The sequence below is a fragment of the Marmota flaviventris genome, chromosome 9, assembly GCF_047511675.1.
Source record: "Marmota flaviventris isolate mMarFla1 chromosome 9, mMarFla1.hap1, whole genome shotgun sequence".
Classification (NCBI taxonomy): Eukaryota; Metazoa; Chordata; class Mammalia; order Rodentia; family Sciuridae; genus Marmota; species Marmota flaviventris.
Window position 1 is genome coordinate 114,069,129 of NC_092506.1, and position 72,089 is coordinate 114,141,217.

At 39.3% G+C, this 72,089-nt stretch overlaps 1 pseudogene; it reads right to left on the minus strand.

The window, feature by feature from the left end:
• Positions 1-26,381: 26,381 nt before the first annotated feature.
• LOC114100671 (heat shock factor-binding protein 1 pseudogene) lies at positions 26,382-35,179 on the minus strand (annotated as a pseudogene).
• Positions 35,180-72,089: the final 36,910 nt, after the last annotated feature.

The following is a 72,089-nucleotide window of genomic DNA, read 5'->3' on the forward strand; positions in this document are numbered from 1 at the left end:
GTGACCATTACTAGTACTGCTAATTATACTAAGTGCTATCATTAGTTGTCTATTCTCTGCTAGGCCATTTACATTCATGTTTAAATTGAATTTCACAATAACCCCAATAACCTTCCCATGTTACAGATAAGGAAACTAAAGTTCACAGAAGGAGGTTGCTTGTGGTCTCATATTTAAACAGTTCAGGGAATTGGAAAGAACTATGTTACAAAGTGAAATAAGTCAAACTCAGAATGTGAAGGGCTGTATGTTTTCTCTTACGTGTGGAAGCTAAAGAGGAAAAAAAAAAGGAAAAAAGCAAGGGGTATTTCTTGGGTAGAGAAGGGAGACCATTAGAGTAGAGGAAAGGGACCAGAGTGAGGGGAGGAAGGGAAAAGGGAGGTAGTGAGAAATAAAATTGACCAAATTATGTTGTGTGCATGTATGAATATGTAACAAATCCCTCTGTTATGTAAAATTATAATGCACTAACCAAATTTAATAAAAACAAATAGGCAGCAAAGTAGGAGTTTTACATGAATCTGATTGACCAAAATGTAAAGGGAAAAATGAGGTCTACTTGTGTGTTGGAATTAAGAGGTTCTAAAGGGAAATGATGTGCCTAGTTATAAAGGGAAAAAAATTATCCCCAGTCAATCCCCACATGAGTCAACCGTTTCATTTTAATGTTATTGTTTATAGCATTGATGTTATTGCTCACTATTGTGTTCTGATAGAATTCCCTTGAAGTTTGTAATATATGACCAGGAATTTGTATGGGTTCTCACTGATGTATGTGATATGAAGCACAGATAGCTCATCTATGCTGAAATGGAAGCCATATCTTCTACCATATGCTTCATCACCCTTATAGTATTAGCCATTGTTTGAATATTCATAAAAAGAAGGTGAACCTGGCACTAATCACCAGATCTCCAATTAATTATTGTGAAAAATTATGAACAATATCATGCTTGCCTTGGAAGTAACATCACTTCACCATAAAATTACAAGATTACATTAGAACACACCAATCAGGCATTATCTATGATTTGTTTCTTTTTCACTTTTTAAAAAAATTTGATTTGTTATATATGACAACAGAATGCATTACAATTCATATTACACATATGAAGCACAATTTTTCATATCTCTGGTTGTACACAAAATAGAGTCACATCCTTCATGTCTTCTTACATATACTTAGGGTAATGATGACCATCACATTCCACCATCTTTTCTACCCTATACCCCGCTCCCTTTACCTCCCTCCCCTTTTCCCCTTTGACCTATCTAGAGTTCATTTAACCCTCCCATCCCCCCATATCAATGATTTATATAACCAAATGTCAGTCTTCTAGAAAAGAGCTAACATGGTAAGGTCGGTGGATATCCAATGTGAAATGGCAGGTGGTCTCCTTGGTCTGATGGATACCAAAGACAATCTGCAGAAGATATTTAAACAAAAACCACCCCATCTCTTTTACCATTGAGCCAAGGAAAGAAGGCAGAACTGGGATGAGGATTCAAGGACAAGAGCTGATGGGGAGTAGATGAAAACGACCTCTTCTTAGTCTCCTCTCCTCTCCTGACCCTAGGCTAAGCTCTCAAAATATGTGACAATGGGTTCTATTAACTAATGAGTCCATACAAATTTAAAAAAAAAAGAACTGATTTGATCCACATTTTCTCCCATCTAATTGCCTCTTTAGCAAAGTTCTTAAAAACTATTTATATAAACTTTCTCTCATTTCTCTTCTCCAACCTTCATGAGAACCTCTAAAACTGTTCTTGGCAATGTAAAAACTAGTGATGCCTGAGATGCTAGAAACCCAAGGATGGGTTTCTCCAAGGAAAGTGAGATTGACTGTCAAGTGTGACTGCTCAAGAACTGGGGTGCTGAGAAACCCATCCTTGGTTTGATGCCCCAAACACCACCCTCCCCTACTTCACTTACTGATCCTTCTGTCTACTTCTCAGCATCCTGCGGATGCCCTTGACCTCTAAATGCTGGGGGCCCTCAAGTTTCAGTCTTTGGAGTGCTTTTGTTCTCTAAGCAATCTTGTCTGCTCTTTCTCTTAATACACACTCTATACACCACGACCCCACCACGGCTCTCCAAGTCTGACCACCCCTGACCGTCAGACTGGCTTTCCCACTGCATTCCAATCTTAAACCTGTCCAAACCTGAAGTCACATCTTTCCAACCCCAAAATGGGCTTCACCCACAATCCTCCTTATCTCAGCTCATTCAGATCCATTCTCTGGATTGCTCTGACCAGATGCCTTGGTACCATCTTTTGCCTCCTCAATATCTTCTACATCTCTTAGGAAATCCTGTTGGCTCTGTCTTTAAAATATTTCCAGATTCTGGCCCCTCCTGTTCATCTCTAGAGTCCCTGCTATGGTCCAAGCCATTATGTAGTCTGACTGACTGAAGTTACCTCCTTGCTGACCTCCTGCCTCTCCCTTGTACCCTACAGTCTATTCTTCATGAGGCAACTGAAGTGACACTACAGCACCTGGAGTCTGATGACATCATTTTGCTGTTTAAAAATACCTAATGGCTTCTGAGTAAAAGTCGAAGTCCTTACAGGGTTCCACAAGGCCCTATGTGATCTTGTCCCATGATCTCTCTGACCTTTTTGCCTACTCTCATTCCCTTCATTCAGTTATCTCAGCCTCATTAATGGCTTGATTTTTCTAAACACATCAAACCCTTTTCTACCTCAGGGCCTTTGAACGTACTGTTTCTTCTACCCAAAATGCTTAGATATCTAGGTGGCTCACTCCCTAATTTTTTTAGTTCCCTAATTTAATGGTGCTGCCTCAGAGGGAGCTTCCTTGATTAAAACTCCACTCTTGATTTTCTCAACTGGATTTATTGTTGTCATGATATGATATCATATATATTTACATAAAATATATACAATAAATATATAAATTTCAATGTTATATTAATATATATATATTTATTTTTGTTCTCTCTGTCCCACTTCATTATAATTTCCATGAAGGCTGGAATTGGGGCTATTTCGTTCATTGTTGTATCCTAACTTCTAGAGTAGTGCCTAGTACATAGTAGATGCTTTGTTAGCACTTACAAAATACATTTCCCTTCCTGAAGGATGTGAATGTTAAAGAACAGGTAAGAACTAACCGGGTATGTGAAAATGGAGGATTCTAACCAGAGGAAACAAACTCAAAGCCACAAAAACCTGAGAGAGTTTGGCAAATCCAGGAATGTACAGGAAGTTCTAGATGGTTCTGAAGGACCCTGTCTATTAGTTTCCATATCCATTCAAGGATCTCTTGCAAAGTGGAGCCCCTTCATCCCCAGGGTTACCTGACTGACTTGTTTTAGTAGGAAATTCTTGGAGACTGAGATGATTAATCACTCTTCCCAGCTCAGGAACTCCCACCTGAGGAGCAAAAGCTGTGGGGTGAGGGGTGTGGGGAAGAAGGGAGTGAAGATAGAAGAGGAGGGAGGAGCTCTTAGATTAATCCTGCGGGTTCATCACACCGGAAAGGCAGATCCAGGAAAGCCATGTTTGGCAGGTAACGGGCCTCTGCCTGCGTGACTCAGCTGCCTCCAGCACGGTATCCTAGCTGCGCCGGTTGAAGTAAGCCCAGGTCCCCAAGGCCTGATGAGTGAGGTTGTAAAAAACTCACTGAAACACGTTGCAAAACCATTCACTGTCCCAGCAAGATGCTTTAAAACCAGGCTCAGAACTAATCCAAAAAGAGGCTGTCTTGATCCAAGTCCACAGAGCACATGAAAAAAAGTCACCAGCATCTGCCAGAAGGCCTTACCTCCATGTCAACTAGGAACCCAACAACACTCCATGGAGTGTGCATTCCATTAGTAAAGGGCCACTGGCTTCCAAAGGCCCCAGGATTTAGATACTCGACATCCACAGTGAGGCTGCTTCATGCTTCTCTGGGTTCTTTCACTGAAGTTTCCCCAAGTGCTTTCCTAGGATGGATTATTTATCCCATTCTGAGGATGAGTCCAGAGAAGCTAAGTCTTGTGAATGGGTCCCTGAGGTTGGAATGGAGATCCAGACCTCCCAGTCCTATCGTGGTTACTGGGCAGCAACTTCTGAAGGGCTGGGAAGAGAGCAAAGGCCATGGGCAAGCCTGTGTGGAAACTGGAAGACAAGGGAGATGGGCCGGCATGAAGGTGGAGCACTGAGATTCTCTCAGTACAGCAGGAAAAACGACTCAAAGCACGCGTTCTCCCTGCCCTCCGTCACCTGCACTTTGTTTGCAAATAAAGGACACCCGGACGGAGACTAGTACTTGAATAATCATAAAATGTCAGGTTGAAGGGTTCTCTGGGAGAGCATCAATCCAATCTCTTTTGTTTGCAGGTGAGGAAATGGAGATCCTGAAATAACAACTCAGCTACCCAAGACAATGCCCTTGGTTCATGCCAGAGCAATGACAGGAGTCTGTGGGTCTTAAGCATTGACCCTGTGTTCTCTCCAGATGCCAGTTATTGCTACAATTGTCCCCTGTTCCTTGATATAACCTTGAAATTGAGTAATTCTTCCTTAAAACATTAGATAGCTCCTCCTCTCTGCTCTCCTGTCCTCTGCACTGACATGACATGAACACACCACAGTGAAAGGGTGGGTGTGCCCTGCTCAGACCTGTCACTGAAGACTTAAAAATCTCCTGAATCTTCTACTTTATTTGGTCTTGGAGCCAAAACTAACACAGCCATGAAAAGAAATGCTAGGAATGCCCAGAGATACTCTTGGAGAGGTGGCTTCTGGGAGCAGGGGAGCCTGGTTTCTGGGACATGGTCAGGCCCACTTTGGGCATGTGTCTGAGGGAACGTGTCGGGAACCATGCTCTCAGGTTTCTTGCCTGGCCTTCCATTCCACTGAGTGACAATCATGGCTCTCGGCAGAGGTGGCAGCTGCCAACGGGAGACTCTCCCAGCACTCACCCACCAGGTGTTCCTCTCAACCACATTAGCTTGGCAGGGAGTGCCCCAGCCAGGGCTCTGGGATGGGCAAGGAGGTGCAGCTCTCGCTCCTCTATGTTCCAGGTGTCAACAGATGGGATATGGATCTGCCCCTCCCTTAACAAATAAATAGCACTTTTATAGGCTGAGTAATCCCACATGGGATAAACCAGACTGTCAGTTACCCCAGGTTGTCCAGCCAGGTCAAACTTCTTTGGCCCTGGATCATACAGCCCATCAAAATTCTTGTAAGGAGTAGCATTTCTAGAATGCTGGCCTTCCACTGGACAGCAGTGAGATTGCATGTCCCCTCACCCACCCATTGAAGTTACAGGGAGCTAGGTACTCCTAGAGTCACCTCTTTGTCCCACCCCCAGAGCCTACAGCTTTATCATGGTGCAGATGCAGTTGATCCCTCCCATTCAGCCCCAGGAAAGAATGAAATTGCTGATGAGTGAAAGGGATCCACCCCAAACCTTTTCATTCTTCTTCTGACTGCTTCCTGACCTCAGTAACAGGGGGGAGAGGGGAAAGAAACTCCTCTTCCTCTTTTTTCTGGTTGTCTTCCGGTGTCAGGCTTCTGATGGCAGTGGCAGGTGGAGAGGCAGCAGTGTGGCTGGATCCTGACAAATGAAAAGACGCGGTCATCAAGGTGCTCAGGGTCCCGGTGAGAAGCCAAGTGCTTCGATTTGACAGCCACATGAGAAAGCAGGCAGGGTTAGCCTCATCAGAGCGGCAGCTTAGAAATCAAAAGTCCTGGGGTTCTGGATATTTGTTAGGTGTCACTTAACCTGTTGGAACCTCAGCTGCCGCTTCTATAAAATGGGATAGTAATATCTCCCTTGCTCACCTTGCTGAATTATAAGTTAGAATGAATGAAAGCTTTTACAAACTGACGAGTACTACCCAGAAACAGGTCCTCACTAGGTGCTGCAAGCAGTCACCATGTTCTGGCAGCCTGGCTGGCTTAGCCACTTGTACTGAGTGGTGGAGTGGGTTCCCATTTGAGAGAACCCAATGTGGGGGAGTCCTGAGGTTTTTCCATTCCCTTCTTTCTATACGTATTCTATAGGCACTGTGCTAGTCTCTGTTCTAAGAAGAAAGGGACAGACTCCCTCCTTTTAAGGACAGGCAGAACGAACTCCCTAGTCCCAGCTCGGGAATGCTGATGGCCAGATCCCAGAGGAAGCCGACTTTGGGATAGCACAATCGGTCTCCCCTTCAATATGTACCCACTTGACAAACACCAACATGGATAGGAGATCTTTCTGGGTCTTTTGGGCCTGAACAGACTGAACACCAGTTGAGAACCTGGGGAAACACACAGTCCAGCCCTCTGCCTCATTCCCTACCTTCTGTTACCTTACTGCATCCCAAGTATTGGAGTCTTTGGTTTACATGAGAACAGTTTTTTCAGCACAAGGTCATTTTGGGGTCAGCCGTCAATTCCCAATGCAAGAGAAATTCACCTCTGATTTGAATCTCCAGGTTTTTAAATCTACCACACAATGAATTGGCACTTTTCACTGAGGCAATGACTCCTGGGCCCTTTAGAGCTGCATTAAGCTCCGTGACTTAATGACTCTCCTGTTTAATGGAAGCAAAAGCCGTTTAAGTGGTCACAGCTGCCAGGAACTTTGCTAAAAGAGTGAAACTTTCCAAGCAGGTTGGGCAGTAGTAGCTGCGCTAATCTCCCGGCCCGCCACCCCTCCCCCGCCGTGTCTCAGGCTTGTTTTGACAGCGCTGGGAGCTGGGTCCCATGAGAAGAACAGCAAACTCACTCCTTTCCCTTTCCACGTCTGGAGCTCCAGCCCATCATTCGCCGCAGGGGGAAGGAAGAAACAATCAAGCATTGTCTTGTTCCGGACTGGTGTGTCAGGGCCTCATGGAATAAATATTATTTGCCTGGGAGGGGAACTGGCTGGAAGGCAGTCAAGTAAGGGCTGGGGTGGAGGGAGGGAGGGCAGCGATGTTTGGGTTTGGTTTTATTAGTAGTTTAATCTTCTTCTCCCTTAGTTCTGCAGATTCTTTTTTTTTCTTTCTTTCTTTCTCCTGACAGGTCATTAAGCATAAAGGCCATGATGTATAGGGGCCTCTGCCAAGAAGAAACAAAAAGGGACTTTCTGAAGCGTGTGGCCTTGCATTACTATGGCCTCCTGGTCACTCTCTGACCAGCTCTGGGTGAGCAAGGGGCAAACATTCTGGGGACTCTCCCAGGGAGCAAACGACATTCTGGAACCTTCCACCCACCATGCAGCCCCTCAGCAATCCCAAGACATCTCACCCCGTGTGGCTGCTTTATTCCTTATGTCAGTATTAGAAGGACAGCAGACTCCATTGTAGATCTGGGGAGAGGGAAGCCAAGGGTCTCCAGGTTTCCAGCGTTTTTCGAGTTCTCAGGACATGCGATTCATTAAATACTCTCGTCTACTGCTTTTCCCTCATCCTTCAAGTCTTTTGACTCAAGAGAGGGGCACACCTCTCCAGAAGAAAGAACTAAGAATCAACGACTCACTAAGAGATAGACACTGGGAAGATTGCTCCACAGTGGCCTGACCCTTGTCATCTCAAGAAAATGAACAGGTAAGAAAAATGAAGGTTTTGTGGCACAGCAAGGCAGAAAGTCAAAGTTTCTGCTGTGCCAGGTTCTCCTTCTATTTAAGCACAAACCTTTCCCTCAGCCCTAAGTTCATTTTAGAGTCAAGCCCCCTACCCGGGTGCTGTAATAACAATCATTTATTATTATTGGGGACTTACCACCAGCACTCGGCTAAGTGCTTTTCATGTATTATCTCACTGAACTCGTGCAACAAGACTGTGAGATGGGTACCATTTTTAGTCTGATTCTGTGGATGGGAAACTGAAGCTTGGAGAGGGCAAAGAATTGGTCCAAGGCGCAGGTCATTAGAAGGCTTCCAACCCACTATCTTTCCCTAAAGTCTCCAGCATTTCCTAGCAGTGAGGATGAATTTGGAAGATCCTCTCACACCTCCATGCCCAGGATGTACCCTTGCTAAGGAAAGGGGTGCAGTCTTTGGCTATGACGGGCCCTGGGAAAATGGCACCGAGATCTTAGTTTTATAGGCATGGTGCTTACGTTCACCTTCCTGTGCTGGGGTTCTTGTGTTCCCAGAGGGCAGGGATCTGGTCTGTGTATTTAGCTTATTTTTGTGTACAAAATAATTTGGTGCTCTGCTCAATGTCATGCACAATTAGAGATTAAATACTTGCCTTTCTGAGGGTGATAAAGATCTCACCATCCCAGCCAGCAAAATAAACACTGCCTTCCTTCTCTCAGAGAAAAACAAAAAGGCCCAAGAGGCCATGCCATCCTGAGAACATGGCATACAGGATGTGCAGCACAAGCAGGTGAGTCCCTAGACCTGGCTTTGGATCCTGGCTCAGACACACACTAGCTGGGCCCTCAGGGAAAGCACCCTGATCTCTCAAAGGCTAAGTGTCCAAGAATGTAGGGGAAGGTTACAGCACCTTCCTTGTAGATTATTGTATTAGGTGAGAAAGTGGCTCTAAAGTTCCTATCAGCCTTGCCTGGCAGAGGGTATTGTTACATGTTAGTTTCCTTACTCAGGGCCCAGGCATCTTCTCCTTCCTATCAATGAAACCCCCACTGCACTAGAACCCCTTCAGTAAGACCTGGAATGCTGTGGTTTGTTGTGGTAGAAACACTGGCTGAGAGAGAGAATTTCTCCTTGGGTGACCCTATCTCTTGGGTCCTGTCTGTACTGGGGACATTCACAGCATCATGCTCTGCTGGCACCTCACTGTGCTGACTGGCATGCCGCGCTATTCTTATTTACTCAAGAGGCCCAGACTTGGGTCTCCTTTGTGGCCTGCAGTGGCAAGGCTAAGACCAGGCTAGAGGTTTTAGCAAAGACATAACTCAAGTGGGGATAACAGAGCCAGAAAGCAACATGCAGGTAACACACAGTGTTGCCTCTGCACTGTGTGGTGCACATCGAGAGCTTCTGTCCAGCTCTACCTGACCTCAGAGGACACCTTCTACCCTGTCTAGAGACCTCAAGATCCAGACTGGAGAAAAAAAGGCCCAAACTCCCTCTCCACCCAGTACCTACTTTCTGTGTTCCTACTTCCAATATGAAAACAGTCCTTGTCCCCAAATAATAATGGGAATGAGTGTTCCTTTCAGAGGTCCCTGTCCTTACATTCAGGAGTGTGGCTCACAGAGAACCGTGTTCATTCAACACAATAAACCCTGTGCCCAGACAGGCAATGCTTCCCTGGAACAGGGAAAAGGGAGGAGGAGAATTTTATTACAAGTGTTTTATATTTACACTGTCTCCCTGAATCCTCACAATATCCCTGTTAGTTATTTTAGGACCATCATTTCTAATCTGAAGATTAAATGTTGACTTGGAAAGGTCAAGTGAACGACCAAGTTCACACCTGGCCAGCATGCAACAGAGCAAGATCTTGGGCTCAGTGGTCCCTGTCCTTGAGTCCAGGATACCAACCCTACTAATGAACCTTTCCCAGGAGTGAGCCAGGGCTCTCCTACAAGCCAGCATGAGGTATTTTCTGGAAGTAGTAAGTGAAAGAAGCATTAGATGCAGCCACAGGCATGAGATGAGGGAAACTTGTTCCTCTCTCTGCCAAGTTATAGGTCAGTAGGCTTGGGTATGAATTCAGACTTTGCCACTTTAAGTATGTATAGTCTGAAATCAAAACTCTCCATGCCTCAGTTTCTACAACTGTAAAGTGATAAGGAATAAACCAACTAACCTTGTAGATTATTGTATTAGGTGAGAAAGTGGCTATAAAGTTCTATCAGCCTTGCCTGGCAGAAGGTATTGTTACATGTTAGTTCCTAGTATGTGTAGATATTAAATAAGTACTGATGTTTTTGTAAACATTGTTATTGCCTCTCTGTTTTGTGAGAAATAAATGAAATGATGGATGTGAAAACCTGTTATAAGCTGCATAGGTACAGGATGAGCGCTCATGTATGTTGCACAGGTAATAGAAAAAAACACTTGACCTTAGATGATATATTTAAATAGCTCCAAAGCTTCAACAGGAAGTATAGAAATGCACCTCCAAAAAAGCAATTTTTGCTTTCTGGTTTTCTTTCAATTTTACCCCAGATCTTTTATTTATGTAATTGTTTGCATTTCACTTCTATATTCTCAATTAACACATACCATAGGCATTTTAAAAGACACATTGTCTGTTTAAAGGAGTCTTTGGGTATCTCATTGTGAACAAAGAATACAATTAAGCTCTGTCTCACTTTCTCAGTCAATGCAGATGCAAGGCTTCTCCAAGGCTGGGAGAACCGTGCAGGCAAGCCATCCAGGGAAGGGGAGCTGCTAATAAATGTCTGAAAGAAAACCTATTAATATCACCTCTGCATGTCTTGTAGCAAAGGCTGCTTGGACAACATTTGGCAAAATTCAGAATGTGTCTGATGAATTAGCCAAACAAGACTTACCAAGTGTAATTCTGAATCTAGCATCATGCTAGAAACAGTGTGATATCTAATCAAGTGTCTATGCATAGCCTTTGCCCTTTACAGAGATCAGTGTGGCTGAATGAATGAGACCAATGAAAAGGACACTAATCATAGAATCATCAAAACCAGTAACATAATCAATGGTTTGATTTTATGGCCCAGAATGTAGATATTAGTATAGCATAGAGGAAGATGGACAAAAGCTACAGTGAACAGGAAAAGGTTTGTTAGCCAGGCCTTGGCAGGTGTGTAGGAGTTGCATTGGTGGAAGGGACAGTGGCATTCCAAGGGTGGGAAACTACTGAGAGAATCTAGAAGGCACAAAAGAACAAGGACTGTTTACAGGATAGAGGCAAAACTGGTGTGATTATGGTAGAGGGAGGGCATCCTAATTCCCAACCTAATCTACTGCTTTGCAAGAGCCAGAAAATTTAGAATTTCTACTAGCAATAAGGTGGTTTGTTTTATTCTCCTTCTCACATTCATAACTAAACAAGAACTTTGTTGACTCCCTCAAACTCAATATCCTCACCTGTAAAACGAGGATGGTAATCCAAGTCTAGCAGAGTCCCTGTGAGAATTAAAGGGAATGCTATGTGCAGGTTTCCAGGGACAAGTGCTAATAGACAGGCTATGAGGGCAATTCTTCCTTCAAGCTCTCAAATTTCCAACTTAGGTTCCCCAAAAGAAGAAACCCTATCTCCCCCCCCCCCCCTCCAGCCTTCCAAAGAGCATTGGGAGATGTTTTACCCCTCTGCTCCTTCAACGAAGTTTTGGGAAGAGGATAAATACAGAATTCTTTTGTACTGTGCCAAGAAGGGAGGAACGCTGGGTCCTATGTGAATCTCTTGCTGGTGGCACTGATTCACAAAGGATGAAGGAGAAGATTGCTCAGGCCCCCCTACACAGAAAACTTGCCTGCATCTTGACCTCCTCGGAACCAAAAAAAATGCCCTCCAGTTCAAGGGCCCTTCAGAGCTAGGGATTTCTGAAAGGAGTCGACTGTCCTATTGGGACAGAGGATGCCTTCCTTTTTCCTGCTTTGTCACTTTCTCTTTCTCCTTCTTGAAAGGACAAGATAGTGAGTTTGGTCGTGACAGAACTTCTTGAAAGTGGAGAGAGCACAGGAGAGATTAAATCTGATAAAGAAATGAGCTCGCAGCCTTAAGTTAGGGACCGTGGTGGTGAGCCTAACCGGTGATAGGCAGTTGCTAGGGTTGGAAACAAACAAATGCACTCTTAAGTGCTTGGGAGGAAGGAACGTCTAATCAATTAACCCCCAGGGGCAGCCCCGCCTGGTGGTTCTCCTCGGCCTGGTTTCAGGCCGCTGAGTCCAAGTTTCTACCACAGACCCAGGGCCAAGACTGTTTCCAAAGAGTTCTGTAATTGTTTTCCACCTGTGCCTTGCGCAAAAACCACTGCTCAGCTGAGGGCCACATTCCCTTTCTCCTCCCTTTAGATTGAATCCCAAAAATAGAGAAGGGAGGAATAAATCCAGAGAGGCCAGGTCAGGGAGGGGAAGCCCGGGCGGGTTAATGAATGGAAGCAGCGACACGCAGCGGGCGTGTGCCCAGGGGAGCCTGGAAGGGTCTGCAGTGCCTGCACCCACCCAGGCGCGAACCCTGCGCGGTCCGCGGAGAGCACTGCTATGCCGCGGGGAGGAAGCACAGGCAGGTGTGTAACCACGCCGGACTCTGGCGGCTAGGGCTCTTTGCAGCCTCCAACCCGCATCGTCCGCTGCGCCCTGCAGACTGCCAGGACCCAGAGATGCTCCTGCTTCTCCCTGGCGTCTGCCGCCGCGGTCTGAAGGACTGCCCTGCCTCTTTGCTCCGGATGCTTGAGACTGGGAAGTGAGACCTGTGCTTGTGAGTGCGCAGTGTGAGCGAGAGTGTGTCCGCGCGTGTGCACACACGTAGGTGTATAAGCAGGAGGTGGGTGGCAAGACAGGGGGCAGTGGGCATGCGTGAGTGAGCACACACGTGTGATCATTTTGTGCGTCTGAATAGGAATCCCAGGGGGCACCTTAATAAAGAATTTTAAGGAGCACCTGAAACTCCTGGAGAGAAACTGCCCTAGAATATACGTTCCATGAGAGGAGGGATTTTTTTTTTTCCCCATTGCTCTGCCTCCAAACGCCCATTAGGTACTTGGTGGGTACAGAGGGAGGCCCAGAATAGTTAATGAATGGATGTCAGGAGTGGAGGAGGGTTGATCTGCAGTTGGAACTCTCTCCAAAGCCATTTCTCACTTCCTTCTCTATTCTTATCATAAGCCCTGGGCTTACTCCAAGACCAAGCATTCTCCACATCCAGGCTGTACCACCTTTTCCTTCCCTGCTCCTGTTGCCCCCTTCCCCTGATCCTCACAGGTGAGAGAGTGGAAAGTGGGAAAGTGACAGAAGCAGAGCTCTGGAAATGGAGAGCTATCAATGGCATCCTTCCTTCAGGATGTGGCGTCAGACAGGGAGCTCTCCCTCAGCTCCGCCACTTGGGCATTTAGATTTTGAACTCCAACATTTCCACTTTAAAACAGCACTTTATTCCCCTTGCCTCACAAGATTGTTGTGAAAAGTCAAGGGAACAGGAGGTGGAAACGTTTCAGAACACACAGGGGCATTTTACAGAAGGTTGGTTTCTTTTCCTGTGAGCACCCCTTTTGTGGTGGGGATTGGGTAACATTTAATAATCTCTAGGAAAACACCCCTCCTCTTTTCACCATTTGCCTTGAAGGAAATTTAAGGGTTACTGAAAAGTGAGGGCAACCTTCCTTTCTAAAACATCCAGAAGTAATGTGCCATTAATCATGTATTCTGCTGGGGCCATGTCACACCTAAGAGGGGCATTCTCCAAGTAGTGAAACAATTACATTGTGACCAGCCTAAAGCACAACAGCCTTGGCACTTCCACTTGGGCACCTTCTGCATGTGTGGCTGCCTCTGAGCCTTTGATGGAGATCAGTAAATTCTTCCTTCAGCTGTAGAGGGAGACACTGAAAACCTGACCCTGTTGGTAATTTTTTTTTTCCCCATCATGAAAGGATCAGATTTCACTCTTCTCAACCTGATTTAAGGACCCACCAGAAATAACAAACTTCATGGAATAATATGGAAATTATCCTCTTACAAATTGGGAGATATCTCTCTTCCTTGGGAGGAGATAGAAAGGATGTTAATTTTCTTTTACCATGGTGAAGCTGCTGCGATTAACCATGCCACCCGGGTAATTGTTCACTTATGTGTAAGCTGATAGCTTGCTGTTCCAGGGCGCACCTGCCAACACACTCCTGAATCACATGCTACCTCCTGATGAAAGGAAAATTCCCATCATATTCAGTTAAAGGAGCTCTTTAAACCTGGTCTGTCAATATCCTGAAGATGGAGATTAGCCCTGAGGTTAAGAAAAGATTTCCTAGGACTGGCTAGACATGTATTTGTTTAAAGGAATTAGGAAAACACCCAGTCTGAGCCTGGTCAATACCTCTTGTTTCTCAACTTGTGGAAAATAGTGATGGTCCACAGAGAAACCAGAAACTCCTATAAGGCCCTATGAAGGGTTTTTATTTGATAACAAGGGGAAATTCCTAAGATTTCTAAATTCCTATCTCATTTAGAAATCTTCCTAAAAGTTATTGGAAATAAGATCAAAAGCCCAATAGAAGAATTGGAATCCATATTAGGCTCCTCCTTCCACTCTGACATATTCAATCTCACTTCTCTTTCTGTCCTAAGCCCAGATATCTACAACTCCAGAGACTCCACAGACCTCTTAGACTCATTAAGAATCTTCTGGAGTTTTCAATAACGCTAAAGGAAGTACTAAAAGGTGTGTGTGTTTATATACATATATTTTAGCACTTCTGTTTAGACTTGACAGATTCCAAGAGCTTCCACACACATTACTGCACTTAATACAATCCTCAAAATAACACTATGTGGCAGATGTTGTTATTATCCTCAATTTCACCAAAGAGGAAACTGGAACTGGGACTCAGGGAGGTAAAGTGACTTGGGTGATATCATGCCATCAGGGTGCGGCACAACCACAATGGAGTCTACCCTCCCAGATCATTAAAAATGACTAGAGTCTCATCTGGCTCTGAGTGGAAAGGACCTCATAATTAACACTCTATGGCAAGTTGCTGATAGCAGTCTTATGTGCTGCCCCTTTCAGATATATTTGTGTTTAAATAGGAAACAATTTATAATCCAAATAAAGAAAGTTCTGTATGGCAATACATTCAGGCACCAGTAGCAGCTAAATAAAGGAAATAAATATAAGGATTTAAGATCAATCAGGATTGCTTGAATTATGAAAGCTGGCAAGAGTTTTATTTGTCAGAGCATCTACATGTCTACTGGATACCTGTCTGCCTTCAGCCTGTGCCCTTCCAATCTGCTCTATGTGGTGTTGAGTGCTCGCTTCAACAGCCCTCGACCTAAAAGCATCAGAAGGGAACTCTCCTTAGTACAGTGACTCCTTGAGTGTGGTCCCAGGACTAGTAGCAAAAGTATCACCTGGAACTTATTATTAGAGAGGCACATCTTCCTTTTAAGTTGATTATCAGGTATTTCCTCCCAGTGGTGAAATTCTAATACATGACTCCATGGAGAGCTGGGGTGTGCTGCAGTTTGAGTACCTCAACCTTGTTGCCTACAAGATAGTGCCCAGACCCCTCACAGACCTCACTAACTAAATCCACAGTCCCCTAATTATCTAGCCATACCCAACTAGCACTTACTGTTCCCTAAACATATCCTTTCCAAGTATCTTTGGAATCCTGTTCCCCTTGTTTGTATGGTATCTCCTTACTCTCTGCCTGATAATCTCCTATTATATATCATATAAAGTCCAACTCAAAGACTTGCTCTTTGGAGGGTTCACCTGTTTTCTTTTCTGGTACCCACAGTGCCTGTGCAAACCCCAGCAGCATTGCCATGTGGTGTTCTTCTGTTTCACCTGACAGTGAACTGCAATCCCAAGTTCAAAGGCTTTGTCTTGTATCTCTTGGTATTCCTGGTGCCTAGCATTGTGCCAGGAATATGGTATGTACCTAATAAGTATGTTTTAAATAAGTGAGTAAGTGGATGCATGAGCCCAAGTATTATATCATTCCTCACTGAGTAACAGAGACAGGCACCAGGCCTGTGGGCATACAGCTGGTTGCTTCAGAGCCAGAAGTGGCCCCCAGGCATCCTGAATCCTAATTCAGGATAGTAAGTAATTCTTGGTTTGTTTCACCAGACTCCATGTCTTTAGGTAATATAATTGTTAAACAAGAGTCTTTTTGGCTACTTTGTGACAGATAATTATGCCAAACACAGCGAACATAAAAAAATTCTCCCCTTTGGGCCATGGAGCTGTGATTTGGTGAGGTCACAGCCTGGTCTTGGTTATCTCTGCATCTCTTTGTGTTCATATTTATATATGGCACCAACCTATCATAATAGTATCTACACCAACTATTAAACCACTTATAATGCCCAGGAACCAATTTGTGGCAGCCAGCAATTAGCCCTATTCATGTTTTTAATTTTTCTCTCTTTGAAGTTTAATAGATGGTTATTATGATGTAGTCTGCGCTGCCTCCAAGTCTGCAGACTGCTTGCAGCCTGTCTACAGCTAGAGAAAATTAGACTCTAAGAGGGAAACTACATATAACCTACTGCGACTCTGGATTCATTTCTAAATCTGCTACATTGCCCAGGTTGTCTTTCCCCAGGCAGAGAGTCAGGATGAAAAAGGATTTGGAGTAACCCATTGTTCATTAATTCATGCAGCAAAACACTTTGTGAGCCTTGCTATGTGTGATCCACTGAGAACACACAGAACAAGACATGGTACCTTCCTTTACAGAGCTTCTAGATTAGTCAAGGGAGTAGGGTTGTGAGCAGGAATCTGCAAACTAGTGTGGTCCCTGCTGTGATAGAGGAAACTTAGGGGAGAAAGGATGTCTACAAAGGACTCAGAGGGAAGACTCCAGGAAAGGAGGCAAGGAGGTGAGAGCGGGGAGGTCACTTCCAAAGAGCCCCACAGACAGACTTGTCATGGTAGACCTTGGAGCTGCATCGTGTCTGGGATGTCTTGATATCCAGTAATGCCCAAGAGGCCCAGATCATCATCACAGCCTGGTACAAGGAGAGGAGGAGACAGTGGGAGGCATGATCTCTTAGTATAGTAGTGCCTTATTTGTGAACGATGGGCACAACCAAAGATCTGCTCAAAGTATGCCTTGTGTCAGGGAGAACTCTTGTTTCTTCAAGCCATTTGTGGCTTTGGGGATGGAGTGGGTTACAAGAATAGAGAGCTGTAAATGAAGTACTCAGAATTGATAATTGTCAACCTTTCCCTTTCTACTTGCTCATTCTCCAGAGCTTAAAAACATCAGTCTCTTTTATTCTGAAGAAGAGAAAGAAAGGAAAGGAAAGAAAGGGAGAAAAGGGAATGAAATCAGCCTAACAAAATAACAGCCCTCTCCAACTCTGATACTTTTATACTTGAAAGCTCTTGCTTTGTCTCTTTACTTCCTCCATTGATTACCAAGTTCCTAAACACGAAACCAAAACAAAAAAACTTACACTCACCCACCTCTCTTCTCATCCATACGTGGCTGCATGTTGAGTTTATTCTCGGCAGAACCATTATGGCAGAGGTTATCAGGGTCCTCAATGGCCATATCCAGAGGATCCATCCATTTATTCAACAAGATATATTTCTGTTCTGAACCAGACACAGGAATATAGTAAGGTAAAAATTTTCCTGGAGTTTATGTTTTCGTGAACTTCTTTTAGTTCTTCTGTCTCTGTAGCATTTGTTGTTGTTGAGCTTTACCTTCTGGAAACACTCTTGCATCCATGATACTAGTCTCCTATGGTCCTCCTGTCTTTTTCAATGTGCCTTCTAAATCTCCTTTGCAGATTCCACTTCCTCTGTCTATTCATTAATACCTGATAGTAGGTAGGTTGTTCTCTAAGCTCTAGACTAATTCTCCAAAGCCTATGTTTCCTCTGATTTTAGTTCTAAATATGTATCTCAATAGCTATTAATCACCTGCCTCTGAACATCTTGCCATGGACAGTACTTCAATGTCAACATAACCAAAGGAGAATTCTATGTGCTGTGCCCCCAGCTTCTCCTTCTCCCGAGTTTACCATGTTAGTGAATCCAGTCATGTAATCATGGAAGCTGGGATTCATCTCAGATTTATCATTTTTCTTACTCCTGTGCTCCCTATGCCCAGGCTTCTGTCCTAAATCCAAACCTTCATCATTCCTCCTTAGACTGCCACCTCCAGACTATCCATCCAACTGCTAGCAGACTGATCTTCCTGAATTGTGATTTGGGCATGCCTCTCTCCAGTATCCTCCCTTTCCTCTTCCCAGTATCCTCCATCTCTTCTAGAAGCAGATCTCGAATGGGACCCAAGACAGTTTTAGGAGGTCCATGAAGACAAAACTATTTTCATAATAGAGGACCTTATTTTACTCTTTTCACTGTGTTGATATTTGCACTGATGGTGCAAAAGCAATACTATGTAAATGTCAGGTGCCTTAGCCTGAATGAAGGTGTGGAACCAAGTCCATGATTCCCAGTATTTGTGTCTTACACTCTGTATACTCATAGAAAGAAAAAAAAACAGTTAATCATGCTCATATGAAGCAGTAAATAATAATTAATCTTATTAAACCTCAGCCCTTGAATGAGCATCTTTTAATATTCTGTGTGTCACATGCAAAGCACTTAGTAAACAATTCTGCCACATACCAGCATATGGGGGCAGTCTCGGGCAAAAGCATTTGTGCAATCCTGTGAGTTGCATGCTCAGCTAGCTCTTCCCCTCTACCTAAGTTGTACTTTCTAGAAGTACAACTTTTTAGAAGTACAACTCACAGACAACCTGTGGTTACTGTAGTATTATAGTTATTGGATATTTGACAGTCATATTCTCAAAAATTAATGAAGCAAGCTTGTTACTTCAAGGAAAATTACTGATAGTGTTTGATATCAATGATAAAAGTTTTTTTCAAACAAAAATAAAAAATTTGGAAAACATACACTTGTAACCATGATCATGGCAGTTTTCCATCACTTATGGACTTTCCTGATAAGAATGGTGGTGATTTTAACAAATGTGACTTGGGCATGCCTCTCCCCAGTATCCTCCATCTCTTCTAGAAGAAGATCTCAAATGTGACCTAACACACTTTCAGGAGGTCCATGGATTTGTTTGGTATCTTGTTTAATGAGATGTGTACATGTGTAGTAGAAGCTTTATGTAACTCACTGAGCCAGTATTTTCCAAATGACCAAGCTTGAGGTGACAAAATTATGCATATAATGATCTATTAAGGTGTAAAATGGATCAATAGATTTTAATGTAACAGAGTTTCAAATGTTCTTTAAACTGACTTTAGAATCCACATTTGAAATGAACCATTAGTAAACTACTATTTATCCAATTTCAGTATAGTATTAAAGAATATCCATAATTGGGTTGGGGATGTAGCTCAGTGGTGCTAGCATGTGCAAGGACCTGGGTTCAATTCTCAGTGCTGCAAACAAACAAACAGGAGGAGGAAGAGAATAAGAATGAGGAAGAGGAGAAGAAGGAGGAGGAGATCCATAGTTCTCTCAAGAGGCTTTTGAGAGAAAATTTCCCATTATACATCTGTATGAAACCTACTTTTCTTCATGTACTTCAATCAAAACAAGCAACAACTATTAAACACAAACATGAAAATCTAGTTCTCTTCTTTTAAACCACGCATTTCTCACTTTTTGGGGCTTTTAATGGTGCATTATAGTTATAAATGATAGTTTCATTTTGACATAATCATACATGCCTGGAGCTTAATTTACTCCATCTCAGTTCCTGGTCCTGTCCCCCCTTCCCTTCCCTCCTCCCTTCCTCTTTTCCACTTTCTCTACTGTACTGGTCTTCCTTCCACTCATTTTTTTAAAAAATTTATGTCTTATAGATATACATAAGAGTGGAGTTCTTTGTGGTATATTTATACACTCACATAGCATATTTTTGTCAAATTTGTTCTGTATTTCCCCCCCTTTCCTTTCTCTCTTCTCTCCCTCTCAATCTCTCTTTCTTCTATTTCACTGATCTTCCCTCTTATCTTTATGATATTTGACTTCCCCCCTTTCTTCCCCTTATTTTGTTCTAGCTTCCACCTCTGAGAGAAAACACTTGACTTTCTCTGTCTGGCATTTTTCACTTAGTAGGACATTCCTCCATTTACCAGCAAATGCCATAATTTCATTCTTCTTTATAACTGAGTAAAACTTCATTGTGTGTATATTCTATATTTTCTTAATTCATTTATCTGTTGATAGGCACCTGAGCTGGTTCCATATCTTGGCTATAGTGAGTTGCGCTGCTATAAGCATCAATATGATCGTATCACCATAACCTGCTGATTTTAGTTCTTTGTCATATGGTGGTTCCTTCCCTAGTTTTTTGAGGAGTCTCCATACTGCTTTCATGAGTGATTGTACTAATTTTCAGTCCCACCAAAAAAGTAAGAGTATACCTTTTCCCCCATATCTTTGCCAGCATTCATTATTATATTGTTGATCATTGCCTTTCTGACTGGAGTGAGATGAAATCTCACTGAAGTTTTGATTTGCATTTCCTTGATAACTACAGATGTTGAACATTTTTTCATATATTTGTTGGCCATTTGTGTTTCTTCTTTTGAGAAATGTCTCTTTATTTCATTTGCCCATTTCTTGATTGGGTTATTTGTTTTCTTGGTGTTACAATTTTTTAGTTCTTTATATAGTCTGGATATTAATCGCCTATTAAAGGAGAAGCTGGCTAAGATTTGCTCCCATTCTAGAATCAATTCTAGAATTGATTACCTAGGGAAGTAAAGTCCAAATTTCTTTACACAATAAATGAGGTCACCCATTCCTTGGGTTGCATCACCTTTCCTACCTGTTACAATCCTAACCCTGACTCCCCCCACTCCTACGACAACTGTGCTGCCAGCCTCCCAGGACCCAGGCTGGCTCTAGGATTTATGCCTTTGATCGTCCTCTGTCTAAACTGACCTTTCTGTATTTTGTTTTGTCTCTTTCCTCTCTGCCTTTCAAATACCTATTCGTACTTCAGAACACACCTAATGTCATCTTTAGTGAGCACCCTCCCAGCTCCCTCAGGAAAACTTGATCACTCCCTCCATTGTGACTACCCTTAACACCTGTCTCCAGGTACCTGCAACATGCCCATGCTGGTTCTCCTGGGTAACCCCAAGGCCTCACCATGGATAAAATTAGGACATTTCCCAAATGATAGGTGAATGGGTTATTTCCAACTTTTTGTTGTTGCTGACAGAGCCACCTTGGATGTGCTTATACATGTCTCCTTGGGCACTTATGCAAGAGGCCCTCCAAAGAGATTCCTGGAAGGGAAATAATTGGGTCACAGAGTTTATGTATCTTTACCTTTATCAAGGGTTGGTAACCTGTTTTCCAAATTAGGGGTACCAATATAGACTATCACCAGCAATGAACAAAACTTTCTGATTTCTCTCACATTCTTGCCAATATTAATGTAACCAGACTAATTTTTTTCTCTAAATTGATAGCCATGAAATTTTTATTTGCCTAATTACTGATAAGGTGAACATCTTCCCATAACCCATTCAGATACCTTCTTCTGAAATATCCTTTTTCTGTTTTTCTTTTGAGTTCTCTTTTCCTTACTGTCTTGAAATTCTTTCTGTATTCTAAACACTAAACTTTTCCCTGCTCTGTACCTTGCAGATCTATCCTCCTGTGTGTGGCTAGTCTTTTAACATGGTCTATGGAATCCTTCATTATGTGGAAGTTTTAAATTTTGATACAATCAAAATTGATCAATCTTTTCCTTTAGAGTTTAAGTTGTTTTTACGTATTGTTTAACAGATTCTTTGCTATCTCAAGTTCATAAGATACTGCATATATTTTTGTCTAACATGTTGTTTTACTTTTTACATTTAGGTCTTTGATCCTTCTGAATTTATTTTTGGGTAAAATGTAAAGAAGGGATCTGTTTTTATCTTTCTTCATATGTATAATTAATTAGTCCAAATCTACTAATTGAATACTTCCCCCTTTCCTAATTGATTTGAAATGTCATTTCTGTCCACATATTCTTTGGTCCATCTCTGGGCCTTTTATTTTATTTCACTGGTTTATTTCAAGGGTGAGCAAACTCTTTCTGTAAAAGGTGAGATAACTATTTTATGGTTTGTGGTTCCTAGAGTCTGTCACAACCACACCACTTGCTGTTGTAATGCAAAAGCAGCTGTGTGCCAATAAAACTTTATTTATAAAACAGTCAGGAGGCCAAATTCAGCCCGCATGCCATAGTTGGCTGATCCCTAGTCTATTTATCTACACTTGTGCCAATATCACACTGTATTGATTACTGGTAATTTTATAATAAATCTTTGTTAGAATCAATCTCCTCTCTTTGTTTTTCTTTAAAACTGTCAAATCTATCTTGGTCTTTCTTCTTTCCATATAATTAACATCACCTTAGAAATTCCTTGAAAATCACTGATTTTAGGCAGGGAGGGTTCCTTTTGTTTTGATTTTCTACCTTCATGAAGTGGGGATTTTGCTTTTTGATTTTTAGTCTTCTCTTCTTCTTACACATTTTCCTTCAGATATTGTCTCAGCCGTGTCTCACAGATTTGGTTGCTGTTGCTTCCACTACTGTTACAATACTTTATCAACAAATTAGGCATAAACAGTTTCAACAGAACTCTAGCACACAATATGATTTCTTGTTTTAGGGATTATTTTTGAAGTGTTCTTAAACTACCCAAATATAAGGGAACAGAGAGGTTTGTATTTTTTAGTTACTAATTTTACATTCACCTGTATTGTGCCTTGGAGAATCTGGTCTAATTATATAAACTGTTGTTGGACTTGTTTTGTTGTGTTTGTTTTTTGCTATTTTTGGAAACTTTCTTTGTAACCTAGTACATGGTAAGATTTTGTAAGTATCTTGGAACACTTGAAGGAATGTTATGTTCTCTGATTAATGGGAGTCAAGTTCTGTAGATCTTTATCTTAGATAAATCTTATTCCCTGAGCTTTTTCTAAACTTTCCAATATGATTGTGGCTTCTCTATTTTCCCCATTTTTCTACACATTTCTCTCTCTCTCTCTCTCTCTCTCTCTCTCTCTCTCTCTCTCTCTCTCTATATATATATATATATATATATATATAAAGTGAGGTAATTGCATACTATTGGGACTTCTGAGGAATGCCTCCAAAAGATAACACTCTTTTCTCTGCCTAAATCTGAATAAATCATGAATTAAACTAAAAAGTAAATATGTAGGTCAAAATATTCCCTTTCTTATTAGTAGAGGCTAAGTTGGAAGATGTGTTGGTAAGGGAGTCAAATGGACTTGTGAGCTGAACCCCAAAAGGGGCAGCACTCCCAGCCAGTGGCAGGCAGCCCTAGACCACAGCAATTCTTCCCCAAGAGGAGCAAGGCTTTGAAGAAAATTGGAACACAGGCTTCCTGAGGTCGGCTTGCCTCAAAAAGGAAGAATACAGCAAAATTGAACTGCACATGCCCAGTTATCATGGTCAATCTCCCTACCAGACAAGCTCCTCCCAAGGCAGAGTAAGTCAGGGCAATGATGACAGGACCACAGCAAAGTCCCTCCTCGTGGGAGCTAAGAGAAAGCAGTGTTGTTCTCTTGCTACAAGCCTACATGTTTAAGATTGTTTAATTATCCTGATGAATTGTTTTTTTTTCTATTGTGTATTGATTCTCTTTATGACTAATACTGTTTTAACTTAAAAATTTGAGATGACATCACAGTAACTATATAGAAACTTTTAAAAACTTGTTTTATGCTTGGTTTATCTTTTTTCAGGCTTTTGTTACAGCTGTTGACCGGTGACGAGTCCTTGCTTCCCCGATGTTGAAGAATAACACCAAAGAAGCACGCCGAGGCAAGGTCAGAGTAGAAATTAGAAGTTTATTAAAGGACAGCAGAAAAGACTTCTCCCGGAGGAAGAAGGGGACCCAAGAGGTGGAATCCGTGGAAGGGATGTTGTCTCCCCTTTTTATAGTTCTTTCAGTGATGGAATGTAGGTGGGAAGGCCCGAGGGGTGGGACACAGGTGGGCCAAAGAAGTAATCTGGTCAGGAAGGACTTCTGAGTCAGCACCTTTTTGCTGGGGGCTGTTCATTAACATTTCTTTGAGGTGGACTTTGGCCTAGGGCCTTTTCAGGACTTCATTAACATTCCATGAGTTGTCCTGCGTTTTCCCTGAGTCATTCTCCGCACGGCCTCCATTTTAGATTTCACTCGATATTAGACCCGATTTATCTAACTACACTGACTACCTAACTTTAAATCTGGCCTCACTTTTACTTTTAATCTTCTGCATCATTACATTTTTGTCATATCCTTTTTGAAGAGAATATAGCTGAAATTCTTGTGGTAATACTAGGGGTAGTTGGGTGAAATCTTTAATTCTTTTTAGTTTTTCTCTTGAAAATGTTTAAACCTATATGATGGAAAAGGACTGGCTCTAGCTCAGCAGTTCCTTCAACACAGAATGTACAACCTATAAGATGGAAACCATCCTATCCCCTCAAATAAGTAAGATCCACTATCTGTTAAATTCTTGCCAAATTGTTCTCTCTCTCTCTCTCTCTCTCTCTCTCTCTTTCCTTTCCTGCTCTCTCTCTCTCTCTACACACACACACACACACACACACACACACACACACACTTCTTTTTCTTTGACAGTTCATCTGAAGATAGAATGTACTTATCATGGCATTTCAATCCTAAACATTTCAAAACACATCTCCAGAGAACAGTCATTTTTTAAGCAATGATATCACCATTACCCACCTAGGAAAAGCAACATTAATTCAATATCTTGTCATATGTTGTGCATGTTCAAATTTTTGCAGTTGTCTCAAATATGTGCTCTCTAGCTGTTTTTGCCTTTTCATTAAGATCCAGTCAAAATTTATGTACTGCAACTGGACACTATGTCTCAATCATTTCCATCAGCCTAGATATTCTCCCCCTCCTCCTCTGTTCTCCATTACGTGAAATCTTCTGTACAGTCCAGGCCTCCTGTCTTGTAAAACATTTCTATATTCTGGATTTGCCTGATTGGTTTACCTGGGGATCAGTGTTTGGACTCTTTCCAGTTTGAAGCTATTACAAATAAAACTGCATGAGTATCCTTGTACAAGCCTTTGTTTTGACACATATTTTTGTTTCTCTTGATAAAATACCTTGGGGTGGAATGACTGGTCATGTTAGGTATATGCTTATTTTAAAAAATCTTCACTTTTTATCAATGTACATATACCATTTTATGTCCCCTAAAGCAGTATATGGATGTTCCAACTGCCCCATATCTATGCCAATACTTGGTAGATATTCTCATGGTTATATGGCAATATCTAATTGTGGGAGTTTTTTCCTTAATATTATATATTTACAATACAAACAAGAAACTGGTGCAATGGGAAACTTAAATCCTACTGTTTTCATTGGTTTCCCTTTATGAAGACCACACCAATCCTTGGCATTTTCAGGCATCATGATTTGGTTGTAGGAAATTACTTTGTGGTGACATTCACGTGGATTGCCTTCCAGGTCATCAATATTGACTTCTAGGCTCAGCACTCCTGTTACTGAATTTTTGAATTGCAAATGTTACTATCTCTGTCTTCTATAATCAACAAAAAAAATTGTTACTCTGCAAGAATTTAGGTGAGAAAGAGCTCAAATAGAATAGTATTTTATTTATTTGTTTTGTTTGGTTTTTATTTTATTTATTTATTTACTTATTTGGTATAGGGGATTGAACCCAGGGGCACTTAACCACTAAGCCACATCCCCAACCCTTTTTATTTTTATTTTGAGGCAGGGTCTCAGTGAGTTGCTTAGGGCTTTGCTAAGGTGCTGAGGCTGGCTTTGAACTCATGATCCTCCTACCTCAGCTTCTAGAGTCCCTGTGATTACAGGCATGCATCACCACGCCAGGCCTAGAATATTTCTTAAAATCTGAATCTACGACCAGTCGTTCACCATTTTCTGACTAAGTGACTGGCGCAGACTCAACACTGTCTCTCTCTTTTCTTTTTCTCTCCTCCAATCAATAGCTCAAAGAAAGGATAGAATAATTGAGTTTTAAAATCCTGCCCTTTTGTTTCTTTGTGGTGAACATTGTAGATGAACAACTAGAAGTACTAGAATCTCAGGCAAAACGCAAAGGAATGCCTCATTACATCAGACTATTAGGGCATTTCCTGTATTTTAAAATGCTGATATAGTTAAGTGGCTGTGGTTACTCTTCACTGACTTTAGCATCTGATCTCACAGACTAGTCATAAGTTGCAGTTCAATTCTGGGTTTTGGCAACAAAGTAGAGATAGACATTTCTGAATACAGAACTTTTAGCCATTTGGAAATTATTGCGAACACATTGTTTAATGTTAGAGCAATAGTCACATAGTACTGAAAATAAAAGAATCTGAACTCTGCAAATGTTTTTTTACTCCATCAAGTCCCACAAAAATGAAGGATTTATTACTTATTTAATAAAAAAAATTATTCAGCAACTTTTTTTTTCAAACAGCAACTACTACAAAAGAATGGCAGAAAAAAATGACTTCACAAAATACACTAAAATTTTTGACAATTTTATGCATTCTAATGTTTAATATTAAGAGCACAATTGACCAAGTTCCAAGATGGGAAGATACCATGTTTAAGAAACTTAGGGGAAAAAATCACTCTAAAAACTAATTAGATAATATATGAAAAGAATGCACTATAGTATAAAAACCTGTCTACTCTTAGTTGCAAAAAAAAAAAATTGTAAAAAGCCATTCAGTCTTCTCTTGGCTTAAAAATATGGTATTCGGGATAATTAGCAAACTTCAACTCTCTTGTGTAGCAGGTATCTTGTTTTTGCCTTGAAATTCTTCCACCCCTGCCTGTGTCAGGAGGCCTGTAATGCTTTTCTCCAGATCATCAATGCAACCACTCATTTCATCAAGTCTTCCAATGATCTGGTCAGACATGGCCTAAAATTCATCTTGCATCTGCTGCAGGACTGTCTGCACCACTAAGGTGAGGTCCTGCACAGTCTAGGGGTCAGTCTCGGCTATCACTCCAGTTCCCAGTTTGGCAGTGATGTCTCAGACTGTCATCCTCAGTGCAGACACCTCCAGCCACCCACTTCTTGTCCTAATTGTGGTTTTAGTTTGCCTTTAGTTTGATGAGTGGATTATTTACATGTGATTATTAGCCATTAACATATCTTCTTTGGTGAAATGTCATTCAAATCTTTCACCCATTTTTTTATTAAATCCTTCTGTTATTATTTATTAAATTATGAGAGTTCTTTTTATATTGTATATATAGGTTTTTCATATATAAGAAAATATTATGAACATATCATATATAATACCATATGTATGGTATTTTCTCCTAGTCCGGTATGTCTTTTTTATTTGCTCAAGTGTATCTTTCAAAACGCAAAAGTTTCTTTACATTTTTTTTACTTGTTCTAATTAATTATACATGACAGTAGGACACATTTTGACACATCATACATAAATGGAGTAGAATTTCTCATTCTTCTGGTTGTGCATGGTATAGAATTATACCAGTCATGTAATCATGTATGTACATGGGTAATAATGTCCAATTCATTCTACTATCCTTCCTCCCCTCATACCCTCTCCCCTCTCTTCACTCCCCTGTGCCTAGTACAAAATACCTCTATTCTTCCCACCACGCCCCCCCTTATTGTGAAATAGCATCTGCATATCAGAGAAAACATTCAGATTTTGTTTTGTGGGGGTTGGCTTTTTTCGCTTAGCATGATATTCTCCAGCTCCATCCATTTACCTGCAAATGCCATAATTTCATTTTTCTTTAAGGCTGAGAAATACTCCATTGTGTATATATACCACATTTTCTTTATCCACTCATCTACTGAAGGGCATCTAGGATGGTTCCACAGTTTAGCTATTGTGAACTGTGCTGCTATAAACATTGTTGTGGCTATGTCCCTGTAGTATGCTGATTTTAAAACATTTGGGTATAAACTGAGGAGTGGGATAGCTGGGTCAAATGGTGATTCCATTCCAAGTTATCTGAGGAATCTCCACACTGCTTTCCAGAGTGGTTGCACCAATTTGTAGTCCCACCAGCAATGTATGAGTGTACCTATTTCCCTACACCCTCACCAACACTTACTGTTGCTTGTATTCTTTTTTTTTTTTTTTTGGCATTAATTCTTTTTTTTTTTTCAATTTTTTATTGCTGGTTGTTCAAAACATTACATAGTTATTGATATATCATATTTCACACTTTGATTCAAGTGGGTTTTACCCCGTATACAGATTGCAGAATCACATCAGTTACACATCCATTGATTTACATGTTGCCATACTAGCGTCTGTTGTATTCTTCTGCCTTTCCTATCCTCTACTATCCCCCCTCCCCTCCCCTCCCCTCCCCTCTTCTCTCTCTACCCCCTCTACTGTCAGTCATTTCTCCCCCTTTTATTATTTTCCCCTTTCCCCTCACTTCCTCTTGTATGTAATTCTGTATAACCCTGAGGGTCTCCTTCCATTTCCATGTAATTTCCCTTCTCTCTCCCTTTCCCTCCCACCTCTCATCCCTGTTTAATGTTAATATTCTTCTCATGCTCTTCGTCCCTTCTCTGTTCTTAGTTACTCTCCTTATATCAAAGAAGACATTTGGCATTTGTTTTTTAGGGATTGGCTAGCTTCACTTAGCATAATCTGCTCTAATGCCATCCATTTCCCTGCAAATACTATTTTGTCATTTTTTAATGCAGAGTAATACTCCATTGTGTATAAATGCCACATTTTTTTTATCCATTCATCTATTGAAGGGCATCTAGGTTGGTTCCACAGTCTTGCTATTGTGAATTGTGCTGCTATGAACATCGATGTAGCAGTGTCCCTGTAGCATGCTCTTTTTAGGTCTTTAGGGAATAGACCGAGAAGGGGAATAGCTGGGTCAAATGGTGGTTCCATTCCCAGCTTTCCAAGAAATCTCCATACTGCTTTCCAAATTGGCTGCACCAATTTGCAGTCCCACCAGCAATGTACAAGTGTATCCTTTTCCCCACATCCTCGCCAGCACTTGTTGTTGTTTGACTTCATAATGGCTGCCAATCTTACTGGAGTGAGATGGTATCTTAGGGTGGTTTTGATTTGCATTTCTCTGACTGCTAGAGATGGTGAGCATTTTTTCATGTACTTGTTGATTGATTGTATGTCCTCCTCTGAGAAGTGTCTGTTCAGGTCCTTGGCCCATTTGTTGATTGGGTTATTTGTTATCTTATTGTCTAATTTTTTGAGTTCTTTGTATACTCTGGATATTAGGGCTCTATCTGAAGTGTGAGGAGTAAAGATTTGTTCCCAGGGTGTAGGCTCCCTATTTACCTCTCTTATTGTTTCTTTTGCTGAGAAAAAACTTTTTAGTTTGAGTAAGTCCCATTTGTTGATTCTAGTTATTAACTTCTGTGCTATGGGTGTCCTATTGAGGAATTTGGAGCCGGACCCCACAGTATGTAGATCGTAGCCAACTTTTTCTTCTATCAGATGGCGTGTCTCTGATTTGATATCAACCTCCTTGATCCATTTTGAATAAACTTTTGTGCATGGTGAGAGAAAGGGATTCAGTTTCATTTTGTTACATATGGATTTCCAGTTTTCCCAGCACCATTTGTTGAAGATGCTATCCTTCCTCCATTGCATGCTTTTAGCCCCTTTATCAAATATAAGATAGTTGTAGTTTTGTGGATTGGTTTCTGTGTCCTCTATTCTGTACCATTGGTCCACCCACCTGTTTTGGTACCAGTACCATACTGTTTTTGTTACTATTGCTCTGTAGTATAGTTTGAAGTCTGGTATCGCTATACCGCCTGATTCACACTTCCTGCTTAGCATTGTTTTTGCTATTCTGGGTCTTTTATTTTTACATATGAATTTCATGATTGCTTTCTCTATTTCTACAAGAAATGCCGTTGGGATTTTGATTGGCATTGCATTAAACCTATAGAGAACTTTTGGTAATATCGCCATTTTGATGATGTTAGTTCTGCCTATCCATGAACAGGGTATATTTTTCCATATTCTAAGATCTTCTTCTATTTCTCTCTTTAGGGTTCTGTAGTTTTCATTGTATAAGTCTTTCACCTCTTTTGTTAGGTTGATTCCCAAGTATTTTATTTTTATTCAGGATATTGTGAATGGAGTGGTTGTCCTCATTTCCATTTCAGAGAATTTGTCACTGATATACAGGAATGCCTTTGATTTATGCATGTTGATTTTATATCCTGCCACTTTGCTGAATTCATTTATTAGCTCTAATAGTTTCTTTGTAGACCCTTTTGGGTCTGCTAGGTATAGAATCATGTCAACTGCAAATAGTGATAATTTAAGTTCTTCTTTTCCTATTTTGATGCCTTTAATTTCTTTCATCTGTCTAATTGCTCTGGCCAGTGTTTCATGAACTATGTTGAACAGAAGTGGTGAGAGAGGGCATCTCTGTCTTGTTCCAGATTTTAGAGGGAATGCCTTCAATTTTTCTCCATTCAGAATGATGCTAGCCTGAGGCTTAGCATAGATTGCTTTTACAATATTGAGGTATGTTCCTGTTATCCCTAGTTTTTCTAGAGTTTTGAACATAAAGGGATGCTGTACTTTGTCGAATGCTTTTTCCACATCTATCGAGATGATCATATGGTTCTTATTTTTAAGTCTATTGATGTGGTGAATAACATTTATTGATTTCCGTATATTGAACCAGCCTTGCATACCAGGGATGAATCCTACTTGATCATGGTGCACAATTATTTTTGATATGTTTTTGTATCCGATTCGCCAGAATTTTATTGAGGATTTTTGCATCTAGGTTCATTAGAGATATTGGTCTGTAGTTTTCTTTCTTTGAAGTGTCTTTGTCTGGTTTAGGTATCAGGGTGATGTTGGCCTCGTAGAATGAATTTGGAAGTTCTCCCTCTTTTTCTATTTCCTGAAGTAGCTTGAAAAGTATTGGTATTAGTTCCTCTTTAAAGGTTTTGTAAAACTCTGCTGTATACCCATCCGGTCCTGGGCTTTTCTTAGTTGGTAGTCTTTTGATGGTTTCTTCTATTTCCTCAATTGATATGGGTCTGTTTAGGTTGTCTATATCCTCCTGACTCAATCTGGGCAGATCATATGACTTAAGAAATTTATCGATGCCTTCACTATCTTCTAATTTATTGGAGTATAAGGATTCAAAATAATTTCTGATTATCTTCTGTATTTCTGAAGTGTCTGTTGTGATATTGCCTTTTTCATCCCGTATGCTAGTAATTTGAGTTCTCTCTCTTCTTCTCTTCATTAGCATGGCTAAGGGTCTGTCGATTTTATTTATTTTTTCAAAGAACCAACTTTTAGTTTTGTCAATTTTTTCAATTGTTTCTTTTGTTTCGATTTCATTAATTTCAGCTTTGATTTTAATTATTTCTTGCCTTCTACTTCTTTTGCTGTTGTTTTGCTCTTCTTTTTCTAGGATTTTGAGATGAAGTATGAGATCATTTATTTGTTGGTTTTTACTTTTTTTAAGGAATGAACTCCAAGCAAAGAATTTTCCTCTTAGAACTGCTTTCAATGTGTCCCATAGATTCCGATATGTTGTGTCTGTGTTTTCATTTATCTCTAAGAATTTTTTAATTTCCTCCTTGATGTCTTCTATAACCCATTGATCATTCAGTAACCTATTGTTCATTCTCCAAGTGATGCATGATTTTTCCTTCCTTCTTTTATCGTTGATTTTCAGTTTCATTCCATTATGATCAGATAAGATGCACGGTATTATCTCTACTCCTTTATATTGTCTAAGAGTTGCCCTGTGACATAATATATGATCTACTTTTGAGAAGGATCCATGTGCTGCTGATAAAAAAGTGTAACTGCTTGATGTTGGGTGGTATATTCTATATATGTCAATTAAGTCTAGGTTATTAATTGTGTTATTGAGTTCTATAGTTTCCTTATTCAACTTTTGTTTGGAAGATCTGTCCAGTGGCGAGAGAGGTGTGTTGAAGTCTCCAATGATTATTGTATGGTGGTCTATTAGACTCTTGAACTTGAGAAGAGTTTGTTTGATGAACATAGTTGCACCATTGTTTGGGGCATATATATTTATGATTGTTATGTCTTGTTGGTGTATGGTTCCCTTGAGCAGTATGTAGTGTCCCTCTTTATCCCTTTTGATTAACTTTGGCTTGAAATCTATTTTATTTGATATGAGTATGGACACTCCTGCTTGTTTCCGAGGTCCATATGAGTGATATGATTTTTCCCAACCTTTCACCTTCAGCCTATGTATGTCTTTTCCTATCAAATGTGTCTCCTGTAGGCAGCACATTGTTGGGTCTTGTTTTGTGATCCATTCTACTAGCCTGTGTCTCTTAATTGGTGAGTTTAAGCCATTAACATTTAGGGTTATTATTGAGATATGGGTTGTTATTCCAGCCATATTTGTTTATTTATGTTACTAAACATGGTTTGTTTTCCTCTTTGATTATTCCCCCCCCCTTTACTGTCCTACCTCCCACTGTTGGTTTTCATTGTTATTTTCCATTTCCTCTTCCTGTAATGTTTTGCCAAGGATGTTTTGAAGAGATGGTTTTCTAGCTGCAAATTCTTTTAACTTTTGTTTATTGTGGAAGGTTTTAATTTCATCTTCCATCCTGAAGCTTAATTTCGCTGGATACACAATTCTTGGTTGGAACCCATTTTCTTTCAGTGTTTGAAATATGTTATTCCAGGATCTTCTAGCTTTCAGAGTCTGTGTTGAAAGATCAGCTGTTATCCTGATTGGCTTACCCCTAAGTGTAATCTGCTTCCTTTCTCTTGTAGCTTTTAAAATTCTCTCCTTATTCTGTATGTTGGGCATCTTCATTATAATGTGTTTAGGTGTGGATCTCTTATGATTTTGCACATTCGGCGTCCTGTAGGCTTCTAGGATTTGGGATTCTGTCTCATTCTTCAAGTCTGGGAAGTTTTCTCGTATTATTTCATTGAATAGATTGCTCATTCCTTTGGTTTGGACCTCTATACCTTCCTGTATCCCAATGACTCTTACGTTTGGTCTCTTTATGTTATCCCATATTTCTTGGATGTTCTGCTCATGGTTTCTTAACAGTCTTGCTGAGCTGTCTATGTTCTTTTCCAGTTGAAATACTTTGTCTTCATTGTCTGATGTTCTATCTTCTAAGTGTTCTACTCTGCTGGTAGTATTCTCAATTGAGTTTTTAAGTTGGTTTATTGCTTCCTGCATTTCTAGGATTTCTGTTTGTTTGTTTTTTATAACCTCTATCTCCCTGTATAGTTGATCTTTTGCTTCCTGGATTTGTTTGTGTAATTCATTGTCGAAGTGATCTTTCATTGTCTGATTTTGCTGTCTAATGTCTTCCTTGAGACTCCAGATCATCTGAAGCATGTATATCCTGAATTCTTTATCTGACATTCCATCTGCTGCAGCTGTTACCTCTTCTAAAGTTGAGTTGACCTGCATTGCTTGTGGTCCTTTCTTTCCTTGTCTTTTCATACTGCTTGCGTTTCTTTCTGCTTGGTGAAACTGTTGTGTTTTTGAAAAATTTTCCCCCCTATATATTTATATTGCTCTTGTATAGTTGAAAAGTCTCCCTTGCAGGGTTGGGCGGCGGTCTGCCTACCTTGCAGGTGCGGGCGATGGCTATGCTCTGCCCCTCCTCCAATTGGTGTGAGGTGTCTACCACGCCCGCGGACCCCTGGGCCTGTTCTGCCGGCGGGTCGCTGGGCTTATTCCGAGCACAGGAGGCGGCTCTGCTCTGCCCGTACTCCAATTGGGGTGACGTGTGTACCACGCCGTCAGGCCACTGGGCCTGATCCGCGGGTCAGTTGCAGGTCTGCCAACCTTGCAGGCACAGGCGGCGGCTCTGCTCCGCCCCTCCTCCAATTGGTGTGACTTGTCTACCGCACCCGCGGACCGCTGGGCCTGTTCCGGGTGCGGGCGAAGGCTCTGCTCTGCTACTACTCCAACTGGGGTGACGTGCCTACCACCCTGGCCGGCCGCTGGGCCTGATCCACCGGTCGGTCGCAGGTCTGCCTACCTTTTGGGCGCGGGTGGCGGCTCTGCTCTGCCCCTACTCCCATTGGGGTGACGTGTGTACCACGCCAGCAGGCCACCGGGCCTGATCCGCCGGTCGGTTGCAGGTCTGCCTACCCTGCAGGCACGGGCGGCGGCTCTGCTCTGCCCCCCCTCCAATTGGTGTGACTTGTCTACCACACCCGCGGGCCGCTGGGTCTGTTCCGGGTGCAGGCGAAGGCTCTGCTCTGCCCCTACTCCCATTGGGGTGACATGTGTACCACGCCAGTAGGCCACCGGGCCTGATCCGCCGGTCGGTTGCAGGTCTGCCTACCCTGCAGGCGCGTGCGGCGGCTCTGCTCTGCCCCCCCTCCAATTGGTGTGACTTGTCTACCACACCCGCGGGCCGCTGGGTCTGTTCCGGGTGCAGGCGAAGGATCTGCTCTGCCCCTACTCCAATTGGGGTGACGTGTGTACCACGCCGGCAGGCCGCTGGGCCTGATCCACCGGTCTGTCGCAGGTCTGCCTACCTTGCAGGCGCAGCCAGGGGCTCTGCCCTGCCCCTCCTACCACGCCCGCGGAGCTCTGGGCCTGTTCTGCTGGTCGGTCAAAGGTCTCCCTACCTTCCGGGCGCGGGTGGCGGCTCTGCTCTGCCCCTACTCCAATTGGGGTTACATGACTACCACGCCAGCGGGCCGCTGGGCCTGTTCTGGGCGCGGGCGGCGGCTCTGCTCTGCCCCTCTGGCTTGATGACAAAGTGAGAGAGACTCGGGTGTTTGTGACTCACTTTCTTTACCAGGAGACCAACTGTTTCTGTCGCCGCTGGTATTGATGAAGTTCTCTCCTCCGCCGCTTTCTGATGACATCAGATCTCTGCCATGTTGGTATCCCATGCGAATGGCAGCATTTTGTTCCCTTTGCCAGGTGACCAAAGCAACGGGTGAGTCCTGACCGGCCCTCACAAGCCCCGTCTCAGTCCTGTTGCCACTGCCTATGAAGGCTCGGTTGGTATTTACCTCCACAGTATTCAGCAGGACCTGGACCGAGAAGCAGTTTCCGCGGGTTCTTTAGCCCTGGGCCAGAGCATTTCCAGGAGCCGGAATTCGGCCGCTCCGTGCTCGGTGTATGTTTTGATAAGAGCAGGCTCCAAGAAGCAGTTTCCACGGGTTCTTTAGCATTGAGCCTGAGTAATTTGTCTGCAAGCCGCAGGCGAATGGCAGCCTGAAATTACCTGTTCTATGGCTGAATGAGCTGAGATCAGTCAAAAACAGGGATGGTGACGTCAGCTCTCCAACATGGTGGCCGCTGGCTTCCTCTGTGGTCTGACCGGCGTGGAGAACCGAATTGGACCGCTTCCTTCCCCCATCTCAAACCCAGAATTCAGCACTGAGTAAGGTGATTTCACAGCTGGCAGAAGCCCACAGAAACTGCAGCGCTGTATCTTTGCGTTGCTATCTCCTCGTTTCCCAGTGTGCGCCTCAGACTCTAGCCGCAGGGCGATTTTCTGAATAAGCAGCGCGACCCTCCGTGCAGACAAATCTCTCGCATTTGAGCCCCCGTAGCTGATCCTCATGCGATGGAAATCCTTCCCCTAGGTTTTGGAGCACCCCAATTCTGCTGGAAATTCCTAACAAGATAGCTTTTAGCAGTTCTAACTCGTCATTCTCCTGCACAGTGACGCGGTACACGCGGGTAATGCACTCCCTTCGCCACCATCTTCAGAATCCCCTGTTGCTTGTATTCTTGATAATTGTCATTCTGATTGGAGTGAAATGAAATCTTACAGTAGTTTTGATTTGCATTTCTCTAATTGCTAAAGATGATGAACATTTTTTCATCTTGTATTTCAGATTGTATTTCTTTTTTTGTGAAGTGTCTGTTCAGTCTCTTAGCCCATTTATTGACTGGGTTATTTGCTTTTTTGGTGTTGAGGTTTTTGAGTTCTTTACATATCCTAGATATTAGTGCTATATCTGAGGTGAATGTGGTAAAGATTTTCTCTCATTCTGTAGGCCCTCTCTTCATACTATTGATTGCTTCCTTTGCTGAGAAGAATTTTTTTCGTTTGAATCCATCCCATTTATTGATTCTTGATTTTATTTCTTGTGCTTTAGGAGTCTTGTTAAGGAAGTCAGTTCCTAAGTTGACACAGTGAAGATTTGGTCCTCCTTTTTCTTCTATTAGAAGCAGGGTCTCCGTTCTAGTGTCTAAGTCTTTGATCCCCTTTGAGTTGAGTTTTGTGTAGGGTGAGAGATAGAGGTTTAATTTCATTTTACTACATATAGATTTCCAGTTTTGCCAGCACCATTTGTTGAATAGGCTATTTTTTCTCCAATGAATGTTTTTGGTGTCTTTTTTTTAGTATGAGATATTTATGTGGGTTTGTCTCTGTGCTTTCTATTCTGTGCCATTGGTCTATGTACCTGTTTTGGTCCCAATACCATGCCATTTTATTACTATGGCTCTGTAGTATAGTTTAAATTCTGATATTGTGGTGCCTCCTGAATCACTTTTCTTAATAATGATTGCTTTGGCTATACTGGTCTCTTATTTTTCCAAATAAATTTCATGATTGCTCTTTCTATTTCTATGAAGAATGTCATTAGAATTTTAATAGGAATTGCATTAAATCTCTCTAGTGCTTTTGGTAGCATAGCCATTTTGACAATATTAATTCTGCTTATCCAAAAGAATGAGATCTTTCCATCTTCTAAAGTCTTCTTCAATCTTTTAATTTAATGTTCTGTAGTTTGTGTTGTAGAGGTCTTTCACCTCTTTTGTTAGATTGACTCCCAAGTATTTTTTTTTAGGCTATTGTGAATGGGGTAGTTTTCCTAATTTCTCTTTCAGTGGATTCATCACTGATGTATAGGAACATTTTTGATTGATGGGTATTGATTTTATATCCTGCTACTTTGCTAAATTCTTTTATTCAAGAAGTTTTCTGGAATTTTTTGGATTTTCTAAATATAGAAACATTTGCAAATAGTGATAGTTTGAGTTCTTTTTTTCCTATTCATATCCCTTTAATTTCTTTTATCTCTCTGATTGCTCTAGCTAGAGTTTCCAGGACTATGTTGAATAGAAGTGGTGAAAGAGGGCATCCTTGTCTTGTTCCAGGTCTTAGAGGGAATGCTTTCAATTTTTCTCCATTTAGAATGATGTTGGCCTTGGATTTAGCATAGATAGCTTTTACAATGTTGAGGTATTTTCCTACTATCACTAGTTTTTCTAGTGTTTTGGACATGAAGGGGTGCTGTATTTTGAAAATGCTTTTTCTGCATCCAGTGAGATGATGATATGATTCTTGTCTTTAAATCTATTAATGTGATGAATGACACTTATTGATTTATTACATATGTTGAACCAACCTTGTCTCCCTGGGATAAACCCCACTTGATAGTGGTACACTATATTTTTAAATATATTTTTAATGTGAATTTCCAGAATTTTATTGAGAATTTTGCATCTATGTTCATCAGGGATATTGGTCTGAAGTTTTCTTTCCTTGATGTATCTTTGTCTGGTTCTGGTATCAGGATAATACTAGCCTCATAGAAGGAGTTTGAAAGGGTTCTCTCATTTTCTATTTCATGGAATAATTTGAGAAGTATTGGTGTTAGTTCTTCTTTGAAGGTCTTGTAGAACTTGGCTAAGAATCCATTTGATCCTGGGCTTTTTGTCGTTGGTAGGCTTTTGATGGCATCTTCATTTCATTGCTTGAAATTGATCTGTTTAAATTGTATATGTCCTCCTGATTCAGTTTGGGTAAGTCATATATCTCTAGAAATTTGTCAATGTCTTTGAGATTTTCTATTTTATTGGAGTATAAATTTTCAAAATAGTTTCTAATTATTTTTTGTATTTCAGTAATGTCCATCATAATATTTCCTTTTTTATCATAAATTTTAGTAATTTGAGTTCTCTCTCTACCTCTTCATTAGTGTGGCTAAGGGTTTATCAATTTTATTTATTTTTTCCAAACTGCCAACTTTTCATTTTGTCAATTATTTGAATTGTTTCTTTTGTTTCAATTTCATTGATTTCAGTTCTGATTTTAATTATTTTCTGTCTTCTACTGCTTTGGGTGTTGATTTGTTCTTTTTCTAGGGCTTCTAAATGTAATGTTAGGTCATTTATTTGTTGACTTTTTATTCTTTTAATGTATGAGCTTGATGCAATGAACTTTCCTCTTAGCACTGCCTTCATAGCATCCCAGAGATTTTCATATGTTATATCAGTGTTCTTATTTACTGCTAAGTATTTTTTTATTTTATTCCTGATTTCTTTTGCTATCCATTCATCATTCAATAGCATATTACTTAGTCTCCAGTTGAAGTAATTTTTATGTTTTATTTTTTCATTGATTTCTAATTTTATTCCATTATGATCTGTTAGAATGCAAGGTAGTATTTGTACTTTTTTGTATTTGCTAAGAGTTGCTTTGTGGCATAAGATATGGTCTATGTTAGAGAAGAATCCATTTATCAAGTCAATTTTACCACCTTTCTTCTTTTGTAATTTGTGTCTTTAGCATCTTAAGAAATATTTATCTGGCCTAAAATCACAAAGATTTTATTATTTTTTAAGTTATGTTTTGAGGAGGCTTGTTATAGGTTTTACATTTAGATATATGATCAATCTTAAGTCTATGTTGATGTATGATGTGAAGTAAAGGTTAAAGTTTATTTTTATTTTTACAAATGGACATCTAGTTATTGAAGCACCATTTTTAAAAAGATGTTCCTTTTCCCCATTGAAGTTCATTTGTACCTTGGTTGAAATTTGATCCAGTTTATATGTGTCTATCCCTAAGCTCTCTATCCTATCCTGCTGATCTCTATGCTTATTATTTTGGCAATTCCAAATTGTTTTGTTTATCAGAAATTTAAAATAAGTCTTGAAATTAGGTAGGATAAGTCCTCCAACTTTGTTCTTCTTTTAAAACTGGCTTTGGTATTCGTTTTTGTTTTCAAATAAATTTTAGAAACTGCATTAATTTTTATAAAATAGGATGCTTGAACTTTAGTTGGGATAGTGTCAAATCTATAGGTCAATTTGGAGAGGATTACAATCTTAATAATATTGAGACCTCTGATACATGAACACGATAAATTTCTCTATTTGCCTATTGTTCTTCTTTAATTTCTTTCAGTAATGTTTTGTTGTTTCAGTTTAGAGGTTGTAGATGGCTTCTGTTATATTTATTCCTAAATATTCATGTCTTTGCTTCTTTTGGAGTAGGATATGCAGAAGCTATCCACTTCTAGCCAGCACCAGTATACTGTGCAGGCCTGTTTTAGCATTGCACCTGTGATTATTCTTACTCTGTTAATTGGTCATAAAAAAGAATGCTTCATAAGCTTGTAGCTATAAGTTGAGGGTGTGGTGGCAAAGGAGTAGGTGCAGATACCATAGAAGCTTAAGTCACTTGCTTGTGTAATTTATTTGTGCATTCCTGATCTGCCATGTCCATTTGACTTTCTACATGTGTCCAATTTTACTATTTAGTGGATCAGAGAATACCCACTTTATGATGATATTTCAATCACAGTTACATGGTATCTCCCAATCAGGCACTCCGTTTCTACCAAAGGATATTATTATGCCAAGAATTGCTTTTTGTAGTTATTAGCAGAGAATGGACAACCTTACTCCAAATCCCTAGGAGTCAAAGCTATGGTTCTGTCATTGGGTCTTACTGTAGAATCCATAAAGCATCCCTGGCTACCAGAGACACTTTAGTTACCATTGGAACTGCTAGGTCATAAGACCTGAGTTGCAGAATTGCTTACATTATGGTCTAGATGTGTCTTAGTTTTTCTTATTCTAGGATTTGTTCAAAATAGACAGCTTTATAAATTACTTTGTAAAAAGAACAGAGTGGCTCACTTAAATGAAGTATACATTTGCTTCCAAAATCTGAAGAATCCCATCAAGTTCTATATGTCCTTCTTCATGGTGGATTTCAAGTTACAGAGATATGTCCCTCACTTTACAGAAGGATATCCTGACATAATTGATTGTTCTGTTCCCTGGAGTTTCATGGGGTTTATCTCCCATCTTCTGGTACATGTGTCCTTATTAAGATTTTTTTTTAATTTAAGTTATGTGATACTTCCTGCTCTCCAGATATAATTATAATAATATCATCATTGTAATGTTGCAGAATCATGTTCTGTGAATTATCAAGTCTCTCAAGATTCCTAAATACTATATTATGACAGAGGTCAGGAGATTGACACGACTCTGAGGAAATAGAGTGAAAGTGTACTGCTGACATTGCCACGTGAAAAACAAAGGCTGCAGGTGCCAGGGGATCTGTGAGCTTTTACCAGTAAACACACAACATTCAGGACAGTAGCTTTGGTTGGTGTTACCTCATGATTAAGTCTGAGACATTCCATGGTCATCCTCAAAGATCCACATAGCTTTTTTACAAGCGAAACCTGTGACTTACAGGGGGCTAACAGAGGACTCCAAGGACTTCTGACCTCCCTTTGGGAGCTGGGTAAGAGGCTATGACAACCCCACTACGGTGTTTCTAGTCATATTTTTGCCCACCAGATGTAAAATACTTCTACTTATGCATTTCAATGAGTACTTTAACAGATTTCCCTTTCATTCTGTTCCTTTGGGACCCTGATCAATTTGACATTATATAGATCCAAACAAGGGAAAAAAATTATCCCTCTAAGTTCATTTGGTCTGCTATAACAAAATACCTTAAACTAGGTGGTTTATAAACAACAGAAATTTATTTCTCACAGTTCTGGAGGCTGAGAAGTCCATGATCAAGGCACCAGCAGATTCAGAGGACTATATTTCATCAATGATACCTCCTCGGTATATCTTCACAAGTGGAAAGTCTCTTTTATAAAGACACTAATCCCATCCCCCAGGACTCCACCTTCACAACCTAATCACCTCCTAAAGGCCCACCTCCTAATGTTACCACCTTGGGGATTCAGATTTCAACATAGGAATTTGGGGTATAAACATTCAGATCATAGCACCCTCTCTCTCCCATCAGTTTATAATGGTAGTTTTTTCCCACCTATATTTGGTGGCTAAGAACCACCTCCACTAGTTTTCTACCATGCCCTCAGTTTATTATTTCCACCAAAATCAGAGCACCCAATTCCATCACGGTATCTGACATCATGGGCTCTGGCCTGTGACTGTAGCCACAACACTTTTTTTAATAATTCTGACATTCCCCCAGCAATGCAGTTTTTGTGTCTTAGTGAGGGGTTATCCTCTTGGGCTTCCTGGAAATGACTGAGCAAATGTCTCACATTAAGTGTTCCAACATTCCTATCTCCCGACACTTTAGACTCTTTTTTCTATGTTATTGGTTGTAAGTTTTTGCTATTTGAGTATGATCTATGAATTAGAACTTGTTTAAAATGTATAATCCCAGGAACACCCCAGATCTACGGAATCAGAATCTGCATCTAATAAAATCACTGGGTGATTCTTCTCCATGATAAATTTGAGAAACTCCATTGTTGAGTCTAGGCTTCTGTTAAGTACTATTTCTACTTGTTTGGTCAATATATTAAATCTCGTATATAATACTAATAAATTCAGCTTGATCTAATCTTACAATTTTTTCTTCTTATGTCTCACATTTCTTATTAGAATCCATTTCTACACAGTCTACCTACAGAAAAGCAAGCATTGAAATAGGAGCTAGCAGAAAGAAACCAGGGGCAGAGACACCCTAAATGCATACACGGTCCTGGGCAGATATATGTTGTAGGGTTCTCATCTGCATAAACAGTTTAATTAAAAATGCATTGCAAAACTCATAGGCACATGCAAATTTAAGTAATTGATAATATATGTACAACTCTTTGGAATCTGTTTATATTGAAACAACGTAAATCTCCTTGCCTCTGCAGTTCCCTAAAACCATTTATTACCTAACGCTAGTTGTTGCATCACAGCTCAAGCATTGGCTCATCCCTCGTGCTGCCCATGAATACTGGCTCCCAGTGACTCTTTTGGAAGTTGCTATAATGTATGCATCACTCATGGTGTCCACAGGACGAGTTTATCCAGAGTAAGCAGAATGTGAGTGAAAATGTGTTTCTTGGTCATATTAAATTTAGCATTCATAATTAAATAGCATAAACACAAAAGAGCATGTCTCCCCATCACATCTTGAACTGCTTCCCTAGAATGTGATCTCTTGAGGTTGAACAAACACCTGCCCAGCACTCAGCCCACCAGGAGGAACAACAGTCAAAGGCATATTGAAAAAGTGAAAAGGACAATATTATTTGTACATGGATGTCTGTCCTCCAGTCAGCATGGCTTAAGACTGACCTGGTGAGCACATGACACATCTTCCTAGATGGCTTTCTATCTTTGCATGATTACAGAAGCCTCAGCCTAATTACTGGTCTAACACTGCACCAGCCTGCCACCGTCTCCACCCCATCCCTGTTGCTGTCAGCTTCACTGCTTGCTGCCTCAAGCTTTCAGAGTTTTTGTTCTTGTTGTGCTTGTTTGTGCTGCTTAAAGTCTTCCTTGTTTACCCTTCTGAGTTCAGCTCTGCTTTAAAACCTCTTAGTTATATCCTATCTAGAACTTCTAGGAATTTGTAGTGGGAAAGGTGTCTCGCCCACCAGGTTTCCCAAAACAGAAGACTTCATTATCTTTCTGATTCAAATAAATTCAATTGAATTCATCTCAATTTATCAAACATTTATTAAAAATCTGGAATGTGCCAATTCATCACTAGATATAAGAGATCAAGAGCTGAATAAGACTTGGTCTCTGTCTTTGAGAAATGTTCAGTTGAGTGGGAAAGACAGGCGTATTTTAAATTATCACCCAAGTTGTTAAGTGAATGGCCCCTTTGCAGAATAAGCAGTGAAGAGGATGGATTGAGAGGACACACAGCAAGAGTCCAGAGGTCAGTGAAGTGGTTATTTGACAAAAATATTGGTGGTAGGGTGTGTACTGATGTTTCCACGTGGAATTTCCTGGCATTTCTAGAGAAATTTATATATTTTTCTAAATTATGAATTTTTTAAAAAATCAGCTGGAAAATATATAACAAGAAAGGGGATATAATTCTCCTGTGAGAATTAGCTTAATTAACATTAATGGCCCAAAGGAATCCACTGATAGCAAGTCAAATGTAAAACAGGAAGGAACGCTGAGCTGCAGAGGCAAATACTAAGGCTCGTGTTTTGGAAATTGGGGCAGATGCATGGAAGGAGAAGCAGCCAGGATCTAATCAGTCTTGCCTACAGCTACTGCCATGGTGTAAGTATATTTTCGTGTCCCTGTCTACTGCTAATAAGTCATTTTTGACGATAAAATAAATATAAGTTTGCACATATAGTGTACATTATACAAATCCTGAGAGTGGTTTGCCAAGAAATAACAAGTTTTGGAAACAAAATAAATCCCTACACGGGCCACTTTGGCATGCAAGCCTGTGAGTGTGCTATTAACCTTGTTAGAAGTTATGAATGTTACATTACTGGAGGATTACCCAATGTTTGTTGGCATTTTCTAGTATTTAAATATCCATTACATGCTATAGTTCTCTGCAGATATTTTGATTAAATAAATATAAAGAGAATAGATCTATGTTATTATATAATATTCTAGTAAGAAACCAGAAAATGAGCTAAACTCTGAATTAACAAAAGTAGCATCTACTGGAATAGCAAAAGGAATGCCAGTGCAAGTAGAAAAAATATTTGCATGAATAAAAATGGAAATGAAGTTATAGGAAGCAACGTGTTCCTTAATATCTGTCCCAAAAGAAAATCTAAAACTACTGAACAAAAAAAAATTCATGCTTATGTGCTTTATAATTTTATGTAAAGAATAAGTTTTTAAATATTAAAATATTTGGGGCATTATTTTTCCATTTTCGTTTTGTTTTGTTTTGGAGATGGGCTTTTCCTGTGCTGCCCATGATGAACTCTAACTCTTGGGTTCTAGCTGTCCTCTTGCCTCAGGCCCCTGAGCAGCTAGGAATCAGGTATGTACCTCCACACCAACTTACCTTCCTATTTTTTAGTGATCTTTATTAGCCATTTATATTATACTAATGTTCCTTTCTTCTTGTGTTTTCTTTAATCAACTATCTATAACAGAGGGCATTTTTTTCACTTATTATTACAATATACGGTTTTATAATAATAATAGGCAAGTATTTATTACTGTATCTTTTTCTTTCTTTACAGAAAACTTCTTGAATTTTTTGTATAATCCTATTGCAGAAAAACTGTTAATTGTTTATTATTATGGCCAATCATTGTGATTTTAAAACATATAAGTATCAGGAAAATACAAATAACTTGAGTTTGGGGATTTTGCATCTTGTTTCTGCATCACAAAAATTAGTATCTGGCAGGATACTAACTTCAAATCACTGCTCTCCAGTAAGACAGCCATAGAGGAAATGGAAAGGAAAGAAAAAATTAGAGAAGTCTTTAGAAGGTAGAATCATCGGAATTTAGTGCCTGATTAGATATGAGGAATAGGAGAGAAAGAGAAATCTAGAATAAGTTTTAAGTGTCTAGTTTTGTTGAGTTGCCTGGTGAAGGCTTAGGAAAGAGTTGGGTGGTGAGGGGCCTCAATAAGCTCCACCGAGACTGTTGGGACATACAAAGATCAAGGAGACTTAAACTGACTGGGATGCCCTTCAGTGTCTGGAACTTGCAAAGGCTTCTCTTCTGGAGGAGGCTTAAGACTCGTCAGCAAATAAAAGGGAGTTAGAATCATGGGCATGTCAGTATTTGTTTCCAACTATTTTGGACTTGTTTAATAGATCTGAAATATAAGAGAAGTGGTAGGTGTTTGGAAGCAATATGGGTAATTACTTTACAGCTTTCTTGGTCTTACCCATTACTTTAGTCATCTGGCAAACAAAGTGTGACAGCTGGTTATGGCTTTTAGCTTCTAGAAGTTTCATAGTTACAAATTCATAGACTCCAAAAAGTTAAGGAGAAATGGCATTGGTTTTACTTTAAATGGAAAACAAAATGGTAGTGATGGGGGAGAAATCCTTCTTTCTCCTTTAATTAAAACATCATTTACACACATAGAGGAAATGCTTATAAAAATAAGTTAAATCAACTAAGAAAATTTACAGTACAGATGAGATGAAGAGAACCCAGCAGAACCACTAGGTTACATTAATACAAAATGGTAGCTTATATGACATAATGACCTCATTTAATTATTTTTTAAGAATTGAACATCTGTGACCATGTTCTGAAGTATATCCTATAGAGCTTGTAGTTAAAATCAAAAATTCCTAAGTCAGACAAATGGAAGTTTGAATCCTAATTCCACTGCTTCTGAGCTATGTGACCTTAGGTGAGCTAGGTAATCCCTCTGAGCTTCAGTTTCCATATGTGTAGAATGAGTCATCCTTGACTTCTCCCATTCCAGTCATGCATTCAATGTTGCTTGTAGCTGCTGACTTCTCGCCATCCCCACTGCCAGAATGGGCATCCTATATACATTATGGACATCCAGGCTATGTACATGTCTTGTATGGACCATTAAGACAGCCTTTGATGGTCTCTCCACTTAGTCATGCTCTCTTGGAATTCATTCTTGATCCTTCAGCCAAAGGGATGTTTTGAAATCAAAAGACTGATCATGTCACTCAACATCTCTCCCTTGCCCTCAGAACTCACCACTACCACTTCACAATGGAATGTTCACTGAGACCTCCTCTGAGCCCACTCTGGCCTCTGGGCCTTTGTACAAACTGAAAACAGCCTTCATCTCCTCCATTCCATGTACTCTGACCTCCTGACCTCTTTTCCTCCTTCAAGTCTTATCTTGGAGATCACCTCAGGAAGCCTCTCTGTCCCCACCCCAGACCCTATTCCCTAATTCTGAGAAAGCTGCCTTTTGTAGGTGTTCCTATAACACAGTGTACTTCTTGCATCACAGCACACCTCACAATCAATTGGAACTGGCTATTTACTTGTCCATATCTCCAAGTAGACTTTGAGCACCTTAAGGGCAGTTACCATGTCTATTTTGTTCACATTGCCTCCCCCACCATTTATTATAGTACATGGAGATCAGAAGTGCTCAAAAATATTTGTTGCATATAGAAGAGAGATAAGTAAAGAAGGATGACTGAGAGGGAGGGAGGAAGGATGGGAAATGGGAGGAATGGTGGAATGGAATTGACCAAACTGTCCTATGTACACATATGAATATACCACAGTGAATTTCACCTTTATGTATATCTATAAAGCACTTTAAAAAACTATAAATAAAGAAAAAACATTACAGTAGATAAAAGGGAACAGGAGTAGGAAGAGGGGGATAAAAGAGGAAGTCCTAGGAACTGAATTGAAGCAAATTAAACTCCATGTTTGTATAATTATGTCAAAATGGACCCAATATTATATATAACTATAGTGCACTAATAAAAATTTTTATTGCATGAACAAATCAATGAATCAATTTTCTGCTTTCCTGTGTTTCCAACCCTGGTGTGATCTCTCATCAAGAGCTTGCTTTCTGTGTGCTATGTCTGCTTCATGCCAAGTGCTGTTCACATGGTATTGAATGGAGATCTCTGGTTGTTCCCACATTTGATAGCTTTGTGTCGATATTATAGATTCCACATTATTCCTATAGTCTGAGCATTTTCTATCTATGGCCCAAGACAAAGCAATATCTAAGACCAAATTATTATGCAGTATCATAATGGTATTATATATACATAAATAATAAAATTTAATATAAAGTAGTTTTATCTCTAAATATATATTTTATATTATATTCATGTAGTATTTTATATTATTCTTATTAATCTTTTCTCTTTAACATATTCTATATTATACTTATAAATAATACATTTATATGCAAATTATGTGTTCACATATGTGATATATAATAATCTGATAATTTATAATCAAAATTTTAATACATTTAAATGATTGCTTATAATTGATTGGTTTATACTTTTTTATTCTTCTGTTTGGTCAGCCTTTGGTTGTCCTACTTTTATAGTAGATGTAGCTCATTGGTAGTTTATTTTAACCTATGTTTTGCATGTTCTTTTTGTTTTACTTTGTATTAAATTTCTAATAATTACTTATTGTATCAGTCAGGGTTTTATCAGAAAAATAGAAGCCACTCTGTATCTTCCAAGTATGAAGAATTTTAAGACAGTAGAATAAGACCACCAGAGAAGCAAAGACTAGCCTGGAGCATGGAAGGAAAAGATTCTCAAGAGCTCACCTGGGAGACAGCAAAGCTTATGAACTCTAAGATGCTCCTGACACCTGTCTCAGCCTGAAGCACAATACAGGCAATTCTCAAAAAGTTCATCTGGAAGCTGCTTCGAACTCCTTATTTCTCTGGGCATCTGCCTATAACTGCCTCTGGAAAATACTGGTCTCACCTCTCTTCCCCCTTCCTGATGTGAGTATCTCTCATTGGATGGTCTCCCCTGGAACTTCACAGAGGAGAGGATTCTGCAAAAGCAGCCATTTGGTTTCTCTTCTTCAAAGCAGGGAGACAATAAAAGGGTTGGCAGAGATGTTCAATAACAAGAGAAATAGTTCAGCACCTATATCCTACAATCACTAAAACCAGTTACATTTGTGACATTGATGACATTGAATGTAACAGACACTTCATTCACTGGGCAGAAATGCCCTTCCTATAAAATCCCAGCAGCTAAATGATAATGCAAGTTCACTGTAGTCCATACAATAAGAGTTATGACTGCAGCTAAGCTGTTTGCATTACTTTTTTATGACTGTTAAGTAGGTAGATGAGTCATATCCTTGTGTCCTACACATAACCCATTAAAAGCAACAGGCCTCTACAGACCTGGGGAAAAAGCAGGACAGTCTTAAACTCTTAGATTTAATTCCTGGCAGAGGTGCTATAAGTCAAAATGATGTAAACTGAATCAGATTTTCCAGCAGAAACTAAGCCACTTTCATTACAAACAGCCTGAAGACTAACTTTTTATGGAGAATGACCACAAATGCCACAATTAATTAAATTCAAATTGTGTGTATATATATATATATATATATATATATATATATATATATATATATACATACATACACACACACACACATACATATATGTGTATGTGAACTTAATGTAAGCCTTAAAAAATGTATAGACAGCAAATAGAGTAATATGGAAGTCAACCGCTAGAGTATGATAATTAATTAAACTGTTAACACCTTTTAATAGTTTTGTTTTATTTACCACAATGAATGAAATTACATTTGTTCAGGGAATCTTGAAGTACATTCTGATAGGAATCTTTAAATAGATCTTTGAAGAAACTTAGAATATGTAATGTTATTTTGAGAAATAAATCCAAAGATGTATGCTTGTCAGTGTAAATCTGTTTAAAGCCAACATATGGATAATTCAACAAATGATAATGCAACAAATAACTCCATATTTGAATTGTTTTACCTTCTCAACTATGGTCATGTAAGAAGTAGTTACTTATTTACTTATATCCTCATCTTATGTGAGGCATGCATTTTTTAAAAAATATATATTTTCTTTTAAAATGCATAACTTTAATTTGCACTGAAATTTCCACTATTTATCCCCTGTTACATTGTTGCAGAGTGTCAAGATCTCTCAGTTCCTGGCCTGAATTACTAGCCAGAGTCAGTCACATACATTATTAGGTTGATCGTGAGTCCAGAAGTAAGCCTTTTTAATCTATAGTAGAAGGAATCCACTAATGGAGAAATGTACTGTCTGTTTAAAAAAAAAATGTAAATGAAAGAGTGAATAGTTAGAATACTTGTAAGTTAAAAAGCTGCATCTTGGGCTGGGGATGTGGCTCAAGCGGTAGCGCACTCGCCTGGCATGCATGTGGCCCGGGTTCGATCCTCAGCATCACATACAAACAAAGATGTTGTGTCCGCTGAAAACTAAAAAATAAATATTAAAATTCTCTCTCTCTCTCTCTCTCTCTCTCTCTCTCTCTCTCTCTCTCTCTCTCTCTCTCAAAAAAAAAGCTGCATCTTTATCCCATGAGCATGCTGGACCATAGAGATCTAAATTCATAGTCTTCAAAAGTTGTTGCCTTGGTCTCAGCATTTCCAGAATTTCCCCTTGTGAATTACCTTTAGAATTGGAATGATCCAGGTGATTAGTGTTCAGTTCACATTTTCACATTCAGCTTTCATTTGTCTACTGCATTTCTGTTCCTTTTCCTCCTCTCCCTTCTCCTCCTCCTCCTCCTTCTTCTCCTCCTGCTTCTCCTCTTTCTCTCCCCCTCCTCTCTTCCAATTGATCTGATGAAATTCAGATTTGCCTTCTACTCTGCTGCCTTCATATTGGAACCAACCAGGAAGTTCTCTTAGTGTGAAGGGTAAGTAACAAGGAGCAGAACTGGGGGAGCCCAAGAGTCTGCTGGGAAAGGGAAGGGAGGCTTAGGCCAACTCCACGTCCTGTGATGACAGACTACCGCACTGAGAAACACAGCACTCCTGTTCCCAAAGTCACCCGCTAGAAGTATTACCAAGTCTCTGATAACTTGGGATGAGCATGTAGAATAGTTAACCCTTCTTACTCTTAACATTCTATGGCTGAGATGTCTCTCATCTGCTTGATGAAGGGACATAGAAGGCATAATTTACTAAACCATTACAATGGAAATAGGTGCCAGGGGTTAATACAAATTTAGGTGGAGAAAGAAAATTTAACATATCCAATCTAAAGCCACTGACAAAGGGGAAGAGTTTAGGCTTGACTGAATGTGTTGTAGGAAGGTCTCATGGAAGAAGTAGGATTTCTAGAACATATGAATGATGTGAGGAGGAGGGTCAACTTATCAGTTTCTCAATGCAAGTGGACAAGCACTTTATGGCTCTGGGAAATGCTAGTACTTGTTATTGAGTTCCTCCCACCTGCCTTTGACTTCTTCCCCGCACCACCTCACCTCTCTCAAGTGACAGAGCTTCTCCCCTGTTGACATCTGGGATTCCCTCCAGCATGGAACCTTTCCTAACCAACTGGCAGGGAGAAAGGGATTCTTTCTGCTGAAAGCACTGGGACCTAAACCCAGAGCCAGGCTATTATACCAATATTTCATCCAATTCTCTTGAAAGCTGCCTAGGATTTGTTTCCTGTGATAGGTATTTAATTTAGATTATTGACAGAAGTTACAATTTTTGAATATTTCATCTGGTTTGGTTTTCAACTTTTGTATTTAACAGGTTGGCCTCAGGTTTAATCAAGGTTGATCATAGCTCAGTTCATCTTCCCAAGTTACAGTTGTCAAGATGATCTCTACAAGAAAAAGGAACACTCTTACATTGTGGTAGGACTGTAAATTAGTGTAACCACTATGGAAATAAGTATGGAGGCTTCTCAAAAGACTAGGCATGGAACCACCATATGACCTAGCTATAACACTTCTTGGCATTTATCCTGAAGAATTAAAGTCATCCTATAACAGTGATACATGCATACCTGTGTCTATAGCAGCACAATTCACAATAGCCAAACTACAAAACCAACCTAGGTGTCCATCAATGGATGAATAGATAAAGAAAATGTGGTATATACACAATGGAATTTTACTCAGCCATAAATAAAAATGAAATTATGTCATTTTCAGAAAAATGGATGAAACTTGAGACCATCATGTTAAGTGAAATAAGTCAAACTCAGATAGTTAAGGGTCATATATTTCATATGTGGAAGCTGGAGGAAAAAGGAAAACAAAGATAGGGGTTGTCTTCTAAAATCAAAGGAAGATCAGTAGAGGAAAGGAATCCAAGGAAGGAAGGTAGAGAGGAAGGGGGAACGTGCTGGGGAGTGATATTGATCAAATTATATTATTATATTGTATGCATGTATACATAGGAAACAACAGATCCCATCCATATGTACAACTATAATGCACCAATTTAAAAAAAGTGGGGGGAAAAAGAGTTGTTCTCCACAAAATTTCCTGCTATGATACTTGGCAAGTTTAAGACTGACCAAGGTCCAATGGAGACGGGTAGGGGAGCCACACTGCCCAGGACTGTGGTTCAGGCTGTCCTTACTGATTCCCTGCTTGAACTGTTCTCCTTCTGCTCTTCATTTTCCTCTTCCTAAGAGAGGAAGTGTACACCTGTATGTGTTGGATGGCAGGGGGTGGGAGTGGGAGTGGGAGTGGGGTGTCTTTCCACCTAGATTTAGCTGTGCCTCTGAGATCCTTCAGGAAGGGACGGAGGGACCAAATCACATTTCCTACCCTGGATGCTGAGATTCCTTGCTTGCAGATGGAAAAGAGGCCTAGGTGAAAGTTCCTAGGTCATAAGTGGAGAACAGGAAGCCAGAGAGGCACAAAAGAACACACTGCACTCTTGGATTATAATAAATAGATGGAAGAAATGAAATAACCTGAATAGGCCCCATTCCCCAATGGATAGCGAGTGCTGAAAAGAGACGTTACTCATCCAGGCTCATTTCTTTATTTTATAGGGAATTATAATCTAGAGAAAAGTAATAACTTGCTCTCATATATTACAGGAATTTCACACTTTAGATTCAATATTATCCTTTGTGCTTCAACTAGAAATAAAGTTAATCCTCAAACAATGGCATTCATTCCAAAATCCAAAACCAAGAAGAACTGGCAGGACCCATGTTACCTGCCCCACACCCATTTGTATCAACCCCACATCCAAAGTCTCAACAAATTAAGTAAGCAAATAAATAAAAGGTAAATTTCAGTAATAAATAAATAAATAAAAGGTATATATTTTAAATTCCCAGACTGATGAAGTCACGGAACACTCTAGAGGAAAGAAACTAGGCCAAAGAAAATTCTATAAAATACAACTGCTTGCTTGGCACCAAGGTGCACTCCTGTAGTCCCAACTGCTCAGGATGCTGAGGAAGGAGGATCAAAAGTTCAAGGCTAACCTGTGCAACTTAGTGAAACCCTGTCTCAAAATTTAAATACTTTTTAAAAGGTCTGGGGAAAGAGCTCAGTGGTAAAGCAACCCCCAGATGGGTCCCCAGTAATGGAAGAAAATAAAATACAACTCGAATAATTGACTTATTTAAGAAAAAAATAAATTCTGAATTTCATGTCTATAAAAGCCAGATAGGTATCTCATTGATGTAAATGAATATGATTTTTTCTTTCATTAATTGTGCTCATGTGTTTGTTCCATTTCTACTTAGCTGGTCACCTGGATCATGGAAGCCTACCTTTAAGACAAATTCCCCAGCTTCTCTGCTAATATTGGTGCTCCAAAGAGCCTCTTCTGTAGAAACCCTAGAGGCACCACTATAAGGGAAACATGTGGCTCACTCCAGGGTTCTAGGGGCTGCTCACTAGCAGGCAGTCTGGACAAAGATTGTAAAAACTCAGTCATCAGTGTCACCAAGGCCAGGCTGTGGAAATTGGAGTTGTCTCTCCCTCCTCATCCCATGAAACAGCATAGCTCTCCTGCTGATGAAGCCCCTCTGAAGCCAGGGACAGAGAGCAGGAGCTATGATGAAATTCCCCCGAGGGAACTCAAGAGTCTTGCCTGGGAGAAGACAGAGACTGACTTGACACTCCGTTTGACTCACCTCTTGGTATGTGCACAGAAGTACTTTCTCTCCGCCTTACTTTGTAGGAGGGCAGGCTGCCCACTGGAAATTCACTCTGGGGAGAGCTGCAAAGCTAACCCTTATCATTTATAAGCACTGTAGAACCTTGGCCATTCACTAGTGATTTACAATGTTTGATTTCTCCCTGGGACAGAGGAGTACACTGTAAATCAAGTCCGTCTTGGTTTGTCAACCCCATGTCAGTGTTTGCTGAGTCCTCAAGTCAAAGGCAAGTCGGAACAGTGTGGAGACTTTGGCAAAGGACTAGTTCCCCCCTCTCTAGCTTCCCATTTTGATGAAACAATTCTAGGGTGAGGTTGGACCTAGGAATTATTTCTCTGACTCATATTCCCTTTGCTCTTTTCACACACTCAGAATGCAACAACACCGAGTACCTCATAGCCCTGGGCAGAGAGAGGCCAGGGTTGGGGCAAAGCCCTACTGGGGCCCACTCCCAAGGCTGAGAAGACAAACAGGGAGGTGTCTCTCCCAAGCTGATTTCTTTCATCACCCCAAGCTATTTGGGGACACCATTGCCACATACTTCATGAAGAGGCCTCAAACTGGTTCTGTCTCTCAAAGGTGGGAACAGGCCTACTTAAGATCCACATACAAAGCTGACAGAGAGTTAAGCTAAGCAAAGATGGAAACAGTTGGTTTGTTATCTTCCCTGCTTGTTGGGAAGAGGAATAAGGGGAATACTGCATCTTCAGAGACTCGGGTTAACGTGAGAGACACCGACTCTAATCCAGAAAAGCAGCTGGACTGTTTGAAGACATCTCATTCCTTGCTTCATTTTTGATAATCTGATTCAGCAGACATTTACTCTTGTTGGCATTGAGGTTGCAAAGAAGGGAAGACATAGGACCCACCTTCAAAAAACATAGAACTTAAGAGGCAAATAAACAAACAAATTTGATATAATTCATGAGTGCTAAAGAGAGTCAGATGTAGAGAGCTGTTTTTCCTTTTCCAGAATACAGGTGGTAAAACACACACACACACACACACACACACACACACACGCGCTCCAGAGCATCTGTAACATTAGGTTTCTCCTTTCATGACTGGGAGCTCGGGAATCTTTCAGGTGGAGCAAGAAGCTCAACCAGCAGTGTTTGCACAAAGGCTACCTGAGCTCTGCCACTCTCTAGAGGTGCTCTCCTAAAATTTCACAATCCCTAGTTCACTCAATCTGAAACCCAAAAGTTACTATACAGAAGCCTGTAAGAGACACAGCACATGGTCTCTGTGCAGGAGCAGGTGTGTGTTTATGCTCTCTGGAGAACAGAGGGTATCAGTTAACAGCTTAGGATTCCAAAGTTCTCTTCCCAGCACTTTGGCTGCTTGACTTGAACAAAATTCTGTCCTTCTATGTCCTGAGAATTCCTTGAATAAAATGTTGAAAATATGGTTTAAGGAGAGTGTGAATTTGGAGAGTAGTAAGGTGATGATGCCAGGTGGCATTGATTCACTAATTTATTCATTTCTTGCATCTGATTTCCCAATTCAATTTGGATGTTGCTACCTATAGTTTGGATCTGGAATGTCACCCAAAGTCCTATATGTTAAAAACTTGATCCCCAGTTCATGGTATTGGGATGTGACAGAACCTTTAAGAGGTAGAGCCCTAAAATGAACTAAACAGACACTTTTCAAAAGAAGAAATACAAATGGCTAACAAATACATGAAAAATTGTCAACATCATTAGTAATTAGAGAAATGCAAATTAAAAGATTTTATCTCACTCCAGTTAGAATGCAGCCATCAAAAATACAATAATACATGCTGGATAGGATGTGGAAAAAAAATGTAACACTTTTATACTGTGATGGAACTGTAAATTAGTATAGCCACTATGGATATCAGTATGGAGATTCTTCAAAACACTAGGCATGGAACCACCATATGACCCAGATATACCATTTCTCAGTATTTACCCTAAAAATTAAAGTCATCATACTACAGTGATACAAGCATATCCATGTTTGTTTACCTTTATTTAATTTATATATAGTGTGTGTGCGTGTGCATGAGCGTGATTGTGCGCTGTCAAGGATCAAATCCAGTGCTTCACACATGCTAGGCAAGCACTCTACCACTGGTCTACAACTCCCAGGTCATATACCCATGTTTGTAGCAGCACAATTAACAATAGCCAGGTGTCCATCAATATGGATGAATGAATAAAGAAAATGTGGTACACATACACAATGAAGTTTATTCAGCCATAAAGAGGAATGAAATTATGTCATTTGCAGGAAAATGGACAGAACTAGAGACCATCATGTTAAATGAAATAAATCAAACTCAGAAGGTTAAAGGCATATGCTTTTCTTTCATATGTGGAAGCTAGAGAGGAAAGGGGATTTATAAAAAAAAAAAAAAAGGCATGGGAATGGATTTGAAAATTAAAGGGAGGTTAGTAGAGGAAAAGGAACCAGGGGGAAGGAAGACAAGAAGGAAAGGAGAAATACTAGGGAATGATATTAGCCAAATTACATTGTTATATTATGTGCATGTATGAATAAGTAACAATAAATCCCACCATTATATGTAAGTCTAATGCACCAATTTCAAAATGCAGCAAAAAGAACCAGGAATTAAAAAAAGAAAAAAGGCAGAACCTAGTTTGAGGTCTTAGGTCACTGAGGGAAGGACGCCGAGGGGACTATGGGACTCTTCCTTTTCTGTGTCCTAGCCACGAAGTAAGCAGATTGCTTTACCACAAGTTTCCCTGACACGATGTGCTGCCTCACCATGGTCCCAAAGCAATGAAGCCAATTGATCAGGGACAGGAACCTCTGAAACTGTGAGCCAAAATAAACACTTTCTAAGTTGATTACCTCAGGTAGCTGTTATAGTCACAGAAATATGATGACTGCCATAGACATCTATTGTTGCTGGAAGTCATGCATGTACAGGTACCTGATCTCAAGAAGTTTGCACTCAGTGTGAAAGACATGAATTAATCAATTAACAAAAATGCTTAAAAAGGAATGACATTAAATGCTGTAGTAAAAATATATCAGGGTTTTAATTTTTAGTTCTGCATGCAAGGAGTTTGAAAGTTGCCACTTCATCCTAGCAATAAGTAAAACATTGGAAACTGAAAAATCAACAACTCTTCTTAATCTGTAAAAATAATGAAATCACAGGGCAAACTGCTGTCCATGGAATTGGAGAGAAGGACAAGAGAGATAGAGAGAATCACAACTTATCAGAGTAGAAACCTCTATTAGAAACCAGCACCCGAAAATCTAAACTGTAACTGATGAATTGCCATAGCTCAGTCTGATAAGTGTGAGAGTTAATAATTCCTGGGGACCCAGTCATGGGGAGGGGGCAAGGTTTTGTAAGTTTTATCTTCAGGACCTCAATTTGTTTCTTACAGTAAATGCTGGAGAAAAATTCCCTTATTCTTCCTACAAAGAAGGGGAAAAGTGACCATTTTGCAATATGCCAAAGCACTGTGTTCTGTTTTTTTCATTAACTGATCATTTATTAATTCATTCAGCAAATTTTTTTATTATTTTACTTAGGTATATATGACAGCAGAATGCATTTTGATTCATTGGACACAATTGTAGAACAACTTTACATTTCTATGGTTGTGCACGATGTAGCGTTACACTATATGTGCAGTCATACATATACCTGGGGTAATGATGTCTATCTCATTCCACCATCTTTCATACCCCCATGCTCCCTCCCCACCCCTCCCATCCCTTTGCCCCATCAAATTTCCTCCATTTTTCCCATGTCCTCCCCATTATGGATCAGCATCCATTTATCAGAACATTCAATCTTTGGTTTTGGGGGATTGGCTTGCTTGACTTAGCACAATATTCTCCAAATCCATCCATTTACTTCCAAATTTTATAATTTATTCTCTTTTATCACTGAGTAATATTCCATTGTGTATATATACCACAGTTTCTTTATCCATTCATCTGTTGAAGGGCATCTAGGTTGGTTCCACAGTTTAGCTATTGTGAATTAAGCTGCTATAAACACTGAAGTGGCTGCATTACTATAGTATGCTGACTTTAAGTCCTTTGGATAAAGATTAAGAAGAGAGAGCCTACATTTTGGGAGCAAATTTTTGCCACATGCACGTCAGAGCACTAATCTCCAGTATATATAAATAACTCAAAAAACTTAACACCAAAAAAATAATAATAACCTAATCAATAAATGAGCTAAGGAGCTGAACAGACACTTCTCAGAAGAAAATATATATTTGATCAACAAATATATGAAAAAACGTTTAACATCTCTAGTAATTAGAGAAATGCAAATCAAAACTAAGATTTCATCTCACTCCCATCAGAATGGTAGTTTTCAAAAATACAGATAATCAGTGTTGGCAAGGATGTGGGGGAAAAGGCACACTCATTCATTGCTGGTGAGACTGCAAATTGGTGCAACCATTCTGGAAATTAGTATGGAGATTCCTTAGAAAACCTAGAATGGAACCACCATTCCAAGCTATGCAGCTACCCACTCTGTTCTTCTTAACAAGGTCTGTCTTCAGGAGAAACTAGTTAACCAGTGCCTAAGCTACAGATTACAAAGCCTAACTGACCAGGGTGAAGGGTAAAGGAGGTGTGAGGAGGGAAATATACAACCCCAGCACACTCTAGCCACCTATCACTCAAAAGGTAAGGGTAGAGCACTGAGAAACAGGTGTGAAGTTCACAACTCAGGAGTACAGGCTTTACAAAAGACTGCGACCTAATCATAGGTCTGAAGAATGCTGCTTCTCCCCGACACCTTACCATCCCATTACAAAAGGCTTATTTATAGTCATTTCTTTTACTCAGTATATCATGCCTTGCTAACAGGGGAAAAAAACCCAAGACATACAGGAAGGCAAAACAAACAAACAAAAAATAACAAACATAGTTTGAAGAGACAGAGTTAATATTGGAATAAGACATGGCAAGAATAAACAAAGATGTTGGAATTATCAGATTTGGAATGATCAGATCTGGAATTTTGAATAACTCTAATTACTTAAAAAAAAAAAAAGGTGTGTGTGGGGGGGATCCAATGAGGAAAGTAAACCAGCAAACACAAGTGGCAATATCAGCAGAGAAATGGAAATATTAAGAAAGAATCAAAGCCAAATGCTAGAGATAAAAAGTTCTATTGCAGAAATGAGGAATTTTTTAGTGAGCTTATTAGTAGACCAGACACCTCTAGGGAAAGAATCTCTGAACTTGGGGAATCTCAATAAAAACCCCCAAAACTGAAAGACAATCTGAACAAAAAACTGGAAAAAATTACAGAATATCTAAGAAATATGAGACAACTAAAAAAAGTGTAGCATGCACATATGATAATTTCAGAAGGAGAAGAGAGAAGAACAGAAGAAATATTTAAAATAATGATGGCTGAAAAATTTCCCCAAATTAATGTTAGGCACCAAGCCATAGATCCAGGAAACTCAAGGGATACCAAGAAGATAAACACAGTAAATACAGCCTTCTCCCTCCTCCCCACCCCGAGAAAAAAATTTTTAACTATGTACGTCATGTAGAAAAAAAATATCAAAAAAAGCTAGAGGGAAAAACACCTTGCCTATAGAGTAACAAGCTTGGGATTGCATCTGACTTCTCAGAAATTATGCAAGCAAGAAGAGGTTAAAGTGTAAGTTATTTAAAGTGTTGAGAGATAAAAAGAGGAAAACCCACTAATCTCCAATTCTATATTAATTGGTAGATGAATAGACAAATAAATCAATGGAAGAGAATAGAGTGCAGAAATAGATCAGTATAAATATAATCAACTGATCATTAACAAGGAAATAAAGACAAGACAGTGAAGGAAAATAGACTTTAACAAAAGATGTAGGAAAACTGGGCACCCAAATGCAAAAAAAAAAAAAAAAAAGAATCTACACATAAACCTCACAAAACTAAACTCAAAATGGATTGTAGACACAAATATAAAACACAAAATTACAAACTTTCAGAAAAAAAAGGACAAATCAAAATAGGACAAAAACTAGATGACCTTGGGTTTGGCAATAACTTTTCAGTTATGCCAAAGGTGTGGTCAGCTGGGCTTCATTAAAATTAAATTTTCTATTCTGCAATAGACCTTGTCAAGAAAATTAAAAGATAAGCCATGGACTGGGAGAAAATATTTTCAAAATACATATGTGATAAAATATTGTTATCTAAAATACACTCTTAAAATTCAACAAAAAGAAAACAAGCAGCCCAGCTTAAAAATGGGTCAAAGGCAGGTATCTCACCAAAGAAAAATATGCAAATAGTAAATAAGCATACAAAAAATGCTTCCCATCATATGTCATCAGGGATATGCAAATTAAAACAACAATGAGATTATACCCCACACCTGACAATCCAGGACACTGACAATAGCAAATGCTACCAAGAAAGTGGAGCAGTAGGAACACTCATTTATTGCTGGTGGGAGTTCAAAATGGTATAGCCACCTCAGAAGACAGTTTAGTGGTATTTTACTAAATACTCTTACCATACAGTCCAACAATCATGCTCCTTGTATTTACTGAAAGGACCTGAAATTTGCATGTCTACACAAATATCTGCACACAGATATTTGTAGCAGCTTGATTCATAATTGCTCAAATTGGGAGCAACCATGATGTTCTCCAATAGGTGAATTGATAAATATGTTTATGTCAGAATGCCCAGGATTCCCTCAGATAGAAAAAAAGAGCTAAAGATAAGCTCACAAGCAAAATTAATAAACCACACAGGAAATAAAAAACATAGGGTGAGGGAGTATATCTGGGTGTTAAGTAGGTGCAGCAAACAGGTTTAAAACCTCAAGAAGTGGAGATAATCACACAGTTTGAGAAAGATTATAACATAGGGATATTTAAACTGATTAAATGGATAAATGAAGAAATAGAAGTTACAATAACAACAGAAGACAGTTCAGAAAAATGAAAACAAATTAATATGGTCACTGAAAATGTAAAACTCAATGAACAGACTAAATAGCAGGTTAGTGTACAATCATCAAGGAAAGGACTGTACCACTATTTTGAAAAGTTGAGCGTTCACACGTTCTATTTCTCAGCAATTGCATTTCTTGGAACATAGCCAAGAGAAACCCAAGAGACGTGAATAATGATGTTTATAGTGGTGCTGTTCCTAATAGCAAAAACCTGGAAACAACCCAAATGCTCACTGACAGAAGAGTGGATAAATAAACTGTGATATAGTCAAACAGTGACACAATGGAACATTATAGTGCAGTCAAAACAAATGAATTACAGACCCATGCAGCAATTTGGATGGATTTTGACAACATTATTATGAATGAAAAACCTAAGTCCCAGGAGGCTCTTTTTACCATTTTTATAAAGCCACAAGGTGTTACAAAGTTTTAAAAAATCAAAACTGAACAAATGTGCCTTTTAAGAATACGTATATTTTAGGAATATAAACATTTTCAAGGTAAAGGAATAATTAGCACAAGGTGCAGGGAGTGGTCATCTTGGATAAGAAGAATATAGGTAATTGCGTTATTGTTAATAATCTAGTTCCTCTGTTTTTTTTTTATGTTGTCGTGAATAGATTCTTAGATGAACAAGTAAAAGAGAGCCATGCTTGAACAAGTGACAAAAGTTCATAATGAGCTGAGGATTAACATCAGTCTGCTTCTGCATACCTGAGATTTAAAGAGCCCCTAGTGGATCAGACATGGCTAAAGATGCTGTTAGTGAACTGAAGGATAATTAAAGTTTTACACATACAGAGATGAAGAGATGAAACAGAGATTAAGAGAGATATAAAGGGATGAACATGCAAAAAAGCAGTTCAGATATGAAGAATAGAATGAATAGGGACAACATTAGAAAAGACCTACCATTCTGGTTAGGCATGCCAGAGGCACAAAATAGAAAGAGAGAGCAGAAATATTTGAGATTATTGTTGAGGATTTAACAGAATTGAAGAAAGACATAACACTCTAGATTGAAGAAATACACCAAATTCCAAGCGAGTTAAATAAAAACCAATGCAAACCTCAACATTCAGCAGTGATTCTAGAAAATACCAAAAAAACAAAAGTGGACTGGGTGTGTGGCTCAGTGGTAAAGCACTTGCACTTGCCTACCATGTGGGAAGCCCTAGGTTTGATCCTCAGCACTACAAAATAAACAGGGTGGGAGGGGAGAAATTAAAGAGAGAGAGAGAGAGAGAGAGAGAGAGAGAGAGACCTTGAAAAAAAGAACCCTCTCTCTAAAAGACAACTAGAACAATAAAGAACCATAACAATAATAGAAGCCCCAAGAAAGAAATCACTAGCTGCCCCTATTAGAGAGGTAGGGAGGGTCAGCAATGTGGAAAAGCTTGATAGACAACATGTTTTGAGCAGAGTGTTGAAAGATGTGCAGGACTTGGGAGTAGAAGGAAGGGGAAGCATTTCATGCATGGGTAATGGCATGAAGTGAGACCTCTGGTTTTTTCACATCCTCCAAAATGTAGCTTTCTCTGGAGATTTAGAAGCAATCCTGGATACTACCGGATTGAAAAGGCCCACATGGTTGATTTCAATGACATCCTTGTTCCTTTGCCTTAAGGACTCTAATGCAGCACATAGCACACCCAGGCAAGAGCAAGCCCTGCTCAGATGTGACCTGTAGGCATTCTGCCTGTATTGCCCATCCAGAGCATTCAAATCTTGACTGCAATAAATGATTAGTGACCCACTTGACTGACATGCAGAATAGCTGAAGGAATTTATTTTCTACTTGAGACAATACAATGGCAAGGGTTAGATGAAAATAACCGAATCTAGATGTATCATCACTAAAAAAAAAAAAAAAGAGGGATAATAAAACACCAAGGGAATAATGAGAGCAAGCCTGAGCCAGGCGGTCCAGATACATAGTATCTTTAAGGACAGTGACTTTCTCTAATGCACATGGGGAACTAAGGCAAGTTAGTGTTGTCTGTAAAAAACCACTTTCTTCTTCCTCCTCCTCCTCCTCCTCCTCCTCCTCCTCCTCCTCCTCCTCCTCTTCTTCTTCTTCTTCTTCTTCTTCTTCTCATCCTTCTCCTGCTCCTTCTCCCTCTTCTTCCTCTTCTTCCTCTTCTTCTTTAGGCCACTTTCTTGCCTGGATGCTGGAACAGTTGTTCCTTAGGATGCTGGTCATAAGCAAACTAAGCAAGCTGGTGCTGCTGATGCCACTGCTCCTGCAGCCAAATATATAAATCCCCTTTCTGAGAGGGGATGGGTGCGAAACTGAAGGAAGTGTGGAAAAGACACACATCCCTTGCTGGACACAACACTGTGAGGGAGAAGAGACACCACTTGGCAAAGCACCACGAGGGACGGCAGAGCTGTCAGCCTGCCATTACAAACTTTTCTTGGAGCAGTCACTGATCTCTTGTAAGCTTTTCCCAATCAACCATATGGTTCCCAGGCTGTCTCTGGGCACTCTCTTTGGCCTGTCTGCAACCTACCCTACTGCCCTGGCACAACTGGACTGTGGATGAGACACCAGACAACTAAATGGATTATAGAAATACACCATAAATAGTTAAGTGTGTCTCCACAGTAAACTTGAAGTGACACAGAAGGTAGGTTTATGGTTAATTCCACTTCATCCTCATTAAGGAGCTGGTGAAATGCAACCTGGGTTTTCTCAGCTTGGTCAAGTCCCTCTTCTTTATATCTTCAGGTTCCTGCCAATCTTGTTCTGTGTTCTTTGATGATTTATATCCCAAGTTAGCTTGCACTGAGCTAGGCATTTTCATATATTAGGGTTTTTATTAATTGTACAAAGTTATCATTATTTTTCTCAAGTCCTCAATTTAAATAAATATAACAATCATATGTTATAGTTGTAATCTTTGATGCCCTATTTTGGAACTGTACACTTAGGTGCAAAAGAGATTTAGCTTCCTGTGTGTTCCTTCTGTTTACCTAAGAATGGCTTCTTTCTCTATTGCATTTCGAAGAGGTTTTGTAGAAGTCCTTGACTTTTGTTAGAATAAAATTGACTTTCAGGTTTAGAACAACTGAGGTTAGCACTGTGTTGGAGTCTTTGCTCATTCTGACTAATATGTGTATTGCATCAACATTGGGGGAACTCCACACAAGGCAGGTGAATGACAGACAGTCCCTAACTTCTGATGTTTCAACTTTTGAACTCAGGACTTTACCATGATGCAAAAGCAATACACTTTCAGTAGAAACTGTACTTCAAACTTTGCACTTTCATCTTTTTCCACGTTAGCAATATGTGCTAAGATACACTCTTGATGCTGCACTGTGGTAGAGAACCACAGTTCTGTCAGTCACATGATCACGAAGAGAAACCACACACACTTTACAGTATACTGTTCCCTGCCAGCCTTTTTTTTTTAATGTGGGTATTCAAAATATCACATTGAGATTTTCAACACTTTATTATCAGATGAACTTTATGTTAGATGATTTTGCCTAACTATGAGCCAATGAGTGTTCTAAGCACGTTTAAGATAGGCTAGTCTAAGCTACTATGTGGAATGCAGCCTAGTTAATTGTATTAAATGCATTTATTTTATTTTATTTGTTCTTTTTTAGAAATACATAACAGTAGAGTGTATTTTGACATATTATACATACATGGAGTATAACTTATTCTAATTAGGATCCCATTCTTATAGTTGTACATGATGTGGAGTTTCACTGGTTCATATATAAACATAGGAAAGTTATGTCTGATTCATTCTACTGTCTTTCCTATTTCCATTCTCCCTCTCTTCCCTTCATTCCCCTTTGTCTAATGAATTTCTATTCTTTCCTTCCCCACCCTTATTGTGTGTTAGCATCCACATATCAGAGAAAACATTTGGCCTTTGGTATTTGGGGATTGGCATATTTCATTTAGCATGATAGTCTCCACTTCTATCCATTTACTGGCAAATGAAATAATTTCATTCAGCTTTATGGCTGAATAATATTCCATTGTGTATATATACCACATTGTCTTTATCCATCTGTTGAAGGGCACCTAGGTTTGTTCCTTAGATTGGCTATTGTGAATTGAGTTGCTATAAACATTGATGTGGCTGCTTCACTGTAGTATGCTGATTTTAAGTTCTTCGGGTATATGCCAAAGAGCAGGATAACTGGGTCAAAATGATAGCTCCATTCCAAATTTTCTAAGGAATCTCTGTACCGCTTTCCAGAGTGGTTGCAATCCTACCAGCACCGTGTGAGTGAACCTTTTCCCCCACATCCTTGCCAACATTACATGTATTTTTGACTCACAATATATCTAATTTAACAATGGGTTTGTGTGGATAAGACCTTATTGTAAGCCAAGAAGCATGAGTTTAATAGTGTGATTTAAGGGACCAACCCCAAGACATCTCTCCACCCCTTGTTATTTCCTCCTCTTTCTAGCCTAAAATTCTTGCTACTGGAACTGATGGGGTACAGAACAGGAATTATCCTGTAACTTTATATTAAAACCCTGTTCTATGCATTTATAGATCCTTTTTGATAAGTTGGGTCTAATAGAAGCTGGAATTTCAGCATTTCTAAGCCCATTTTTAAAAAAGGAGTCTGGGACTGGGGTTGTGGCTCAGCAGTAGAGTGCTTGCCTAGCATGCATGAGGCACTGGGTTCAATCCTTAGCACCACATAAAAACAAAATAAAGGTTATTGTGTCCACCTACAACTAAAAAACAAATATTTTTTAAGAAGAAGAAGAAGAGGAGGAGTCTGGACCAGAGGCCAAGCTAAACAGATCATAAAATTTAGGACCTAAATGAGACTTAAAGACATTATCTGGTTTTAACTCAATTCTTTAGTTTATAGTTAAGGAAACAGAGGCCAAATAGGAAAACAATATATAATTCTTTCATATATTTCTAAATTTCACTTGCATTTTGTTAAGGATATTTTAAACTATAGTTATGGGAAATATTGCTCTATTTTATTTTCTTATAATGTTTATCTACTGTAGGTTTCAGGTTGATCCTCATCACATAAAATTAGTTGTAAAGTGTTCCCTTTTTCTCTATTTTCTGAAAATTTTGTGCTGAAGTTATATTATTTTTTCCTTGTTGTAAGTTTTCATATGTGAAATCATTTGAAATCCTGGAATTTTCATTATAGGAAGGTTCTTAATTTAAAAGTCAATCTATTGAGTTTTTTTTAATTTTTCATTTCTTCATGTGTCAATTTTGGTAATTTGTGTCTTCAAGGCATTTGTCCATTTCACATAGGTTATAAAATTAATTCTGATAAATTATTTATAATGTCTTATTATCCTTTTCATGATCTCTAAAATCTTGTGATGTTGGTAATTTGTGTCTTTTCTTCATCAGCCTAGATAGAAGTTTTCAATCTTATTTATCTTTTTATTTTATTGATTTTTCTTTTTTTGTTTCATTAATTTCCACTTTTTATTATTTATTCTACCTAGTTTGGGCTTAATCTTTTCTTGTTTTTTAATATTTTTATAAATAGGAGCTTAGGTCAGCATATACCTTTTTTTCCTAATGTGAGCACTTACAGCAATAGTTTTCTTGGAAGTACTGCTTCATTGACATCTCACAAATTTCTATGTGCTATGTTTTTATTTTCATTTAATTCAAAAATTTTTCCTATTTTCCTCAATGATTTCCTTTTTTGACCTGTGGGTTATTTAGAAGTAGAGCCATGTGTCGCTTACTGGCAGGAATGCATTCTGAGAAATAGATATCATGGAGTGCACTTGAACAATCTAAATAGCCATTAGATCATTAGGCAGTATAATCTCACGATACCACTGTCAAATATGCAGGCCATTACTGATCTGTATCATTATATGGTGCACATATGTGATTTAATCTGGGGGATTTTTCATATCTTTTTGATATTGAATTATAATTTTAATTACACAAAAGTCAGAGAACATGATTTCAGTTTTTAAAAATATATTAAGATTGTTTTATTGTTGAACATATAATCTATCTTGATGAATACGTGCTTCAAAAGAAGGCATATACCATCATGGTTGGATGTATTGTTTGAGAAGATTCTATTCAGTCAAGTTGGTTGTCCATGTTTTCAGGGCTTCCACATTTTTCTTGTTCTGTTTACTTTTACTGGTTACTGAGAAAGAAGTTTTGTAATCTCCAACCATAATTATGTATTTATTTTTCCTTTCAGTCTCATAGGTGTTGCTTAATGTATTTTGAAACTCTGTTATTAACTGCATGTATATATAGAATTATGGGGTTTTTTATTAATTTACTGCATTATCATTATGAAACATATCTTTTCCTTTCTAGTAATATTCCTGTCCTGAAATCTACCATTTCATGACTAATAAAACCAACCCCCATTCTTAGGATTAGTGCATGGTATATATCTTTTCCATGTTTTTACTTTTAACCTCTTTTTCATAATACTTGAAGTACATTCATTAAATATAATATAGTTCAGTCTTGTCTATTTAACAGGTCCCAGAAGCTGTCTCTTACTACTTAGACCTTTGGTCAGTGGAACCACTGGGGTGACAAAGTGCTATCCTAGCCCTGGCTTATCTCCCCTGGTCTGCATGATAATGTTCCTAGCACCTGCTTTTTATCCTAAGAATTTCCTTACACATGTGATGTCCAGGTGCATTCATCCAACATGCACTGGTGACTGGTTTTCCTTTTCTGAACACATTGAGCCTTGGAATCACTAGAAAACATTAGCTGTGGATTTTTCCAGCTGAGCACATTCTTGTATCTATCTGATGCAAAGGATGAGACCCCAGTCTGGGATTCTGAAGGATAAGAAAGGCTTTGCTTATCCTTATCCTAATTAGCTATGGGTCCCTGGTAAATTTTTGACATTCCAGGTCCCGCTGTCTTCATCTGTAAAGCAAGTTTGTACCAAAGGTCCTCTAACACCTCTTCCATCTCCAATCTTCTCGGGGACTGTTCATCTTCTTAGGATCATTACAGGCAAATGGAGGAAAGATGAAACAGACAGTCTGTGAGAACCAGTGCAGACAAGTGCTATAGAACCACCAGAGTGGGGACTGTAAACTGAACCTCACCTGCCCATTGCAACTCAGCCTTTCTTTTCCTAATGACCTTGGTTCAGCAGCATCTGTGACAACAGGTTCTCATCAAAGTAGTGTGAGGTTGAATCTCGTAAATCACTGGGTATAAACAGCCCAGAATAGTAAGTCTGAGTTCCTTAGGCCATGACGAAGGGCACCCCAAAGTCAAATTACCTAACAAACTCCAGAGCTGCACTCTCCCATATGGCAGCCACTAGTCACATGTGTCTTTTGAGCCCCTGAATTGTGGCTAGACCTAATTGAGATGTGCAGTAAATATGGAACTCATAACAGATTTATAAGATGTAGCATGAAAAAACATATAAAAGATCTTGTTGATAATGAGATTACTTTTATGTTGGTAACATACTGAAATGATAATTTTAATGCACTGGGTTAAATAAAATATTGCATTAAAATTCATTTCTCCTCTTTCCTCTTTTACTTTTAAAATGAGACTATTAGAAAATTAAAAGTTATGAATATGGATCACTATATTTCAGTTCTCTAAAAGTGGTTTAGAATTTAATACCTTTTGTGATGATGGTAAGCCCATTTATCAAGCAGAAGCACCCTGTCACTCGACACTCATCACCCATTATGTAATTCAGCTAGCCAATTGGTCTCTCCAAAGAAATTAAAAAATCAATTAGAACAAAATCTTTCTTTCACTCTCTCTGCCCCCACCCCCAGCTCCACCTCCAAATCACAGGAGATCTTTGAGAAAGATGGTGATTAGCAACACACTGAGCATATTAGCATAGAATAAATCTGTAAGTAAGTTTGGATGCGTTTATTATCCATGACAGGGAAATATGGCCAGGAGTCAATTATTCATCTAGTAATAGAATTGCAAAAACATCTCTGTATAGTTAAGAGCTCCCCCAGCTTTGCCAAAACTAAAAACACATACACACATACTTAATTGACTGTTGTATATCAATGTTGGGCAATTTTCCTCCTGGCTGTTTTTTCTGTTATTATCATCATCATTGGTATTATTTCCCCTTCACTTTCTGTCTCTTGCAAACTTGATGAACCAAACTTGTCTCCCTTACACAGCAACTGCTTCAGAAATAGCAGGAATTACAGGAGAGGAATTTGTAAACTCTATATGCCTCTTGGAGTGCTGGGGAAGTTGAGCTTGTAGGGTTGAGGGTAAGGGAGTTCTCTCATAGGAGAGTAGGGAGAACAATTTCTAATTCTCTGGTAAAGACATGTTTGGAGCTAGAATAACTTCTGTGTCCAGAAAGAACTTTGGGGACGAGGAGTGTCAGCTGACTTTCATTTTTTCCAGGAGCACTGTTCTTGGGGCAATGTCTGATTCTCAGTAGCAGGGAATGGCAGAAAGGCACGGTGAGCTGAGCCCTTCTCCTCCTCCTCCATGTCCCCACAAGATGTTCACCCCATTGCAAACATCTAGAACAAAGCAGGCATGCACTCCTTAAGTCTCAGAGGAGATATAAAGGTAGTGATTGTTACCAGTACAATTAGTATCCCCAGGGGCAGGCAGAATAGGGGAATTTCTATTGAAACTTTGCCTGCAGACAGAAATGACTGTTTTCCAGTGAGAAGCCAATCTGAGATCATATTTCTGGGGATATTCCCAGGGAATCCCACCAGTGTCTCCCTCCTGGTTTGCATGCTCTGAATGACCTTTTACAGAATGCACAGAAAGATCTTCTGCAATTCCAATCTGATCACATCATGCTTGAAACCCTTCAAGTAGCCCTGATAAGTCTTAAGATAAAGTTAGAAACCCTTAACCTGTCTAACAAAGCCCTCCACATCTGATTCTTTTGCATTTCTCTAGCATCATCTTTTCACCCTGTACTTGCAGCACTCCCATGTGACACCTGTACCAATTCCTCTAGCAATTCATGGACATTACTCCCCCACTCTGTTCAGCTCAATTCTGCAGACATTCATTGAGCACTTGTTATGTGTCAGGTGTTGTTCTGAAGCTGCCAAGACAAAGAAGACAATGTGCCTGACCCCAAGAAATTCAAAACACCTGGGATTTTTTTCTGCCCCATCTGCCTGATGAACAGTGAGTCACCTTTAGAGGCTCAACATCAGTGTTACAGAAGCCTAAAAGTTGTCTTTCTGGCCTTGCCAAGATGAGAACCAAGCCCTGTTTCTCTAACCTCTAGAACACTGCTTCACAAAGCTCAGTCTGCTATGAGATAAGGAGCTTGTGTTGGAATTTAAGCAATGTGCTTCTTTTATCAAGTAAGCTTAGTTCAAAAATAATGTCAGCTGGACTAAACAATATTTAATGATGGTAGCCAGAAACAAACACCGGGCAGACCAACAGTTGGCTCCTGGTCTCCAAAAGGAAAGAACAAAGAGAAGTCAGAAGAGGGAGAACTTTGAACATATAGTTGCTGAAATTATAGAAATCAGAGTTAATTAATTAATTAAGCAGAGTTACAGTTAGTAAGCCAACAAAGAAAATAAAAGAGAGTCATCAAAAAAATCATCCATAGAAGACAGAAAATGAAGGGGAAAAGAAACAAAGAAGTGATGGATAAACAGAATACAAATAGCAATGGAATAGACTTGAACCCAATTAAATCAATAAATACATTAAACGTAGGTACTCTAAACCACCAACTAGAAGACAGATAATGTCAAATTGCACGAGAAATGATGATCCAATTACATGCTGCCTATAAGAAACCTACTTTAATAAGTCAACAGGAAATAATAACACACGATAAACTAATCAAAGTTGAAGTGACTGTGTTAATATAAGCAAGTTAGATTTCAAAACAAAGACTATTGCCAGGGATAATGTGGGTCACTTCACAGTAGTATGGGTACTATTATTAGGGAATAAACCATGAGGATTTTGTGTCATTGTGAATTAACTATTGCCAGGATAATGTGTGTCACTAGCAATAGTTAATTCACTATGACACAAAATCCTTATGGTTTATTCCCTAATTACAGTTTCAAAATACCTGAAGAAAAATCTGACTGACTGAAAGAGAAATAAACAAATTCTTTTTGGAGATTTCAGTGCTTCTCTCTCAAACTGATAGAACAAGTAGACAGAAAATCAGTAAGAATTATAGAAGATTTGAATAGCACTATCAACTAACTTGATCTAAATGACATTTCTAGAAGGTACCACCCAACAAGAGTAGAACACACATTCTTTTCAACAATATTTACCATGTTATGCCACGTTTTTGTCTACAAATATATGTTAAAAAATTTATTCATAAAAAATATTTTCTAGGGCTGGGGCTATAACTCAGTGGTAGAGCGCTTGCCTTGCATGTGTGAGGCACTGAGTTCAATCCTCAGCACTACATAAAAATAAATAAATAAACATATTGTGACCATTAACAAGTAAAAAAAAATTTACATTTTTCCTAAACTTAGAATGTAACCACATTTGACCTAGTTATCCCACTCCTTGGTTTATACCAAAAGGACTTAAAATCAGCAGACTATAGTGACAAAGTCTCATCAATGTTTATAGCAGCTCAACTCACAATAACTAAACTATGGAACCAACCTAGGTGCCCTTCAACAGATGAATGGATAAAGAAACTTTGGTATATATACACAATGGAATCAATGGAATATTACTCAGCCTTAAAGAAAGGCATTTGCCAGTAAACAGATGGAGCTGGAGAATATAATGCTAAGCAAAATAAGCCAATCCCCAAAAACCAAAGTACTAATGTTTTCTCTGATGTGCAGATGCCAATTCACAGTAAGGAGTGGGCCTAGGGAAGAAAAGAGGTACTTTGGACTAGGCAGAGGGGAGGAAAGGGAGGGAGAGGGTATGGGAGTAGAAAGGACAGTAGAATGAATAAGACATTATTACCCTGTGTGCATATATGACTACATGACTGGTGTGATTCTACATCATATACAACCAGAAGAATGAGAAGTTCTACTCCATTTATGTATGATGTGTCAAAGTGCATTCCACTGTCATATATAACTAATTAGAATAAATAAAATACGTGAAAGAGTGGTAAAAAAATTCTCTGAAAACAGTAACCAAAAGAGCTTTAAAAAAAAGTCAAATTCACAAAAGCAGTAACCAGGAGCAAGGGATGGGAGAGGACAATGTTAGGCAACACAGTATACCTGTTATAAAACATGGTGAGTTAATAACGATTTTTGCATCATACTCGAAAATTGCTGAGAGTAGATGTGTGTGTTCTCTCCACCCCAAAAAAATAATGTGTAAGAAGTAATACATGTGTTAATTAGCTTGACTGAGCCATTCCACAACATATACACATGTCAAAATTCATGCTTGTGACATAAATATATACAATTTTAATTTCAATTAAAAAAGAAATATATTAGTTCTTTTTAAAAATAGTAGAAAAAAAGAGAATTAGAATAGCTGTACTAAATCCACAAAATAGACTTTAAGTAAAAAACTGTGATAAGAAATACGAAATTCAATGAATGAATCTAACATAACTCTCACGTGTACATGTATGAATACACCATAGTGAATCTGCACATCATGTACATCCACAAGATTGGGATCCTAATTAGAATAAGACATAATCCATGTTTGTATAATTATGTCAAAATAGACTCTGCTGTCATGTATAATAAAAAAGAACAAATAAAAATAAAAATAACTGTGATGAGACAAAGACACTATATACTGATAAACAAGTTAACTCACCAAGCAAATGTAACTATTACAAATGTATACACACCAAACATGAATTGAAGAATTGAAGAGAGAAGCATACATATCTACAATATTAGAGACTTCAATACCCCACTTGCAATAATGAAAAGAACAACCAGATAGAAGATCAATACAGAAATAGAGGACATAGCACTATAAATTAATTAGCCAACAACAGTAGAATACATACTTTTCAAGAGCACATGGAACATTCTCCAGGATAAATAATATTTAAGCCACAAAACTTTTTTAAGTTTTTTTAAGAAACTTTTTAAACTTTAAAACATTTTTAATGAACTTTAAAAGATTACAATTATATAAAGTATCTTTTCTGATCACAAATGGAATGACATCAGAAACCAACAACAATGGGTAGTAGCAGTGGGTCAAAGAGGAAATGACAGGGAAATAAGAAAATAACTTGAGATCATGAAAACATAACACGTCAGGACCTAAAGTCTTCACCAGTGAATTCTATCAAACATTAAGGAAGAACTAAGAGCAATTCTTCTCAAACTCCTCCAAAATTGAAGAGAGGGGAATGCTTCCTAACTCACTCTAAGGCTTACATTGCCCTATACCAAAGCCAAAAACACTATAAGAAAGAAAACTATAGACCATTTTCCTTTATGAACATTGATGCAAAAATCTTCAACAAAATACCATCAAACCAATTCAACAGCATAGTAAAAGGATTATACACCATGACCAAGGGGGATTTACTCCCAGAATAAAAGGGTGGTTCAACACATGAAAATCAACCAATATAATATGCCACATTAACAGAATAAAGGCAAGAACTACATGATCATCTCGAGTGGTATAGAAAAAGCCATTTGACAAAATCAATGCCCTTTCACAATGAAATAAAACACCAATAAACTATTAATAGAAGAAAAATACTTCAACATATTAAAGACCATGTACGAAAACCTCACAGTTAACTCTATGTTCAATAGTGAAAGACTGAAAAAAAGATTTTCCTAGTCTAAGATCTGGAACAAAGACAAAAATGACTGTTTTTGCCATTTCTATTCAACACAGTATTGGAAGTTGTGGCCAGAACAACTGGACTTATTAGAAAAATAACCAAAAGTCATCCAAATAAAGAAGGAAAGTTTTAAGTGCTCTCTATTCATAGCTGACAGGATCAT